Source organism: Embiotoca jacksoni, unplaced genomic scaffold (assembly GCF_022577435.1).
Source record: "Embiotoca jacksoni isolate LCO1_2020_lvr unplaced genomic scaffold, fEmbJac1.0.p SCAF_30, whole genome shotgun sequence".
NCBI classification, from domain to species: domain Eukaryota; kingdom Metazoa; phylum Chordata; class Actinopteri; family Embiotocidae; genus Embiotoca; species Embiotoca jacksoni.
Window position 1 is genome coordinate 1,478,347 of NW_027185382.1, and position 72,089 is coordinate 1,550,435.

General features: G+C 41.7%; 2 protein-coding genes across 2 annotated transcripts; both read left to right on the forward strand.

Moving 5' to 3' along the window:
- Positions 1-487: 487 nt before the first annotated feature.
- Positions 488-16,572, forward strand: LOC138206889 (sodium/potassium-transporting ATPase subunit alpha-1). The gene is made up of 23 exons (XM_069163728.1): positions 488-707; positions 1,124-1,234; positions 4,755-4,814; positions 6,414-6,515; positions 6,682-6,783; positions 6,869-6,982; positions 7,461-7,595; positions 7,779-7,896; positions 8,115-8,383; positions 8,482-8,790; positions 9,458-9,592; positions 9,754-9,946; positions 10,051-10,226; positions 10,331-10,467; positions 11,120-11,270; positions 11,384-11,552; positions 11,641-11,795; positions 11,880-12,003; positions 12,215-12,360; positions 12,467-12,597; positions 12,758-12,859; positions 14,280-14,371; positions 16,386-16,572. Exons 1-23 carry the CDS (start codon positions 696-698, stop codon positions 16,412-16,414), a joined length of 3,072 nt encoding a protein of 1,023 aa, XP_069019829.1. The 5' UTR covers positions 488-695; the 3' UTR covers positions 16,415-16,572.
- Positions 16,573-20,123: 3,551 nt separating this feature from the next.
- On the forward strand, positions 20,124-42,713 carry LOC138206888 (sodium/potassium-transporting ATPase subunit alpha-1). The gene is made up of 23 exons (XM_069163727.1): positions 20,124-20,360; positions 30,974-31,087; positions 31,758-31,817; positions 32,922-33,023; positions 33,177-33,278; positions 33,407-33,520; positions 33,789-33,923; positions 34,225-34,342; positions 34,433-34,701; positions 34,785-35,093; positions 36,558-36,692; positions 37,025-37,220; positions 37,306-37,481; positions 37,636-37,772; positions 38,073-38,223; positions 39,712-39,880; positions 39,986-40,140; positions 40,237-40,360; positions 40,948-41,093; positions 41,184-41,314; positions 41,670-41,771; positions 41,949-42,040; positions 42,347-42,713. The coding sequence occupies exons 1-23, from the start codon at positions 20,349-20,351 to the stop codon at positions 42,373-42,375; spliced, it is 3,078 nt and encodes a 1,025-aa protein (XP_069019828.1). The 5' UTR covers positions 20,124-20,348; the 3' UTR covers positions 42,376-42,713.
- Positions 42,714-72,089: the final 29,376 nt, after the last annotated feature.

Sequence of the window (72,089 nt, forward strand, 5' to 3'; positions counted from 1 at the left end):
TGGCTTTATCTGTATGTGTCTCTTATTCACTATTCCACTATCTTGCCTTTTTTGTTTTTCTGTTTGTCCCTGTTTGTACTGTAAACTAAGCACACACAGACTGAGACAGTACACACAGGGATTCACTCGAGTTTCTCTGAAACTGAAGCGGGTTTTAGTCGTTCACACCACGTGAATGCTCCGAGTGAAAATGTGGCTTCGTGAGAATGAAGGATGGATTTAAGGCGACAGAAAGGAAAACGAGTAAAGAAGGGAAGCAGTGAGAACAAAACAGGGAAGTTGAGCAAGATTCACCCCTCCTCTTTCTCCTGCACTCCTCCTCTAACATTACCTCCCTCTTCCAGTGCACCCCCCACCACAACTCTGCCACTCACCTGTCTAGTTTCAGCTCCCCCTCGTCTCCTCTTCCCCCAAGCTCCACCTCTCCAGCACAGGTAGAGCAGTTTAGGGTATAAAGGTATGCAAATGTGAGCAACCTATCTTCTCTGCTCTGAGTGCGGAAGACACAGGACGCAGCAGGGCTGAGAGAGAGAGCGAGAGAGAGAGAGAGAGAGAGAGAGAGAGAGAGAGAGAGAGTGTGTGTGTGAGAGAGAGAGAGTGTGTGTGTGAGAGAGCGAGCGAGAGAGAGGCGGAGTAGGGAAGTTTCAATTTAAAAAGACAATTGGATTGACTGCTCTCAGACTTGCACTGCAACCATGGGGCTGGGAGTAAGTATGGGAACTTTGTCACATATTTTGGCCTTGTTTCTAAGAGAATTTATACTCACGCTGTTTATTCATTTTCCAGTTTTGTGCTCAGACCAAGTTTTGGTCATAAGTTATTGGTTAAGCCAGACAGTTGTGGGTTGCCTGCCATACTTTGAACCTTTAAAATCTGCTGTGCAAGCTTAAACTTTCTTTTACAGTTAAAGACATTTCTGTTAAGTCAAAACTTTATAGATTGGATCTTAATTCACCGTCCTTCTGACAATGATTAACACAAGTTTCACAGCATGTTTGAACAGTAAAGTTGACGCTGCTTTCGGCTCTTACTTGTTCAAGAATAGAGGAAGTTTCAGAGCAATCTTCCTACATGTGGTCAGTCTTGCTCAGAGGCTCTTTTTGTCTCACTTTCTTCAATCCAGAGGGGGAAAGATGAGTACAAATTGGCAGCAACCTCAGATGGCGGCGACAAGAAACGCAAGAAGGGGAAAGACAAAAAGGATATGGACGATCTGAAAAAAGAAGTTGACCTGGTGAGTACATGAAATTAAAGCCAACTTGTAATTATCTAATGCTTCAGCACTTAATTGGGGGTAATCTCATTATGCCATGGTGATACTTAAGCACTCAAAAACATCTTCTAAACCAGTTGTAAAGAGCTTTTAACTTGCAAAATCCCCATTACTTAAAACTGATGGATTGAATTAATGAACTGTACAACCTCCCATACACATTGTCAGTCTTATTCAGGCCATGTTAACACTTGGTCTCTACCATTAGTCACAGCAATGACACACTCATGGCTGAGACAAACTTCAGCTTTGGCCTCATGGCTAGTCACATGAGATGTCTGCCTCATATTTCATAAAGATTGCTACTTACACCACTGCATGTCCTGTCACATGTTATTAAGGAGTTCACAGCTATCATTAACTTCTAAGTCATGCTTATCTGGATTGGTTTTCAATGCTTAAATGATGGGTGAGAGGCTCTGTTGTCATTGCAGTCTTTAGAGTCTCAAAACATATCCGTCTCCCACAAACAGTAAAGACTTCTAATTTCCTTTCACTCTTATATCATTGTTAGTTCAGTCAGTCAAGTAAATTTCATTTAATCTGCAGCTGTAATGTGTAGGCAGACACTGAGACATTCATCAGTGCACTAAGCTTCTAAGCTAGAAATGTGCAGAGTTGTAAAGTTGCAAACATAAAGGTCAAAGAGGGTTTGAAGTATCCTGTGTTGGCTAATTTCCACCGGTGTCAGCTTTTACTCAATCTGAATCTGTAGCGGGCTGAGGTCATTTCCCAAGGTCAGTGAGACACTGGTTTTAACTTCATGACTAAGTACATGAAAAGGGATCCTGAGGGATTTACCATCATCAATTTTAAATGTTTCACCTGAAATAGTTTTTTTAAGCAGGAGACATTTGCCAAAAACTCAGCTCGCCTCTGTTCTTTATAACAGCTTATTAAAAATCAACATGCCTTCTAACTTTCATCATATCGTGTCCTTGACAAGGTCAGTTCACAAAGAGCCAGATTAACGTTTCATCTCAAAGCACCGGTTAGAAGTTGGTGAACAAGTCATGTTGAAATGATCTGCATCACAGTAATTTACAGTTATTCTGCAGTGATGAACTTTAAATGTGAAATGACTTTGACAAGGTCATTCAGTACAGGTGTAGATACATACTGTTAGTTTGTTGAAGGTAGCAACAGTCCATCCTGCCCAATGTCATCCAGTAGGTCACACAGTCTGGCAGGTTATTAGGTAATAAAATTCACATCTTGGTGACACATTTATGGTTATTGTCTCTCTGTACGTCTTAACTAGATCTCAAAGTCCTGGCGCCACTGAAGGACATTTCAATGCCATAGCAACCGTATCTCCAATCTGCCGTGACCTCCCTGACTTGGCATATCATTTCCTGCAATTAACAGCAGGCGCTGTCTTTAATGTTTCTGGCTGCTGCTGAAAGTGGGTCTGCAGAAATGATTTTAATTATAAATAAGTTTAACTTTCGGAACACAAGAGCAGCGCTGATTTACTTTTATTGATAATCCACTGATTTCTAGATTTGAACTGTGGTTAAATAATAATAGCATATTGGACAATGGTAAAACTAGTAAGAGTAAGTAGGGAGCAAGTAGCTGACATGTTAATGATTATTGTACCATCATACAATTAACTGAGGCATCAAAGTCCAGCTGAAGACAATGGAAAGTATTCCAACATAATGCAGCTGGTAATTTGATAAAATGTGACAAAGTCTAACAGAAAATGCCAAGTATAGAAGACGTTCAGCTCGATTGAGCAGGACAGCAGTGGTGTCCACAGACTGTTCCTTATTTGGCCGTCCAAACATGATCAAAATGTTGGTGTTTAGGAGCCAGAATATCAAAGTTAGTAGAATAAATATCCACAACTGGCTTCAGAGGAACTGCTGATTAACAGTTAAAAAAAGCAGCAGTTGTTTGTGGCATGTGATAACATATTATCCACGGTGCATTTGCTACGGACCACTTTGTTTCTTATTATAATACAACACAGCGTCGGGAGAGGCAGTGCCGTGCAAATACACCCATTTCCTCGAAACGGCATGTAAATGTGACGGGACTCCCTTCAGCCAGTAACAGCTAAGGACAGCAACTTTTCAGTGGTCAAATTAATCAATTTTTTTCATACATTATTGATATAAACTTCAAGCAGTAGAGGATTGAAACATTAAGCTGCTCCAAGTGAACTTTCTGGAGGTAATATAATGGGAGACTGTCACTGAGTGGCGTGAGCTGATGCTTTCATTTGTTTATTCATTCGTTCATAGACCACAGCTGCAATTGTTTGCATACTTGCACATATAATAGAGTATTATAAGAAGGTCAAAAGACTGCTTTTACTGCAGATCATAATAATTAGATTCTGTAGTAAACAAATATTATTCCTCAAACATTGTAGTCTTTACTACTTCTATGTAGTCGTAATGGATGCAAACAGATGGTTACAACATGACATACTGTCCTTATATATAATGGAAAAATACAAACTATTATTGCCACACTGAAATGGAAAATTAATTGAGATTATTGTTCTTTTAGTGGTTTATTCATCACCAACCCAATTACAACAAGGATTTGTCACATATTTGAGGTCAATGTTTCACCCAAGAAACCCAGCGTGGGCATCTTTACTTCACTGGCTTGCATTCTGTATAAAGATTACAATACTTTTTTTTGTTTTACATTTGAAAAAAAAAATGAAAAGTGGGAGTCAGATATTATTGCAGATCATCCAAATTACATCGGAAAAATCTCTATTCATTCACTCGCTGTAGGCGTTACTAAAAAAAACAAAACAGTGTAGGCACATGAATGTGTCAGCTCCTCTGGTTGTTCATTTGTAGAGACACTTTCGTTACTGTTTTCCCCTCGTTGTTTTATTTAAAAAATAAAGACAGTGCTGCTGGGTTAAGACTTTTCCTTTCGTTATAGGCACTCTCTAAGAAAAACAACACTTCAGGTGATGAAATCATCCACTAAAATTCACCTTATGGCTCTGATTTTGAACCAAGTGCAGATATGAGTCTGAAATAGTGGGCTCCACTCCCAGGGGAACCCCAACAAAACGTCAAAACACATGAGCAATACTCTTGGGAGCAAACATCAGTGTATCAGTTGGGTGACATTGATTCATCAGGATGGAGTGTTTGCTCGCAGCAAACTGATGAATCCATACGTGACCGAGCTTGCGGCGGCTTGGGCCTCATGTTTGGCTGTGACTTTTCAATCATCAACACACTTTAATTTTACTCGAATGTCTGCTTTGACTGATCTTAAAATCACACTCTATGGAATGACGTGCATCCATAATCCTGATCAGATGACCCATTTTGACCTGTTATCTTTATGCTCCCTGCGTCCCTCTGGGGGACATGACGGGACATTTTTTTAATCCTCAAAGGAGATAATATCTGCGGCTTGAAAATGACAGGGATTTTGACTTGTTTTACGCAATGTCTCACAACCCCCCCTACCCCCTCTCTCTTTCTCTCCATAGGATGATCACAAGCTAACCTTGGATGAACTTCACAGAAAATATGGAACCGATCTAAGCAGGGTGAGCACTATCAGTGTACTAACTCGCTGTTTTTGTACTGGCTGCTGGTGGCAGTTTCACAGAGGAAGATAAGCCCAAAGGTCAGAGAAGATCTGCCAGCACAGATAGAGGTCAAAAGCACACAACTACAAAGACACACTTTATAGTGACAGACTTTCATGTATTGAAAGTTGTACAGATACAGATTTAGCTAAAACAATTCTCACCTCCCTCAGGTGGCATCTAGCCCTGCAGGTTTGTATGTTGGTGGCCTTTGTTTACAGCTGTCTTTTCTGCCTCTGCCTCAATATTATGGAGATTAGTGAAATTTTGTTTGACGTACTTTGAGCACAGAAACATGTCATTTTTATTCTTAACAATCAAAACAGTTGTTTTTTTTTGCCAGACACCGCATCCCTGTGATTCTGTGACCAAAAGCTTTGGCTAGTGACCCTTGGGTCAGTCTGCTCATGACCCACATCGCATGTTGTGGCCTTAGTTTCGACATGAGTTAGAAGCAGCTCAACCACATACCAAATTGTCTAATTTGAGGGATTAAATGAGGCCTGAAAAGGTAAAAGTGTCAAGCATTTTACCCCCCAAAAATGCTGTATCATATCTTTGTTCTGTTTTATCCCTTAAATTATCTTGAGATATTTTTGCAATATCATGAGAGGGACATTATGTTCAACCGCTGCTCTGAATAATCCACAGAACACTATCAACATGCTTATTGGGACTATTTCTTTGGTATAAAGAAGTTCTACTCATGGGGGAGTCTGTAGAAACACAATTTTTCACTGCTATGAGCATCACAAACAGAACTCAGTGATATTTCCGAAAAAATGGCTCAACTGTATGGCTAGATGCTCTTCACACACACACAAAGAATCCCATTTCACAAGCCAATACAACCCCAGAGGCCAGATTCTTGACTGATGCTAATTACCTGCTGAAATCTGATCTGTCTGAGTTTGCCCCAAAACAAAGACTTCATTCACGCAGGAACACCGATCTTATTGACTCTACCAACAAGAAAAAAATGCTGCATTTCACTCCTGAAGAGACCTTGACTCACACTTTACTCTAAATTCTTCCTCCATTTTAATACACTCTAAGAAAAGGTGATCTCAACTTTATCAAAATACACATTGTTCATTGATAAAAGAGAGACAACCTGAATGCCCTGCATTCCTCTTTTGATATCACAAGTTATGATTTACCACAAACTCAATTTTCGACTGTCTACTTTTAAAAAGAGGAAGCTGTTATTGTAAGATTACTGAGATCTTTTCTTCCTGCGGCTGTGGTTTCTTTTGCTCCTGTGTCAACCTAACTTTAATACCTATTTACCAAATAAAACTGTTCCGCAGGAAACGTTCTCGTTCTCCGTCACGTTTCCCTCCAGTAAACGAAGACGAAGACAGATTTAGACAAACCAGACCCGCAGGTTTTTCTATTACAGTTTTTCACAGTTTACACAGAACTAACAGCACACATCACCGCCTGGACAGATACTCATGACTCAACCCTGCCCCGAACTGTTAAGGGAAGCATGTGCAGTATTTATTCAACATGCACCACTAAACTTTTCTCCTTGCTATTTGTTTTTCTTTTTAGGGTCTTTCCTCCTCCAGAGCAAAAGAGATCCTGGCCCGTGATGGCCCAAACGCCCTCACCCCTCCTCCCACGACGCCTGAATGGGTCAAGTTCTGCAGACAGGTAAAAGTCTCCCTTTTCTGGGCTGAAACTCAGAGTTGGCACTGCTACATTTTCAATGCAAAGCTGGTTTTGAATACTCAAATTGTAGAAAAGCAAATTCAGTCTGATTTGTTGTCGCCAGGAAAACAAGTCTTAAAATGTGAATGTCTTTTGATGTTGTTTCCAGCTGTTTGGTGGTTTCTCCATGCTGCTGTGGATCGGAGCTATCCTCTGCTTCCTGGCTTACGGTATCCAGGCGGCCTCAGAAGATGAACCGGCCAATGATAACGTAAGGATGTCTTAGTTAGATAGTGTACGATGTGTAAATATTATCCAATAATTGAAGAATTAAGTCTAAGTCTCTCCTCCTGTAGTTGTACCTGGGTGTTGTGCTCTCTGCTGTCGTCATCATCACTGGTTGCTTCTCCTACTACCAAGAGGCGAAGAGCTCCAAGATCATGGACTCCTTCAAGAACCTGGTCCCACAGGTGAGATTTTACTGGCAGTACATTCTCATTTCTCACTTAACACATCAAAGTCCTTACAGCAGAACTTTACAATATTATACAGAGAAACCCAACAATTCCCACATAAGCTAGGAGGGAAAAAAACAACTCCTCTTTAAGGGAGAAAAACCTCCAACAGAGGGAAGGAAAAACTCCCTCTTAACAGGAAGAAACCTCCGACAGATCCAGGGTCAGAGGTGGGCGGCCATCTGCCTCGACCGGTTGGGGTGAGAGGAGAGCAGAGAGAGTAAAGGACAGCATAGAGATACAAGAGACGACGATCGCAGAGCAGAGACATGCAGCTCCATGATGGGACATCTGCAAAAGAAAGAACAGAAACTTCGCGAGCGAGGGAACTGCTGCTGAGAATACAATCCAAACCTTCTCATTAAGTGCCATGTCTTCTGACGTGTTTAATTGATGTTCCCTTAATACACACACTTCATCTTTGATTTCTTAGCAAGCCTTGGTCATCCGTGACGGCGAGAAGAAGAGCATAAACGCTGAGGAGGTGGTGGTCGGAGATTTAGTGGAGGTGAAAGGAGGAGACAGGATCCCTGCTGACCTGCGAGTCATCTCTGCTCACGGCTGCAAGGTCCGTATCTCAACCTATCAAACATTCTTACTGAGCAGAGTTTTGAAATATCTAATATTTTATTTATGTAGATTTTATATAGATTATGTAGTTCATTTTCTCTTAATTATTTCCCTCATATATTATTCTCACTCACCTGGATATCTCTGATGTTTCATTCTCGCTGTCTTTTTCCTCTTCCAGGTGGACAACTCCTCCCTGACTGGTGAATCAGAGCCCCAGACTCGTACTCCAGACTTCTCCAACGACAACCCACTGGAAACCAGGAACATCGCTTTCTTCTCCACCAACTGTGTTGAAGGTACAGAACAAGCAACTAGTGGCTGAAGCAGAAATCGCAGGGATGGAGTTAATTTATGTACAGTTAGTTAGAGTTATCTGCACACTGTACGTGTCACAGGCCAGATTGATTTCAAGATTGAACCAAATTAAATCATGAGTTTATCAGTGAACTCACCTGAACAATATTTGCTTCTCATATCTGCTATGCTTAACCTGACTTCTAAAAACTTTATTCAGGTACTGCCAAAGGTGTCGTCATCAACACTGGAGACCGCACCGTCATGGGTCGTATCGCCACCCTGGCCTCCAGTCTGGATGGCGGCAAAACTCCCATTGCCAAAGAGATCGAGCATTTCATCCACATCATCACTGGTGTGGCCGTCTTCCTGGGTGTGTCTTTCTTCATCCTCTCCCTCATCCTCGGGTATGGGTGGCTGGAAGCCGTCATCTTCCTCATTGGTATCATTGTGGCCAACGTGCCAGAAGGTCTCCTGGCTACTGTCACTGTGAGTTGTGCTGTGAACATCCTAATCTCATAATGGATTATATTGATAAAAAGACAGTAGCCGTGACAGCTTTTAATATTTAATTTTTTTTTCTCCAGGTGTGTCTGACCTTGACTGCCAAGCGTATGGCCAAGAAGAACTGCCTGGTGAAGAACCTGGAAGCTGTCGAGACGCTGGGCTCCACCTCCACCATCTGCTCAGATAAGACCGGCACCCTGACCCAGAACAGGATGACCGTAGCCCACATGTGGTTCGACAACCAGATCCACGAGGCCGACACCACCGAGAACCAGAGCGGAGCCTCTTTCGACAGGAGCTCGGCCAGCTGGGCTGCTCTGGCCAGAATCGCTGGACTTTGTAACCGCGCCGTCTTCCTGGCTGAACAGTCCAGCGTTCCCATTCTGAAGGTGAAATACGTTTTTACAAACTCTCCTGGTTACCAAACACTAAACGTTTTGCTCGAGTTCACCTATTCTCATCACCACAAAAGAGCCTGAATAATTCACCACCGAAGGAAGATATCGGTGACATTTTCTCTTCGCCCCGGTTGTAAACAAGAACAGAGTCAATGACTTCATGGAATATTTTTCCTCCTGAAAACATTTTACTTGAATTTGATTCTATACTACAGATGGATCATGAGACGCAGTGACTGTGTGGGAAGTGTTCTTGGCGAGGAACTTTTTTTGGATCCAAACACAAATGCAGCCAAACTGCCCTGCAAATCTTTATAAAAAGCACTCAACAGAATTAAAGGCTTTTTCAGAAGTCTGTAGCTGGGGCTTTAGCAAGAGGTGGCCAGACAGACCCATTGATTTATCATATATAAGGAGTACTGGCAAGTGTATTACTTTTACAGACTGCATTGTGGCAGAGGAGGTTGTTTATGATAAACACTCGAGGGCCTAAACTTCAAAATTCTTCTCTAAATCAACAAATTCTCTAACAAACTACATGTTAAAAGAAGTGTTTATCATGGACAGCATACTTTGAAATAAACTTGGAGATGTGATGTGATTCTTGTTTGGGTCAGTCCAATCGATCTAACTCATCGTCTTTTGCTTGAATCCACAGAGAGATGTAGCCGGTGACGCCTCAGAAGCTGCCCTGCTCAAATGTATTGAGCTGTGCTGCGGGTCCGTTAACGGCATGAGAGACAAGTACGACAAGCTTTCTGAGATCCCCTTCAATTCTACAAACAAATACCAGGTAAACAATCCACACTGTTTATCTAAAACTTTTGAATTATAGCCCAAAAAAAACAAGCAATTGCAAGACAACGTTTGTAGTGTTAAATGCTGACTTGTGCCCTCTAGTGGTCAGTAACAATAGAAAGAGCACTTAAATGCAGCCTTTCTCTCGTCCCATAGCTCTCCATCCATAAGAACGTAACCCCTGGAGAAACCAAGCACCTGCTGGTGATGAAAGGAGCCCCGGAGAGGATTCTGGACCGCTGCTCCACCATCATGCTGCAGGGCAAAGAGCAGCCACTGGACGACGAGATGAAAGACGCTTTCCAGAATGCTTACGTGGAGCTGGGAGGACTCGGAGAGAGAGTACTGGGTACAACATTGCGCCGTTCTGCATCATTGTATCTTTAATTAGCTGGTGGATAAAAAGGGAAATGTTTGAACTCCTCATGAACATTTTCTTCCTGTCTTATCAAGGTTTCTGTCACTTCCACCTGTCTGACGACCAGTTCCCAGAGGGCTTTGCTTTTGACACTGAGGATGTGAACTTCCCCACTGAGAACCTGTGCTTCATCGGCCTCATGTCCATGATCGACCCTCCTCGTGCTGCTGTGCCCGACGCTGTGGGGAAATGCAGGAGTGCTGGAATCAAGGTATGCAGTGATTTCAGGTGTCTTCGTATTTGCATCATTTGATCTGTAAAACTCAGGACACAGAACTGCTGGTTAAGTGTTTTGTCTTACCTCCTTCCTCTCAGGTCATCATGGTCACAGGTGACCATCCCATCACCGCAAAGGCCATTGCTAAAGGTGTGGGTATCATCTCAGAAGGCAATGAGACTGTTGAGGACATTGCTGCCCGCCTCAATGTCCCAGTTTCAGAGGTCAACCCCCGGTTAGTACTTATGTAGCATCTGTGTAAAATCTTTCAGTGGCACAGCCATCAATTTTGCCTAATATCACCACTAATAAGTACAAAATTAAATCAGCGTTGGCTAACGAGGCCCTGCAATCTATTCAGCCAAAAAGGCTTTGACCATCAATTCACTGCAGACAAATAAATCTTGACGTGGCTCTGAGCTTTGCTGTTTCCTCAACAGCAAGTTTAGTCTGTGTGTTCACATCACAGACACACAATAAAATATCACAAACACCCTCAAACACATGCAGTAAAAATATCAGCAGCCTTGGCAACATCCTCATGTAGGAAATTCATCTTTGCAGAGAATTGTCACCTGTCTTGGCAAAATATTACATAACACTCTGTGGCATTGGTACTGAACACATGCTACAAATGTGTGATTCAAAGTCTGCAGCGAGGAGCTAACATTTCATCAGGTCCCAAAGACGTAGAGCACTTTATTCTGAACCTTAGAGTTGATGATGCCAACATTTCTTTTTGCTAAGTGTGTATTTTCTGAACGAATTTCCCGTTTTCCCAGTTGGCACGTTTTCTTTTTGTAATGCCCCGAACATACCCGATCTTCAGAAGCAGGATGTTGGATTACAACTGTTATCCTAACGCTGCTGGGATTTTCCCTTTTCAGGGATGCCAAAGCCTGCGTTGTTCACGGTGGTGAGCTGAAAGAAATGACCGAAGAGCATCTCGACGATGTGCTGCAACACCACACTGAAATTGTGTTCGCCAGAACCTCCCCTCAGCAGAAACTGATTATTGTGGAAGGTTGCCAGAGACAGGTCAGAATCAGAGGGAGTTTAAAACACAAATTGGAATTGGAAGCATTCAGAAATGTAGTCTTAAATTTTGGGTTTTCATCCTAACATTACTTTCTTCTTCCCTCTGTCTGCAGGGAGCCATCGTGGCCGTGACAGGTGACGGTGTGAACGACTCTCCGGCTCTGAAGAAGGCTGACATCGGTGTTGCCATGGGTATCGCTGGATCTGACGTCTCCAAGCAGGCCGCCGACATGATCCTGTTGGACGACAACTTTGCGTCCATCGTTACAGGAGTGGAAGAGGGTAAGACGACTTGTGTGGACTGCAACGAGCATCGCTGTAACTGCTCGGTTTACTCCTCAGAATATTAACTGATGTATGTCTTTGTCAGGCCGTCTGATCTTTGACAACTTGAAGAAGTCCATCGCCTACACTCTGACCAGTAACATCCCTGAGATCTCACCTTTCCTCTTCTTCATCATCGCCAACATCCCTCTGCCCCTGGGAACGGTCACCATCCTCTGTATTGACCTGGGAACTGACATGGTGAGCTCTTTGACTGCTGGACAAACATTCAATGACAGCCCTGATGGGATCAAACAAATGACCTCACTGCTTGTTGCCTCCCAGGTGCCTGCCATCTCCCTGGCTTATGAAGAAGCTGAGAGCGACATCATGAAGAGACAGCCCAGAAACCCCAAGACAGACAAACTGGTGAACGAGAGGCTCATCAGTATAGCCTACGGACAGATCGGTAACTAATAGTTTATTTATTATAAATCGGTTTATATCCATCCACCATCTCTGCTGTGCACCACTGTGAGGACAGTTGTGTTCATTTTTGTTGCAACTGCAAGTTCTTTACCTACTTGATCATTATTTTGTTGCCATGGAAATGAATGAAACCGAGTGACACCATTAAAAATGCGTTTGCTGAAGTTTCGCTGTTGTTTTCCTCTTTTAAGGTATGATGCAGGCCACAGCTGGATTCTTCACATATTTTGTGATCCTGGCTGAAAATGGTTTCCTCCCCATGGACCTGCTGGGAATCCGAGTGTACTGGGATGACAAATATGTAAATGACCTGGAAGACAGCTACGGACAGCAGTGGGTCAGTAACGCTAATGTTTCTAGGAAACACTCTGCTCTGTTCAGTCACATGTCAATGCAAGAAAAGGAAAGTTTTCTGATTTTTTCACTTCGTTTTTATCCTCCAGACATACGAGCGCAGAAAGATCGTAGAGTTCACCTGCCACACAGCTTTCTTTGCCAGTATTGTGGTCGTCCAGTGGGCCGATCTGATCATCTGTAAGACCAGGAGGAACTCCATCCTGCAGCAGGGAATGAAGTATGTACACATAGGAACAAAGTCACCTCGCAGCGAGCCAAGTGTCTGCATGCACAATGAAGTTATGAACATTTATCCAAAAGCCAAAACATCCACTTCTTTTGGATGCTGACGTTTCTTCACTCAGTCATTGTTCTAATCGTTCTTTTAACTTCAACAGAAACCGAATTCTCATCTTTGGGCTCTTTGAGGAGACGGCTCTTGCAGCTTTCCTGTCATACTGCCCGGGCATGGACGTCGCCCTCAGAATGTACCCTCTCAAGTGAGTAAAACACTCAGACAGACTAACTAAAACACGGTGTGCAGAGAAATCATGTGTGCCTGGTATCCTCCCAGAACATTTTATGCACAATTTTCCCCGTTCACTTTTGGGGTTTGTGGCTGTCTCATTTTCCATGTCTCAATTTGTATGGAGACATTAATGAACACAAGGTGATCCCCATTAAAGCTTTAATCCGTGAAAGCCTCTTTTCTGCTCATTTGCAGACATTTCTGTTTTTTCTATACTTTTTCTTTCAGATGTTTGTTGTCCATCAGTCGGTGCAGTCAGTTTTTCTTGTTGTTTTCCAGTGATTGAATTTAAGTCGGTGCTGTTTTAGCTTTATTATCTCTGTTTGAAAAAACTAGTGTCACTGGTAATTTCTACTTCAGAGGCAGATTTAATCACAGGAGCTGTGCTAATGAGATTTTTTTGCCCAATAGAGAAAAATAGAAAGCAGTAAGGATGTGCCAAGCTCATTAGCTCAGGAGTTGCACGCACAACTGAAAACTCCTTACCTCGTTCTACTCGTTATTGTTTTGCATCTTCCCCCACTCGTCCTTTTCCTTTCTTCCTCGCTACCTTTTTAATCTGTTCCCAGTGCGTCTGCCTATTCTCTTCTATCTCACCTTCCTCAGCCACCCACTCACCTTTCTCTCTGGGTGTCTGTCTGCTGATGTTTAACTAACCTTGGCTTCTCATTCTCTGTGTCTGAGTGCTTTTCTCCCTGCAGACTCCGGCTTCCTGTCCCTATTTCTGTCTCGTCTGCTTCGTTTTCTTCTTTCTTACTTTTTTTTTCCCTTTAATTTCTGGCTTTACCTGTGTTTATATTCAGATATGACAAAGCTGCTTATTGCCAAGGAGAGTGCTTGATGTGCAGGACATCACAGCATTTACATTGACAATATTCAAACATAATTGATTGACTCAGTCAAATTTTAACAACAATTTATAATACTTTCATTCCTTTTGGATAGTTTTTTTTGAAAGGAGTTATATATATTGTCCCACATTTTCGGTTTTTAAAAATATGTCCTTCTGTACCAGCTGGAGCACACTGCAAAACAACATACAACCATAAGGATCATCAATAAAAAAAAAAGTGTCATTTCGAAGATAACGTTTTCTGGATTTTAAGTGTCAGCAGAGAGGATGAGCGGATCCACAGAATATGTCGTCAGCCCAGAATCTACCTACTTTTCTGCATCGTTTTTCTGACGCTTCTGAATTCATTCTAATAGTTGCTTTTCAAAAGCGTAACGTTCGCCCCCGAAGCTTTTCATGTCGTTTTGGAGACGCTTCAACCAACCATAATGGCATAAAACACTCAGCCTCTCTTCACAGGCTGAGAAGAGTGCTCTTGTTTTTTTTTGTCACGTTCCTGTTGTAATCCAATCTCTCTGTCTATCCATCCATACCTTAGGCCATGTTGGTGGTTCTGTGCCTTCCCCTACTCCCTCCTCATCTTCCTTTATGATGAAGCCAGAAGATATATCCTCAGACGCAACCCAGGCGGTAAGACCTTTACTCCCCCTTCTTTTTGCTTTCTATGATACATGTCTGCTTCTGTTCTCTGTATTTGAAGCTGAATGTAAGAAGGATGAGGAGGACTGCATTGTTTCATTTTCATCCAAACCAGATGCAGAGAAATGTTTTATTTCCGTCCAGAGTGTGTGGCTCACTGGACTTCAGGCTTCTTTTTTTTTTCTTAGCTCATGAAAAGTTGACTTTTTGGAGTTTTGCTTCAATATTTCTCCAAAACTCCAGCACTCACCACCAAAAACAACCCTTTATTGGCCTTTCCAGCAAAGTTAATTGAAATGTGGTATTTTTTGTTCGATTATATGCACCAACATACAGACCAACATGAGACTGAAATGAAAGCAAACTAAACGCCCTCCCCTCCTGCTTCCACTGCCAGAACCGGCTTGTTTTTGTTGTTGTTTCATTGGGCAGAAGGACCTCCGACTGGTCAGAGAGAATTGTCACAATCACCGTGTTACTGTGGGACCTCTGACAACTACGACAGCAGCTGCAAATTTTTGATTCACAGACATTTTTTATTTGTTTCCTTGCTGTGACAAACAGTCACGTAATCACAAACAGCATCCCCCCCATATCTGCCATTGTTCATGTGTGTGTTGCACTGAAGATGATGTCATGGCAGCTTCGTGCAACGCCACATTGAGGGGGTTCTGTCTGCAGTAGCAGAGCCGGTGCCGGCAGTGGAAAATAGGCTGTATGATGTTTGATACAGAGAGCAAAGGCAGCAGTAGCTCAGTGCAGGTAACAAATGCAGTGTGTGAAAATGAAACACAGGTGTGTATCATATGTGCTGTGTGCACCCCTGTGCCTCTTTCTGTGCGTGTGCCACAACTCGCAGACCAGTGAACTGTGGCCGATGGAAGGGCCCGGTGGGATTTGAACCCACAACCCTGCCTTTGTTAATGCCTCGTTCAGCCACGAAGCTGAGCAGAACCTGTATGCAGGGCTGGCTCTGATGCAGCTCTGTCTGTGCCGGTGCCTGTGTGTGCCTGTGTGTGTGTGTGTGTGTGTGTGTGTGTGTGTGTGTGTGTGTGTGTGTGCGTGTGTGTGCGTGTGTGTGTGTGTGTGTGTCTGCTACATCTGAGCCCCAGAGTACAGATCAGTGAACATCCCACTGCCCATCCACGGTGAATAATGTGTGAATAATGTGTCACAATCAGACAGACAAAAACAAGTCAAACTGACACAATGTACAACAACTTCTGGCTTTTATGAGGGAAATAAGAAGCCTAATCAATTTTATAATATGGTTTAACATTTGTTTTGATAAAGTTACTCGAAGAGATTATTGTTAACCCTGGGCTCAGTAACGTCAAACAGGTTCACTCACAAGTGGAAACCATGATTCCAGCCCAGTGATTTTGTTTTTGCCTTCTGTGAAACACAACCATCCTCATTGTTGTAGGCCTAAAAATAAAATGTAGCTCCGGGCTCATTGGGGCCTGGAAAAAAATGCTCAATCATATAATTCAAGCATCCACATATTAAAGCCACTCTGACTTCTAATACAGTTTAATACAGCCTAATGATTCAGAAGCCCTCACATAAAAGTCTACCTTTTGAGCATCAGGGACGGGTCAGCGTCCTATCATCCTTTTAGTCATTTCTTCTTGGGGAGATTATAAATGGCCTCGCTGATGATATCATCATCTCATGAGCAACTGTGAGACCAAAATGTCACAGCCTTTCCTGTCACTGCTGGACACTTCTCCTAATGGCATCATCATGAAAGTCACGGCCACATTAGCTCTAAATTCAGGAATGGATCTTGCTCACGCTCTCCAGCCAGGTCTCATTTCTTGGAATCCCTGACAGACAACAGGAGGGATGATATCATCCTGAGTTCAAAGTTTAAGGACTTTTAGATCGGCCTTCCTCTTAAATACCTTCTTTTGATTTGTCTGTAAAACATTTTTTTAAACCCCGAATCTAAGGCGAAACATCCCAAAATGATGTCCCTAATTGTGTCTCCTTTGGTTTCTAGGTTGGGTGGAACAAGAGACATACTACTGAGTCCACATGACACTGTCACGAAGGGAGTGTGTTTCAACATTATTTACTGCATGTTACATATTTGTTTGAGATGCTGGACCCAAAAAAATACACAGAACATGGATAAATTAATCTTTATGTATATGTCATTCACAATAAAACATTTCCATACAACAGTACACCGAGGCTGCTTGCGTGTTTGTTCCTTTTTGCACACACTTTTCTCGTCACGCGTGGAGGGTTAAAAACAGCATTTTCGGGGGCTCGGTTCAGGATGTTTATTTCAAGGTTCAGTAGATGCATACCGGTGAGTCAGGTCCCCTGACCCGTGCCGGGATTATCCACCTCAACAGGTCCTTAACTTCAGTGCTGGGGTTGAATATGACAAGTCCAGCGGGGTGCGAGCACCCAGAGACACAATTTTTTTACATGTCTCATCGAAAAAGCGACATTTTGGGACATTTCTACAGAAAGACGTGACCATCAACAAGAGCGAATTAAAAAAACCATTCAGTCTATAAGGAGTTATACCAAATTTTGTTTTCACTTTTGGCATGTCAAAGATGTTAAGTACAATTTAAATATTAGATCGCCGTGTGTATGTGACATCTTCACGATCTATATCAGTACATTTTCTATTGATTTACTAATCTTTGAATAGACTAACCATGTCTGTGATATCAGCTACCACACTGGATTTTCACCTTTCTATTGTGTATTTTCTCAGAATTTGATCTCTACCCACAAGCATGTCAAAGCAGTGTGTGTGTGTGTGTGTGTGTGTGTGTGTGTGTGTGTGTGTGTGTGTGTGTGTGTGTGTCAACCTGGTCCTCCAACCAGCTTCACACACAGTAGGGAAACGCTTTCGCCCTCACGCAGGGTATTAGTAATAACTAGCTTTCTGCCCACTTTATGACAACCAACCAATCAGATTGTTCTCCCTCCACCTTCACAGGTGTTGTGCTTTACAGCAGAGGGTGCTAGTGTGAGGAGGCAGCAAAGAATCAGCAGACAAAGGGATCAAGAGAGACGGAGAAAGAATGAGGTTGATGGATGCTGATGAAAGTGAGTCAGTGTGATAACGAGGAAGGGGAAGACTAGAGCGCCGTTTTGGAAACGCGTGATTAATAATCTTATTTTGAAACCTTATTTTTTTAGTTTTGAAAGCGTAACCCGGTGTGTCGACGGGTTGGTCTCTGCTGCTGCTTTGAGCGAGACGGAGGAAAAAGAAGCTGCAGACAGACACTAACATGATCATGCCTTCAACCCCCCCCCACCTCAACCGTCCTGCCCTCCTTCACAAGCAGGGCCCCTGAACGTGCCTGTTGCTATGGCAACTCATTTAAGAGGCTCTCTTTCCCCTCTCTCTCTCTCTCTCTCTCTCTCTCTCCAACATCTAAATAAAATCTATGCTATTTATAGAGTGACACTGGCAACACGCGAGCTACACTTATGGCACATGCACGGGCGTGGACTGCGCTGACCAAAACAAAAACACGGCATGTCCACTGTGCACATGTATAAATGTACATGTATGAGCCGAAGTACACACTCTCGTCCTCACCAAATGCCAGGGCCTGCCGCTGGGTGTCCATCTGTGAATTAAGTCCACCTATGGCTTTGTTTGTTTCGTCCTGCATCATGTTTTTGAGAGAGATGAATGTCCTAAATGAACAAAGAGATACCTCGATAAGCAGGCAAAGAGCGCATGTGTGTGTTTGTGTGGAGATGAACTCCTTGCCTGGCAGAGAAATCTTCCCGTCACTGTTTGATCTATCTGGATTTGATCTTCTCAGTAGCTGCGGAGTGCTCTCTAGGTCGACTGATGAAGTCTATTAGAATACAGACAGTGAGTGGCATAGTCTTACCTATCAGGATACAATAGCACTCCAATGGCGGGCTCATTCTGCCCGACCGGGTCGACTTCACGGTTGAAACGTAATCTATCACAGCCCGCTGACATGGCTGGTTAAAGCTGCAGACAGGAGGGCAGGGCCAGGATTTAGCAAACGCTGCAATTAGAAATTTAGAGATTTATAAGATATGAAGATCTGGTGGAGCTCTATGATGATGCATACGAGGCTGAGACTTTTCTTCCCTCTGTCCATACGTACTGCACCGCAACAAGTGACTGAATGTCTCTGGTCTCAGGCTTAGGTCCAGGGATGAAGGACTAAATCTCTCATTTGTGTTGTGGGATGAAAGGGTTTAAGAGCTCTCGGAACAGATGCAAATGGCCACAAGGGTGCTGCTGCTGGGATACTGTATAGAAAAAACTTGCTTAGCATTGGCTGCATTGTGATAATCAATGGGGTCTCTGCATGAACCCCCCCCCCCCCATTCCCCTCCCACCAATTCCCATCTCCACAGGTGGTGGCAGGTTTTAGGCAGCATCCTAGTGGTGGAGTGATCCAGAGTTGCAACTATTTGTAGCTCTTAGTGGAGAGAGAAATATGTTGGAGGAAACAATGGGCAGGGGCTCTGCTAGTCAGGGGGAGAGGGGGAATACTTTCAGGGGGCCGCAGAGCTAATAGGGGGGGGGGGGGGGGGGGGGCGTGATGTGGAATCCACAGCAGCACTGGTGATATTTGTGCATCATAAAACAACCAGACAGATGTTTTCTTGATAGTGTTGAAACAGTTGACGTGGTGATGCATTGATGCTCTGCAGCCACACCACCAGCGACATATTTGTGGCGTGACGAAGGCAGCGTCGCTCAGATAAATCTGCTTTTGCAGCTCTGGATTTAGAGGCAGAGGGGTCAGAAGTTGGCGGCCCGCCATCAGCACGCAACAAGCTTGCCGAAGCAGCGGGGGAAAGGAGGTGTCTGGGAACCCAGCTGTTAAGCCGGGAGAGGTGGAGATGAATCAGGAGAGTGTGTGTGTGTGTGTGTGTGTGTGTGTGTGTGTGTGTGTGTGTGTGTGTGTGTGTGTGTGTGTGTGTGTGTGTGTGTGTGTGTGTTGTTTAGTTGTAGGGTGGTAGGGCTGTTTTCAGTGGAGCTGAAGTTTAAAGCAGTAGTTCAACATTTTCAGGGAATAGGCCGACCTTATTCACTTTCTTGCCCTCTATTTACATGGTTGGATGATGAAAATGTAAAAGTTCCCCCCTTTTGTCCAAAATTATATCTTCTTTTTGTTGTTTTTGCATCTATCCGTAGCTTGTCTGTGTCTCTTTCTGGGATATACATTATATTTATAGGATAAGACCAGGGGCCCCCTGACCCATTGGGCCCTGGGTCCTTGGACCTGTGCCGGGTGGACCTGTTTAGTAGCTTTTTCTCCTATATTTAGTTTTTGTGCGAATATCAAAATATTAACATGCTTATTTTAAGGAATATGCAAAGATATTATATCACATTTAAAACGGTCACAAAACAGGGGATCATCCCCTAGGGGGGCGTGGGGGGGTCAGCACAGTAAAGTGTGTGTATGTGATGGTGTTTTTTTTCTTTTCCCATTGTTATTATTGTGTTCAGCTGCAAAATTGTAACAGTTATTGATAATTTAGATGATATTTGTATCAAACTTCCATCATGTATGTGAATGTGTGTGTGTGTGTGTGTGTGTGTGTGTCTTGCATGGCAAGCTAAAAAGGGAAAAAAAAAAAAAAAAAAAGAAGAAAAACGCCCAGTAATGGAGGACGCCCCGCCTCCATTCGTGGGGTTACCATGGCAAACGTTGTCGACGTCACAATGGAAGGAACGCCGTCTATAAGTATTGGAGGGTCTGGAGCGGCGGTTTGCATGCTCGAATGTGTGTTCTGCAGGAGTGACACGTGCTGACGAAAAAAATAAATAATAAAAAAAAAAAACACAAAAAAATAATAACAACGGGCATATCCAGGAGTTGTATTTTATTTTAATATTTTTTTTTTTTTTTGTTGTACATAATTTTTTAAGGTGGAGTTTTGTTTCAGAATTTCTACTTGAACTGGGAAGAATCTCATCTCAGCAACCATGGGACGAGGAGTGAGTATACTTTTTTTTTTTTTCTCTTGTGTTGCTCATGTTCAGCTATGTAGTGGAGAAATGTCATTTTAAAAGTTCGCCATTCAAACAAGTGGTTCAACTAAATCCACGCTGATCTGAAAGCTGTTGCTTCAAAGCACTTTAAGTGGCACTTCCGTGTTTTCTACCCTCAGAGCACAAGACTCCCCTTTTTTCTCGTTGTTTAAAGGCTGTCAGGGGGGGAAAACGGGTACTTGGAAATAAGTTTCCACAGCGCACAAAGATGCGCCTTGAAGCGGGTCGGTGTCCGGTTACATAACGGGATGTTCTCAAACGCCTGGACTGTCAAAGTTCGAGCTGCGACGTTGCAGCTGTGGAAATAACACCCGGTTGAGCTGCGAAAATAACGGTGTGCGTGGCCGCGGGGCTGAGTCGGAGTCCAAAAGTATCCAACACGAGGTGATGCCCTCCTTTGAGGAAGAACCTTTTGGTGTTTGGCGATTTTTATTTTATTTTTTTGGGTCACATTTTGCTCTTTTAGTTCAGCAGCTGTGTGCTGTGGGAATAATGGCTTTGGCGGTGGGAGGGACATTTTCTCTGCTGGGAGCTTTGGAGCTCTGTGACCAAATATCTGAAACTTTATCTAAAGTCAGATCTGCACTCCTTCTAGGGAGAATATCTCTGACTGTGGCTGCTCTGCAGGGCGACACAGACACGGATAAAGGACATGCGGTGCAGTGAATGACATTTAAAGTGGTGCTTGTCGCAGGAATACAATGTAAGGGAGAACAGAAAGGTCATCACTCTTCTAAACTTCGTTTTAAAATAGGAATTTTGCACCAACTAGCAATAGGAAGATCATTTTCATCATCGATTCATCTGCAGATTTTTTTTCTTTATTATTTTGTTTGGTCACTAAAATGTCAACTGGTGTTTCCCATAGCCTTAGATTACCGCAAAAAATGTCCCGACATACAGTCCACAAGCAAAATACATTCAGTTTAATATCATAGAGGATTAAAGGAACCAGAAAATCTTAACATTTAAGAAGCTGAAATCAGAAGATTTTAGCTTTTTTTTTTTTCTCAATAAAAGTCAACCAAAGCTTTTATCAAAACAGTAGATGATTCATTTTCTTATGATCAACCAATTGTTGCAACTTTAACTATCAATAAGCCATCACTGGCAGATCAATGAGAAGCGGTCACATGAATTGTCTTAAAGTTGTTGTTAAACACTGTAAAGTGAGGTTTTAAGCTCGGCAGAGAGATCACCATCTTCTCTTTCTTCGAAGGGCTCGTCGGCTTCTTTATTTTGTGCTTTGAACGAGTGGCTTCACATGCCCTGCTATTTATCATAATCATTCAGCTGATCGTGTCAGGTCTGGACAAATCAGGCTGTCATGTGAAATGAAGAATGATACGGACCCGACCTGTTAGATTTACCGTCGGCTCTTCTGTTATTCCGCTGCTTCGTGTTATTTTTAGGCACAGCACAGCTGTTATTTTGCACAAACTTGATCTGAATGGGGTGAAATTGAACCCTGTTGTTGTATGAAATATCAGTAGTTGCCACACCCTGCCGTTCTGCGCAGCAGATTCACTCATTACAGATTCACCAGCGAGGGATGGAGAGGTGGATGAAGAGAGTGAAAGGGAGAGGAAGATGGAGCGAGAGATCTGGCGGGAGATGTGAGGCAGAATGGCTCATTCAGTCTCTTCCTCCTTTTCTGCTCATCTACGAGTCTGATACTCTCTCTTAGCTTCTTGGCTGCTGCTGCTGCTTTTTTTTCTTCTTCTTTTCTCCCATATGTGATGAAAGCCATGCCCCGCCCCCCCCATTCAACCTCCCACTGCATCCCCGTCCTCTCCGACCCCTTCCAGTCCTCCTCTCCGCTCCTCCAGTGCGTTCAGGGCTGGCACAGACAAATAGCGAGACTTGGAAGAGATAATCGCCACCACAGAGGCTTCCTGGTGTGAGGTGGAATGGACAGGAGGGGCAGGAGGAGAAGTTGTTCCACTGTAATGGAGACGAACTGGGGCAGTGGGAGGGAGCGCAGGTACGAGAAGAGCCAGTCCTCCCCCCCCTGTGTTTCGGACATGCACTCCCCACTTGCTTCTAATATGAGATTACCCTTTTGCTGCCCTTTTCATGCTTTTTGGTGTTTTCTCATCACGTCCGCAGCACAGTGTAATAAACAGACAGAAGCAAGAGGGCTGAGAGGAGCGAGGGGAGGGATTCATTGCTTCAGAGAGGGAGGTGTGTGGTGGTGGTGGGGGGGGGGTATTAAGGAGAGCCAAGAGGCACCAGTTGCCGCATTGCCACTGTTGAACAACTCCGAACAACACAGACGTGAGGGGAGAAGAAGGCTGGTGTGCATTCATTTACATTAGAGAGGAGCAGGAAGCCGAAGCTGTCAATATTTGTTGTTTTCTTTTCATTAAAATATACATGCATTTTAAAATACAGAAACTGATGAGGAAAGGAACGGTACTTCTCCTCTGACAGCGATGCGGAGCAGGATCTGGGCGATGGCTGTCGAAGCTTTCAGGAGCCCGATGACGCGATTCCGACTCAATATTTTAAAATCTTACCCGAAGCAACCTTTTCTCTCCTTCCTCTATTACTGGCTGAATTATTAAAGTCTCGGCAGTTTAAGGATCATACATTCTACAGTTGTCCCTTTTCGGCCCTGCGTAGAGTAGAATACAACACTTTGGAGACATTTGTGCACTTTGCTGTTGCTGTAGTTGCATTTCACCCAACAACAACATATCTAACAATTCAAAGACAGGAAATGAATAAATCTGACCATACTATTTTTTTTGTCTTATTGCAAAGTTTAAAGGTACATTAGATGTATAATAGGCAGATTAGCTCCAGAGAAGGACTCTAGTACAACCTGTCGCCACCATTAAATCCTTACAAAGTATGTAGATTATGCGAGTGGAGTCTCAATTTTGGGTGAATTGATTTAATGGAGGCTGATGTCGCTTCTCCTCCCGCCTAAAGATGTCAGTGACAGTAAGAAAAAGAAGTTGGTCTGACTGCACTCGATCAAAACCCGGCTGCAGATTCGAGGCTCTGCTGGTTATTCTTCACGCTCTTCTTCCCACTGTAAACTGACCTCGCATGTCACACTTTTATTATCAGCCAAAGAGGCACCCGACTCCACCTTCACACCCATTCCTTACAGTCCGTTTCCCCCTTGTTGTCTGTGTTTGTACCTGTTTTCCTTCTCTCTGTCCCCCCTCTCTTTCTGAGGATTTAACATTCTTTCCGCTTGGCAGTCATTGTGTATTAGCCAGAGCTTTTGTCACACACCACCCCTTGTCTGTTTCAGAACACCGTGTACTCCCCTCTCTCTCTCGCTCTCTCCCCTTCTTTTCCTTTTTTACACTCCCTCGATCTGACTCCCTCTTTTTTCCCGCCTGCAATTCCCACTGCATCACTGTTGTGCCGTGTTTCACGTTATTTGCCGTTTCTCCCTTTTGCCTTTGCTTTACCCGTCTTTGCTCTCTGTCTCTCTGCACTCCTTTCCCATGCCAGCTCTCTCCTTCTCTGCCTCTGTTTGGCTTCGCAGCTTGAGCCGTGTGATTTGTTTTCTGTGGCAGTTCTTTGAATTTTCACTGCGAGCCTGTTGCTCGGCAAAAGTGGAACATTCACATTATAAAAAAATAATAACAAAACCCAAGAGCGCACTGCCTCTATGCAGCACGAGGAAATATGACATTTTGCCAAATGCAAGACATGTCCGTGTAGTGTTTCCTGAATCACTGGGTCGTTTGCTCATGTGATTATGACAACATGTAAACACAGGAAGTTCGAATATTCGAGGCAAATATATGTGACACAGTCAGCTTTTCACGCTCTTAAGGGAAATTAGGCAACATGTAGGTATAGTGTCTTAGCTTGTTAAAGTCAGGGAGGTGTAGCTGAGGCCTATAAGTAAAAAACAAAACAAAAGAGCCATTGATTTACTTGTTCATTTTAAACTCCAAATTAGCCGCTCAGCTCTGCACTGACGTGTTTTCCTCTGACATGAAGAGTACCGTTTTGTTCCAAATTGAAATATCGATGTGATGACAAGAAAAACCTGACGCCCCGCTTTAACTTTCATTTAACACTCTGATCTATCGGGAAATGAGAAATGGTTCCAGTTGTCTGCAGTGCTGGGTGAGTAAACTGCTGCAAAACAGTGGGCTGCTCCTTTAAATGTAATTTTCAACATCTCTGTGGCCTCCACACTTGAATGTAGAGGAAGGAAAGGATGAACTTTTGTCAAAGACTGAAGAGTTTTCCACGGAAAACATTTTACACATTTCCACATTTTACTGCTTTTATACGGTCTCAGTATTGAACTTGAACCGCCGCTGTAAATGGCATCTAAGTGAGTTTGTCCATTTTTCAAAGCCGTGGTTGTGCGTCACCCTGGCAGTGGAGAAGTGCCCACCAAGTTTCAAACAACGGCTTTCATTCATTCATTCATTCATTCACTTTTGTTCTGTTTGGAAAAAAAAAAAGCTGAAAGTTGCGCAGGACGTGAAGGGAGTGTTAAAGCGCCCCCCCCCCCCCCCCCCCGTGTAAATTAACACACTTCTTTCACCACTGAAACAGAAAAAGGGATGGACGGAGGAAATGGAAGGATACAAGAGGAGAGATGGAGGTGGGGGAGGAGGGAGAGGGGGAGGGGAGGGGGACATGGGAAGAACGGGGGAAAGAGAGGAGGAGGAGGAGGAGGAGGAGGAGGGGCTGCAACATGTGACTCTGTCCATTCACATATCTCAAGAGGTGTGGCAATAGTCGCTGGTAGCAACCGGGCAAAGTCCCAGGACACTGTGTGTGTGTGTGTGTGTGTGTGTGTGTGTGTGTGTGTGTGTGTGTGTGTGTGTGTGTGTGTGTCTCTCTCTCTGCACAGTTGAATGAGCAGCTTGTGTGTCTGGCAAAAGACCCTGGCACCATGAAGGACTGCTCACAAGAATTCTGCCTGTAAAAACGGGTTTGGTTTTAAAATATGCGACTGCTTGACCGGACGCTCTCCTCTGATGTCCATTCGAGCCTTTCGGTGCTCGTTCTCTCAGGCAAGGACAAAAAAAAAAAAAAAAAAAAGCAGAGAAGGGAGAAGAGGCTTCTGAAATATTGTAAAAGTTATTTTAAGAGCCTCGTTCTTGAAAGGATGCACTAATCCTCACTTTTTGTTTTTATCTTGACATTCCTCCTGACTCTCTTGCTTCTCTTAAGAGTTCTTTCACACTGGTGTCACTGAACTTGACGTCACTGAATGAGTTATTTCAATCTGTAATCTCCACTAAGAATGTCCTAAAACATTATAAACCCTGCAGTCTGTTTGCCAGTTTCTGGACAATGTGGCTAATTTACAGACAAACACCCAAAAATATGCAACATTTTTGGTTGGAGTCCACTTTAAAATTCCCATAAATCTCTGCAAAGGCTAAAACAATTTCCTGTTTTGGTTGGTTGGAGTAATTGCTGGATTAAATAGTGCACACGTCTGTGGTCTTAACAGTCACATGAAACAATTTCTGATCCTTTTGTTTGTTTTTTGATTCAGATTTTATAGAAGAGGCACAAAAAGCTATTGTTCAGTGTCCATTAGGCTAAACGGTCTATTATGACATTTGTTGTTGTTTTTTAGCATTCTTCTGTTTATTTCATTATGTCATCTTCGACTTTGAACGCTACCCTTTAAGGTTTAATTTAATTGTCTCCTGTTGGAAACTGCATAAAAGAAGAACATTTTTTCATGCACTGTAAACATAACAAACACATAACTCGCATGCCAAGAAAGATGTTCAAAACGCACAACATAAATGTGCACTCATGCTTCCTGGTTCTCTGGAGCAGCACAGAAGAATGTAGAGGTGGCCCTGTCAGAATATCTGGTGCAGGACTTTTGTGTTAAAGGGTAAATAGTACTGATAAATATCATGTCGGTGAACTTCAATGGCATAAAACAGCCTCTCTGTAGCATATTGTATGGTGTTTGTGTCGACCTGTAAAAGAAGAAAAGGATCGGACGCTGTCCATCTTGGACTTTTGATTTAATGTATGGTCACAGCTTTGCCAAGTAAGCCACTGGTCTGAGGGTTAAGTGCAGATGCAGCACACCGCATCATCACATTCATAATGTCTGGGCTGTCACAAACTTTCACCGGGAAGTACACGGGCCCATCCAATCATTTCTGTACAGCTTGAGCTGGCCGAATGCCTGACAGGTTTTCTGCAGCTTATTTTTAGAGGTGTGATGTATCACGCTGCTTATAAAGCATATAACAAGTTGACCTGTTGTGTTAGAAGTGATACCAAATGATCAGATGGGATTTTCCCTTAAAGGCTCTGCACACACACGGGCAGCGCAAACACAGAATGAAGCAGCAGTTGGGGATTTCTCAAGCCTCAATACATGTATTAAATACAGAACTGAGATGGAAATCGAGGAGAGAGACACAGTAGTCATGTTATCATCATTGTGATTTTTGTTCCTGTAAAGTGTTTCTCTGATTGTAAGTGACACATATCGGTGTTAAACTAATATTACTGAAGGATAGGAAAACTTTAGTTTCCAGGTGAGTTAAAGTTAAGCTCTCAGTGTCACTTGAATGAACTTGTCAGTCCAATGCTGTGATTGAATAAACGGAGTCAGACGAAAGGCAGTGCTGAAATCACAGAGACATTTTCGACGGGTAACTTGACTCTTCAATTTGCTTCGTCTTTTAAAGGAAACATGAAGAGCAGAAGCAGGGGAGCCGTGCAGCAGCTCCAACTTCACTGGTGCTTGTCAGATATAAACAACTCCTGGATGAATGTGGGAGCAGCGTTGCTGAATATCAGCTTCCCTTCTTAAGTCGTCTGGGACGACGAGCTCTGAAATAGGTTCACATTTCTATTCTGGCATTTCCTCAGTGGTATTTCCAAATGTCACAAGTGAATTTATGAAGTAATATCTGAATGTATCAACATGTATTGTGTTCTGCTGTATTTAAGTGGTACATATAAACAGGAAACAATAAATATGTTTAGATGAGGCTCAAACAAATCCCTGTCATCCCTGTTGGAAACAAGTCTGCATTCCCACTTTGAGCTGTGGACCACTGTTTTGTGAATTATTTGCCGAAAGCCAGATGGCCCCTGGGGGCGCTCGGGGGCCCTCGGGGATCCAGAGGCCAAGATCTGGCCGCAGTGATCCAAAACCAGGCTCAGTGTTTTCCCAGCTTCGCCGGCTGGGGGGCTCGAGCAACAATAACAACATGTGCTGGGATCACACACTCTGCTCTGGTGACTCTATGGGAAACTTTAAAGGCTAACGCAGTAGAAAAACTATATTAGTTAGCATATTTCCATGACTAAGGCTGCCGGCAGGATGTCCATATTTGGTCATTATGTGTCCAAAACATAGCCTTCAAAATGGCTGAAGGAACAGTGTGGTGCTGCAAGCAGACAAACGGCTCATTAGCAGTCACTGTGTTTGGGCAGCCTTCCTCCCACCCTAACATGCCGACACCTCTGATCCTTGTACAGTGTTGAATTATTGATGATCCTGAACTGCTAATCGATGTTGGCTTCCAGTGGTGCGATCTCTTGTTACCTACCTGGAACCTTCTCCCTGTCTGTGATCAGCACACACCAAGACTTCTTCACCTGTTCAGTGGTGTCACAGTGGTCTATTAGGGCGATAGACACTAACATGACCAGAGGGGGCGGTGTGGAAAAAGTTTGGTCTTATTATGCAGTGTAGATATAATTACATTTTGGTAATTCAACTATGAAGCCATTTATAGAAATAGGAGTGCTTTAAGTGAAATGCTCCGATGTTTAGATGAAGTTCACCTTCGTCTTGAATTAGTGCCAATTTGAACCAAAGACAAAGTGTGTCTTTAGTTTGGCATATAATTGTTTATATTCCAAAGTAAATAAAAATAAAATGAATAAAAATTGATCTAATCTAATAGTGCCAGATGGAAACTCTGTGGATCCCCAATGTTATTAAGATCCATCCTTCAGGCACCACGGATACCTGTGCCAAAAAACAAGAATATCAACCCCATGTGTGATGCTGGAAGAAAAGTCAGGCTTCATTTTCTGGAGAGCATTAATATCCACACAAAATCTAATACTAGTATATCAAATATTTGTTGAGATATTTTAGTCTGGATGTAAGTGGATCCCCTAAATGTCATCTTCTCAAGATGCACCTGCTTTTGGTTGATCTATTCAAATTAAATACCTAAAAAACCCCAAAACAAGCCTTAAGTCTCTCCTGCTTATTGATGTGCAACATTGCCATCAATAAAAACCTCAAAACTTTGACACCTTTCTGTCATGTCGTGGTATATTTCATCATGTCACCCAGTCACAGGTTGCAGGATATTACTGTAGTTTTATTTGAGTCTATTGCCACATCGCCATTAGGGTTGTTGGTAGAAGGATGTTCATATCATCATATATGAGGAGTGGCGACGCTGACCATCTGCTGTGGTGTCCATAAAGCAGCTCATTACACTCACCTCATTGTTCCTCCTGGAAGACAGCGGACAGGATGGAGGTGCTAAACGTCGTACGCAATCAACTAGCCCGAATGAGAGAAACGGTGGTTTTATGTTGGGTGAGCTATTTTAGTTTTAGTTTAGTTTTTTTTATCTTTATAAATACTTTGATGTTCAGTTCATGACTTCACGCGTGCTTCTGCTGAATCGTATCTTTCAGGCTTTTGAAATTTCCCCCCAGCTCCTCTTCTTCTGTTCCCATCTCAGCTCCTTTCTCTTCCTCTCTATCTCACCTTCTCTCTGTGGCTCTGGCTCACAGCCATCTAGAAGACACAATCTTGTGTTGCTCCTTCAGCTACAGTGATAATGAGGAGGGGCTGTCTGCAGAGGAGACAGTGGAGAGAAAGGGACAGAGGAGACTGTCACCGTGCCAGTGCAAGACTTGATGGTGTGATAGGGGATGTCAAGTGAAAGACAAGGCACACAAATTAAGGGCAACCTTTTTTTTTTTTTTACTTCTTGAATTATTATTGGGGACCCTGTTAATGTGAGATCCGGGTCTAAACTTAGAGATATCCTGTTTATTTAAAATATTTTTGCCCACAGTGATTGAATTTGTGTCACTGTTGGGGTTAAAATCAACAAAATGTCCCCAAGTGTGATTACCAGTAAATGACTCCAGTCTGGTTTATTTTTCCACTCCGGAGTTTAGCTGAGGTACAGGACTGCTGAGGTTATGTTTAGAAAAGCTGTTGGTGTGAATGAATGCAGCTCTGTGTGTTTAAGCCTGAGACAGTGACACCCTTTATTGAAAAGTGGGGGTGTTTAAACAAGTGAAATTACCCAACAGCCTAATCTGTCTCGGCAAGCAATCTTATCTTCCAATGGACTGAAAACCACAAAATGCTCGCTCCTCCCTCACGTCTCCTTATTGGTGTGAATGTCCATCTTGAGCATGACTGATCCTTTAAAACCTGAAAAATAGTGTTTTTTTTACTGTCCAAAATATTCTGCTGATCAGTAAAACCTTGCAGTTTGTGTTAATCACTGCCGGAGCAGGATGTTAAAATCTCCCTTCTGTACGGATTAGTCCGAATTAAACATCAATAATCCAAGTACATACTCATGTGAGACAGCATGCACAGCAAGCAGTCTAATTGCCAGGTGATGTAACTCGAAGTTGGGCTGAAACCAGATGGAAAATTGTTTATGAAAAAGCCACTTTTCCAACAGAAAGTCTTTCAGAAGTTTGCACATTCTGACAAAGTGTATCCCCATGGAGACCTGTTTGCAGTGACAGATGGCACGGGTGTCCACAAAGCCAGCATCCAAGATTTTCTTCCACTCTGCTCGTCCGACAGGGCTCTTTATATTACAACCTAACAGTGTGTGACAACATGAGGTGTCCTTTTTTTTATTTTATTTTTTTTATCATGGGCTGTCTGTTAAAGTTTGTGGCAGTTTGCCCAATTTGAGCCACGGTTTTCTCAGTTTTAGATCGCGGTGTGTTTGCTCTTCTTTTCTTTAAATCTAAGTGCAAGCTGCGCAGAGGTCTCACAAGTAAGCAAAATGTTCTTTTAAAGGATTGTAAGTAACTAATCTTAAAAAATAACAAATATGCAGATAAAAAAAAAGTCTTATATTTTATTCTTTTTGTGCCAATTAAGAGCTGTTGCCTCAATTAAATTTATCGAAAAAAATTATCAAGTTAATAGACCTTTGAGCATCATTGGCACCGCAGTATCCATAGTAACACTTTAGAATATCCTCCCTGTGTCATAACTTTAATCAAATATTTTCCAAAGCTTGCGTGTTGCATACAAAGTGCTCTACAAGCACCATCAGAGGCAAAAATAAATAAGGAAAACATTCCTAAGCAGCTCATTGCCTGTGACCAGGTTGCCATAACAAAAAAATAAAGCACATGTCTGACCCTTCAGGTTGCTCAGTTGAAAGAACCTGTTGTGCTTTTACTGCCTACATTGTATCTCAGCTCCTCGTTTCATCTGAAGGCAGCGTTGCGCATCACCGATATCAGCCGGTGCTGTAATAATGGTGGGTTAGCTTGAGCCGGGAGATCATCCGGAGTTATTGCTCTCACTAAACTGTCTCTCTCATTTGGATTTCCAGGAAGGACGAGAGCAGTATGAGCTGGCTGCGACCTCGGAGCAGGGTGGCAAGAAGAAGGCGAAGGGGAAGAAGAAAGAGAAGGACATGGACGAACTGAAGAAGGAAGTGGATATGGTGAGCTTCACTTCTGTTTGTTGGGCTGTCCTTTCGCCTCAGGACCTCTTCCTCTGATTGTCCTGTCTCCTGCTCTCCACTGGAACATCCCATCCTCTCCATTGTGTTGGTTTTATGGTCTTCTACCTCTCCTCCCTTCATGTACCTCTTCTTGGCAGTTGCCTCTCATGTAAACACATTGAAGAACTAAAAATACCAAAATTCAAGTCCAAGTTGAGTAAGTAAGAAAGACAGTTTGATTTCTGGATCCATCATTGCTTAGTTAATTTGTCATAAATTCATTTCTAGGTTTCACTGTATTCACATGCCTTTAAATGATTGTTCTTTTTTCCTCCTCCTATCACTGCCCACTCATCCTTTTTGTTTTTTTCTATCCCTTCTTTTCTCTGCCTGACTCCCTCCTCCTCTCCCTCTCTTTCTTCTTCCCTCCCCGGTGTCTTTTTGTTTGTTGTTCATCCGTTCATTCCCCCCCCCCCTCCCCCCTTCATCTGTGACTGTCTCTGTCATTGACACAGCTCCACCTTGTGAGAGGTAGTCATTGTAGAATGAAAGGTCAGCGCACAATGTGCTGTAAATGTCACTGGCTTGTAACATATTGAACCCACACATACATATAGTCTCACAGGCATGAACACTGGACTGATGCCACCTTGTCTCTGTGTCCCTGCAGGATGATCACAAGCTGACCCTGGATGAGCTCAACCGCAAATACGGGACAGACCTCTCCAATGTGAGTGAGATGGAGAGGGAAATGTGCTGCGTGTGTCTGTGTTTGATTTGAAACGGGTGTCTCACCTGCAGCTTTAAAAGTCACACTGACAGCAAATTCTGGAAGCCAATGTTCTCGTCTCCAAACTCCGGCATCGTAATGTGATTATTGGAGTATTTTTTTGAGAGCGGCCAAATTCATCATGGAGATTCGATAAAGATCAAATATCAGCTGCATGCTGGCTGCTGTTTGCCATTAACTTCCATTTTTCTCTCCAGTCTGACAGTTGACATTCAGCTGATGAATGATTAATGAGCTCAGATGAATGAAACATAGGACTTTGTTTAAGGAGGGGAGAGATCTTCTCTCAAATCATGGAGGAAGAGTTATTGAGAGTGTGACCAGTTGATACGGGCCGAGCACTCGCAGGGTTGATGAAGCAAAGAGTGGTGATCAGGAGCGAGTGGATGGGAAGAGGAGGAGGAAGGAAAAAGGACCTATGGCTTTTTTTTTATGACCTCAATATTTATTTATTGATGCAGATTTCTCCATCCATTTTAGTCAATCATCACCATCAATTCAATCACACACCAAGCAGCCTTCTCTCCTCATATGCAAATGTGCTCCTGGACATGCAAGAGAGATCAAGGAGAATACATAATCAGTGCCTCTAACTAACTGGGGTCTCTCTCTCTCTCTCTCTCTCTCTCTCTCTCTCTCTCTCTCTCTCTCTCTCTCTCTCTCTCTCTCTCTGTGCATGCCTGGTGGTGAATAATTTATTTGGCCACAGAAGCCCCTCTGCCCTGATTTCATATGATCCTATTTGCCTTATCTTCTAATGTCCTCTTCCACTCTCTGCTCTTCTTCATTCTGCCGCTTACCTGCTGATGAAGGAAATGCTTTTTGTTGTTGTTGTTGTTGTTGTAGATGCTGTGTTGCTAGGCAACTAGTAGCACCTACTGTCACCTGTGGACTTAAGTAGACAACAGCGTACATGTGAGGCTGGCTGGCAGACAATACTGATAACTTCCAACATGTCAGCTTGACAGACAACAATCAGACAGTTGACACGGGGCAAAGTTTTATCACCACGGTAACTTAATCTTCATCGTCTCCTCATGTCAGGGTTTGACCAGCGCGAAGGCTGCCGAGATTCTGATCCGTGATGGGCCCAATGCCCTCACTCCTCCTCCCACCACCCCAGAGTGGGTCAAGTTCTGCAAACAGGTAAAATCAGACCATGTCTCTTGCACAGTTGATATTGATGCTGTTTAGCTGCCGTGTTAAAGTACAAAAACGGCCTCGGGCTCGGAACAAATTGAGAAGGTTTGTACTTTAATTTCAGATGTGTAAAGTCACTCCTAATGTGTTTCCCTGCAGATGTTTGGTGGTTTCTCCATGCTTCTGTGGACTGGGGCCGTCCTCTGTTTCCTGGCCTACGGTATTCAGGTTGCAATGGAGGATGAACCTGCAAATGATAATGTAAGAAATGCTCCTTCAAATATCTGAATGTAATGTCTCAATGGTGTGTCATTTCAGAAGATATTAATGAATTTATGAGGGCAAAGCAGGAGTTTTTTTTTCTAAATGCGCTGCTTTGATGTTCACAGTTATACCTGGGTGTTGTGCTCTCTGCTGTCGTCATCATCACTGGTTGCTTCTCCTACTACCAAGAGGCCAAGAGCTCCAAGATCATGGACTCCTTCAAGAACCTGGTCCCACAGGTGCCCCTCACATTTTCAACCATGTTTCATGACATAGCACTACGCTGAAATCCGTACTGTCGTCATGTCACCACCGTCTTAATTCAAGTTCTCACCCTGTCATTCTCTTGATCCGGATCTCATTCTCCTGTTGAATAATTTAGATGCTAATAAAAACCATTATTTACATTATGTTAAAACTATTGGCCTTTGTCTGCAGGATGTGGAAACAAAACAGTCTCACTGTGTCTTACACAAGTGTCTGTCTCTGTCATGTCTTGTCTTGTAGCAAGCCCTGGTCGTCCGTGACGGCGAAAAGAAGAGCATCAACGCTGAGGAGGTGGTGGTCGGAGATTTAGTGGAGGTGAAAGGAGGAGACAGGATCCCTGCTGACCTGCGAATCATCTCTGCTCACGGCTGCAAGGTGGCTGCTCCTGAGACGAGTTATTTCCTCCATTCTACGACTCACATTTCAGACATTTGACCTGAAAACCATTATCAAAACCTTGACTTTGAATTGCAGTCTGCTGCAATTCAAAGTGCCATTTGACCTGAATCTGCCAATCATCCCACAGTAACACAGAGAAAAAGTCTGTTTTCCTCCCTTTAGAAATTAATCTTTTGGCAGCCTTTTGATCAGTTTTATATTTTTTTCTGAAGGCGGACGTATCCACATTGTTTGTCTTGTTTCTTCCATCACTCACAGCCACTTTCTCATTTCGCAGGTGGACAACTCCTCTCTGACCGGCGAATCAGAGCCCCAGACTCGTACTCCCGATTTCTCCAATGAGAACCCGCTGGAGACCAGGAACATCGCTTTCTTCTCCACCAACTGTGTTGAAGGTGTGATGCCAGGATACATCAACGCCATTCAGAGACAGAGCAGCATGTTGTTGTCGTGGTGGATCACAAACTTATCTAACCCTTGTACAGGAACTGCCCGTGGTGTCGTGATCAGCACCGGAGACCGTACCGTCATGGGTCGTATTGCCACTCTCGCCTCTGGGCTGGAGGTCGGGCGCACCCCAATCTCCATTGAGATTGAGCACTTCATCCACATCATCACCGGTGTGGCCATCTTCCTCGGTGTGTCCTTCTTCGTCCTCTCCCTCATCCTCGGATACACCTGGCTGGAAGCCGTCATCTTCCTCATTGGTATCATTGTGGCCAACGTGCCAGAAGGCCTCCTGGCTACTGTCACTGTGAGTCCGGCTGTTTCATGTGTGTTAAAGATCCAATCCAGGATTACTGAACTATTTACTGACCCCAGCAATCACATCTCCAGGTGTGTCTGACCTTGACTGCCAAGCGTATGGCCAAGAAGAACTGCCTGGTGAAGAACCTGGAAGCTGTCGAGACGCTGGGCTCCACCTCCACCATCTGCTCAGACAAGACCGGCACCCTGACTCAGAACAGGATGACCGTAGCCCACATGTGGTTCGACAACCAGATCCACGAGGCCGACACCACCGAGAACCAGAGTGGCACCTCCTTCGATAGGAGTTCGGCCACCTGGGCTGCTCTGGCCAGAATCGCCGGACTTTGTAACCGCGCCGTCTTCCTGGCTGAACAGTCCAGCATTGCCATCCTGAAGGTGGGATTTGTTTACTGTCCTTTCCTCTGTAGCAGCTGTATTTCTCTTCCTGTTTATTTCAATGAATAATACCAAATAATAAGCCTTTTTGTCAGACGTCTACCATCTTTCATCCTTTGTTCAACAACCAGATCAGTTTCTCTGTTTAGTTTGTGTTCTCATTATGAGGGCAGGAGTAGAAGTCCTCTTTTGCTGTCTCATTTTTCCATTTGAATGTGTTCTTATTCAAAGAATTACAAAATTATAGTATATAGTATTGTTGGTATTTTCCAATATTGGCTTCACTTCATCCTTAGTAATACCGACACCTGTTCACGTGTTCTCCATGGACGCTGCTTATTCTCATTGTTCAGATCTGACAAAGGACAAGTCAAGAGACTGATTCAGATTTCTGAAAGGAAATATAATGCTACTGCAGCTGTAGTGCATATTTCTTCAATTTTTCAGTGCAGGATAAAACAGGTTTTTGGACATATTTCTGAGAAGAGGGCCTCCGGTTCTGCTCCTCTGTGTTGGCGTTTGCAGTGGGCTGACATTGCCAGGAGATGTGCTGCCATCCTCCACGGTGCGCTGCTGACCAAAGTGTGCCATAGCTCTGACAAGATTACGATAAATGCTGGTTTCTTCTCAAAAATTGGAAGCTAGTTAACATTTAAACATTTTAAATGAAGGAATGTTCAAACTTTGGTGTCCGTTTGGCCTTAAAAAATGAATATTTCTCTCTATATATATTAACAAAGAATGATTTTGGATCTTTTATAACAAGTATTGAAAAATTGTAAAGAAGAAAAATGGAAACAAAATGTCTCAACGTGTAATTTTGATTTTATTTAGCTTTACCTCTACTACGATGTACAACTCTGACAAACAGGCTTGTTTTCCAGTTCACATCACTCCCTGGAGTGCACACACGCATGTTGTAACTCCAACCCCCAAAACACACAGCAACACACACACACACACACAGATATGCATATGTCTCTAGGTGCCCAGACTTTCCTATGAGCCCAGCTTCTGGTTTTCACCCTGTGTTAATAACCTGTTAACGTGCATGTGTGTACGCGTATCCATGTGTGTTCATCACATGTCTCTAATTACCAGTCATTCTCTCACCGCTCATTATTTTTCCTTCAGTCGCTGTTACAAGAGTGAGAAATGAGTAAACATGGGGTTGTGTTTTTATCAAGGCCAGTAATTATGATTGAACATTTTTTTTGTTGAAAATTATCATTTTTCTCTCGTGGCCTGCTTCCCAAACAAATGTCTCTCACATCTCATGTTTCTGTATTGTAGTTGGATACAATTAAGTGTGTAATATGCGTGCCTTGTTACATTTTGTGTCCCAAGGCAGTTACAGAAATGGTTATGGAATGAGCAATTGTAATTTAATTGAACAAAACCAACTGAACTTTTCGCTTTCGTGCCTATGATTAATGCTCTCCCCTCTCCGTCCTCCTCCACCAGAGAGATGTGGCCGGCGACGCCTCTGAGTCGGCTCTGCTGAAGTGCATTGAGCTGTGCTGTGGATCAGTCCAGGAAATGAGAGACAAAACCCCGAAAATCTCTGAGATCCCTTTCAACTCCACCAACAAGTACCAGGTATTAAAATGACCAAAGAATAACTTTGTTTAAATTTTGTTTTGAAATGTCCTGCTCTGACTGAAACATTCAATGTCGGGTTATTTGACATGCAGACAGTACATCAGCAATGTAACATTTTTGTAGAAGGACCTTGAGAGAAACTCAGCCTTGCAGGAAATCTTTTTGACTTTTAGGAACATGTTCTCTGCTAATTGTTAAAAGTAACTTTTCTGCTTATTCCCTGATAAAGCTTTTGGAAAAGCTTAAATGTCAAGGAGTGCCATAAATATCACGTTTTTTTTATTCCTTTGTCAACTGACCTGATTTTATTTCTTCTCATGTACGCTTAGCTTTCCATTCACAAGAACTCATCATCTGAAGGAGAGTCGAACCATCTGCTGGTGATGAAAGGAGCCCCGGAGAGGATTTTGGACCGCTGCTCCACCATCATGCTGCAGGGCAAAGAGCAGCCACTGGACGACGAGATGAAAGACGCTTTCCAGAATGCTTATCTGGAGCTGGGAGGACTCGGGGAGAGAGTACTGGGTAAGGGCAGACGCGTGCTGCTAATTAGATTAGTGAATTAATAAAGCGAGCTGAAACTCAAAGAACCACCACATGTCCCATCCAGGTTTCTGCCACTTCAGCCTGCCTGATGACCAGTTCCCAGAGGGCTTTGCTTTTGACACTGAAGAGGTGAACTTCCCCACTGAGAACCTGTGCTTCATTGGCCTCATGTCCATGATCGACCCTCCTCGCGCCGCTGTGCCTGACGCTGTGGGGAAATGCAGGAGTGCTGGAATCAAGGTATGCTCACGAAGAACGCGAGGAAACAGACATTTTTAGACCTGTTCTTTCTGTCCCTTAAAAATGCCCTTAGTGCTCATGATTTTATATTTTGGCTTAATAAATGTGAGACTTGATTCACTGAACTAATCAGAACAAACCTCCCTTCTCACAGGTAATCATGGTTACAGGTGATCATCCAATCACAGCTAAGGCCATCGCCAAGGGTGTGGGCATCATCTCAGAAGGCAACGAGACTGTTGAAGACATTGCTGCACGTTTGAACATCCCGGTCAATGAAGTCAATCCAAGGTAACAACGTGGGCCAAAGTACAGAAGTAGTACAAACTGATTATAGTTATTCTGGAAATAAAAATCAGGGCTACATGTGGAGTACCCCACAATCATATTCTGGGTCCTATTTAGTTCCAAATATGACAATAGCTTTTCCTAAATCTGTTTAATCCGAAAAGGATCTGATCTGAGTTAAAATGTTTGTGTTTTTAACCACAATCACTATTGCAAACTATAATTTCCCTCTGGTTCTGCAGAGAACTGTGTAACAACTCTATCTGTGTGCGCGAGTTAAACTGAACACTATATTTCCTCCAGAGATGCCAAGGCCTGTGTGGTCCACGGTGGCGACCTGAAGGATTTGTCCGCAGAGCAGCTTGATGATATCCTGAAGTACCACACTGAGATTGTTTTCGCCAGAACGTCCCCGCAGCAGAAACTGATCATCGTGGAGGGCTGCCAGAGACAGGTAGAAACAAAACCAGTGTGTGAGGTTGTGTTTTTCTGTGCGTGTCCTGGATGGGATTTTCCTGCTCTGTTGAGTTTCCTGTTTTGCAAACACAGCATGTGTCTGTGCCTTATTATGTAAATGCATGAGTGAATATTTCATGTTCCTAACCCCTAATGCTTATTTATGATTATTGCTTTGGTCTGATGACTAAGCTGGCAGAATAATCAAAAATAACATCTGTGAAGCTGTGAGCTCACGTGAATATTCATGAGTGCATCAGAAGGCAGAGCGAACTCTTTTTGGTGTTGTGTGGTCTTTGACTGTGGATTTATTTATTTATTTACATGTTTTTGATCATTATTGTCTGATCATTGGTCACAGTGAAATCCTCTGGTCCTCTCTTTAATACAGTTTGGATTCAGCTACTTTAAAACTCAAAAGGTCACAGGAGATGTCTGTCAATAATAACCCAAGTGCAGCCAAAACTCTGCATAAAGTTGCAGATCTAATTAACATAATGTATTCCAATGCAGCCAACTTGTTTCCTGGAGGGGGAGAGGGAGGGAGATTATTGATGACTGACTTCATTTCATTTTTGGAGCTCAGTAACTTCAATTCAATTCAATTCCTCAGTAACGCAGCCACAAAGACTTGTCCGAGTTATTTGCAGGGCAGCATTAGCTGACTGTAATATTATATGACTGTTATATTTCAAATGTCTTGCCCAGTCAGTGTGAATTTACATCAGTGGGTACAATGAGTTATGGTCGGTGTAGTTTACTGGCGCACATTTACTGCACGGCTGCAAAAAATAAATAAATAAATAAAGCAATGTTTCGGAGAACTGTCAGATTTAATCTTCACTCTGTCCTTGATTAAAAAAAACGGAGCTAGTGAGTTGTTTATTTCCTTGAATGGGGCCTGCAACATTGACCCTGTGTGGAAAACTAATAACCCATATCAATATCTAAAAATGACAAATATTAGAAATGCAATTTTCTTCGAAGGAAATTCCGCAGGCTTTCCATCTGTTGTCACATCCTATAATTACATTCAGCACCGTGCCCTCACAGCTCAGATCCCACCTCAGTCTCTGATTCACTTTCATCAGAGCTGTCAGCTCTGTCAAGTAGATCATTTTCTTTCACACAACAATAAATTACTCTACATTACTATCAAATGGAAATTTCACTCAAAAGCAAGAATGAGGGCTTTTCTATGAGAAGAAAGTGACAAATGTTAGCTTGGATTTAATGTGTGTATATATACACATAAATCAGCTTGAATTCTTACCTCAGATAAAGTCAAATATTTATTTTGTGGAGAGAAAGTGTTGCAGCCTTTTCTACTTATTTTAAACAGAATTGTGTCATTGTGTCTTTTCAAGTGAAATAATTTCAGATCAACCAACACTTGTAGTTTTTTTCCTCATCCAACGGTTGTTATAATTTAATTTTCTTAATTTTTTTTATCCTTGTAACACTTTACTCTTCCCTCTGTCTGCAGGGAGCCATCGTGGCCGTGACAGGTGACGGTGTGAACGACTCTCCGGCTCTGAAGAAGGCTGACATCGGTGTTGCCATGGGTATCGCTGGATCTGATGTCTCCAAGCAGGCCGCCGACATGATCCTGTTGGACGACAACTTTGCGTCCATCGTTACAGGAGTGGAAGAGGGTAACAGATTGTACTTAATATGATACTTAAATTGTTCAGGTTAGAAAGCATTGAAACCATCAAAACATTGTCCGTATGCACTTTCTTGTGTTATATTCTCAATAGGCCGTCTGATCTTTGACAACTTGAAGAAGTCCATCGCCTACACTCTGACCAGTAACATCCCTGAGATCACCCCCTTCCTCCTCTTCATCATCGCCAACATCCCTCTGCCCCTGGGAACAGTCACCATCCTCTGTATTGACCTGGGAACTGACATGGTAAAATTTAATTTCTTTTTTTTTTTACTTGTAAAAGGTTTTCTCAGTTCTTATGTCGGCTTGTTTTGCTGATTGGTGCCGTGTTCTTCCTCCCAGGTGCCTGCCATCTCCCTGGCCTATGAAGCAGCTGAGAGCGACATCATGAAGAGACAGCCCAGAAACCCCAAGACAGACAAACTGGTGAACGAGAGGCTCATCAGTATAGCCTACGGACAGATCGGTAAACAAACACTTTTCTCAGCCTTGAGTTAAATCAGAATTTAACAAACACATCACATTAACCGAACCACAACCAGAAGTTTAGTATCCAGGGTTTTTTGTGGACAGGCAGTTCAGTATCTGGGTGGTCCACGATAACAAGAGGAGTGGCATGCACCATAAATAGACCTGAGCTGATAAGGAACTTAAGTGTAAGCGTGTTGTGTGATGATAGAGCAGCACCGCTGGCTTTTTAGTTTTCCCTCTTTGGTAATAAAGCCAGGAATAGGTTTGACCCCTCTGACTGTTGTAGACTCCCTATAAGAGCAGAATACAAGAAAATAAATCTGATTATTTTCAGTACTCCTTTTTATTGAAATTTTTCATCCCCTTTTCATTATTAAGTGCATTTCACAAATTGTTTTATGAACATTGTTACCCACAATAAAAAAAATAAAAAAAGAGCATAATTTCAACCAGCAAGTACTTTCAAATTCAAATTTTCTCTGATTTTGTTTTCATCGGCAGACTATACAGAATAACGCTGATACAGTTTGGTGTCAGGTTTCCAATTTAAAGCCTTCATCCAACCACATCTGCCTCCTGCAGGTATGATCCAGGCTCTGGCTGGCTTCTTCACCTACTTTGTGATCTTGGCTGAAAACGGCTTCCTGCCTGCCACGCTGCTCGGCATCAGAGTATCCTGGGATAATAAATATGTCAACGACCTGGAGGACAGCTATGGACAGCAGTGGGTCAGTAACATCAATCAAAAAGGCCACATCGAAAGGACATAATTGGACCATCCTCATTTGGTTTAAACTATAATGTGTTCTCTCTGTCAGACCTACGAGCAGAGGAAGATTGTGGAGTTCACCTGCCACACAGCCTTCTTCGTCAGCATCGTCATCGTGCAGTGGGCCGATCTGATCGTCTGTAAGACCAGGAGGAACTCTGTCTTCCAACAGGGCATGAAGTAAGTACAACATCCACTCTTAATCCTCAACCAGCTCTAAAGTATTCAGGACTTTATCTGTGGATGTTTCAGACGGAAATACAGTCTTTCCTCCGCCATCCCGAATGTCATGACTCTTTTTCCACATCGTACCAGCTGCTCAGTTTGTCTGCAAACAACTCCAGTTGACCTCTGTGTTTATTTTGGGCCTTAAGCTGGATGAACTTAAAAGGCACCCTGACTGTGGTTAACATCAGTTCCTTGACTCAGTTTTGGTGCTTTAAAATGGCACCAACATCATGAAACTCTTTGCTTTGTCCCTCAAATTTGTCTTATGTGGGTCTTAAGTTTATTTCACTTCTTCTGTCTGTTTCAGGAATAAGATTCTGATCTTTGGGCTCTTTGAGGAGACGGCCCTGGCTGCTTTCCTCTCCTACTGTCCAGGCATGGACGTCGCCCTCAGAATGTACCCTCTCAAGTGAGTAAAGCTTTAAAAACTCCCCCTCCAGAAACCACCAAAAAGCCCTGCACATATCTGACTGCCTACTCCACCTACCACATGTTGTTTTGGGCTCTGGATCAGTTTCTCATCTCATTTTGTGTGTGTGTGTGTGTGTGTGTGTGTGTGTGTGTGTGTGTGTGTGTGTGTTTCCAGGCCCAACTGGTGGTTCTGCGCCTTCCCCTACTCCCTGCTCATCTTTATCTATGATGAAATCCGTAAGCTGATCCTCAGACGCAGCCCAGGAGGTGAGTCCAGAATCCATGCTTTTATTATCTTCTATTTTCCTACTTCTCTTTTTTTGTTGTTTCTCCACATCTGCTGCCTATTTCTCTCCTACATCTCCTTTCTTTTTTTTTTTTTTTCCTGTGACAAGCGGATCATTTTTAAGTCTGGCGCAGGCGTTAAAACTTCGGCCTCTTTTTTAAATCTTCACTGTCACCCACCAGTCTCTTTCTGTGCTTTTGAATGAAGTATTCGGTGAAATACATCCATCCTAGCCAATAAGTTGCCTCTAAATCTTGTGTGTTTGTTTTCTCTCCCTGTTTGTCTAGGCTGGGTGGAACGGGAGACCTACTATTAAAGACCCGTCAGCCTGTCAGTCCATTCAACTCGCATCTTCTCCTCCACTCCCGTCTTTGCATGAATATTGTCTTGCTGCTCGGAATAAAATTTTAACCTATGTGAAAAAAAAAATTGGAACGTGTTTTTATATTAGGAAATGCTTGATACTACTATTAGACAAATACTGAGATGGAACGTGCTGATGATGATGTTGATAAATGATAATGCTAATAATGACATGAACACTGAACAATGACATGACTATGTGTGCCTTGTTTCTGAAACAGGACCAATTTTATACATGTTTTTAACAGTTATAAACGTTCAATAAAAATGCGCTCGAGTCAGGTCCCACAAGTGATTCCTGTCCTCATTTATTGTGTCTGCTTGTGTCCCATGAGAAGTTTCTTGGAGCAAAACTCAAACTGAATCCCTAAAATATACTATAAACAAAATTTTGCATAAGTGTTGTGCAAGATTTTGATGAATTTATCAGCAGCAAACTCTTTAGCTGAGCTTATATTCATGAAGATAATAAGCCAAAAAATTTTACCCCATTTATTTTTGATTTGTGTAGACATTTTCTGCTTAATGTTTATTAATATATGAAGCTGCGTGGGTTTTTAAATAATGTCACGATAACCCATTAGAAAGGATAGATGAATTGGAGCTATTACTATCATTACTTGACACGTTCTCTTTGAAATGTCAATAAAGATTAACACGACAATAATACTGCATTCCAGCTCACCACAAAATCACTGCATTGTGGTTGGGAGATACTTTTTTTTTGTTTGTTTTCCTGACATTTCTTCTCGACATGTAGGTTAATCCTAATTAGAGTTAAATATAGGAACAAAAAAAAAAAATCCTAATTAAACAATCCTACACAAATACAGAGGATTATGGGACCCACATCCTCATTATGATTCAATGTTTTCTCAATGTCAATGCTGGTAATACCAAAGGAATACCGGCCCATATTTAACTCTACAATTTAAGATAAACAACCTGAACAATGTGCAAAACAACTCTTACTTTGATTTTGTGTCCAGAACCTTTTTCTGTATGATCTTTTAAGCTTTTCAGGATTTTTCTGTTAAATATTTTACATCATTTCTATACAATAATCACAAGACCATTAAATATGACTTGACATGGAAGACCTGGCTTAATCTTTCGCAGCAGTTTAACAGCTCATAATGGGATTCATTTCTTCCAGTCCTGATTGTTGATATGCAGCAGTTTATCTAAAAATATGTAAAGCAATGGTCAGATTTAACAAAAAAAAAAAAAACTTCCATACACTACCTTTATGGTGAAGCCGACCCATGTGTCAAATAGTGAGCGGGCCTTTTATCCACACTACAAGGGAAAGTCTTATCAGTCTGCTGCTCTCAGCCGAGTACAGCCTGTTGATGTCATTCATGCAGTTAAGATACAGTGTGTGCTTACTGCTGCACTGAATGAACAGAGGAATAAAAATGGCTTCTTTGGTATAAACCATCTTCGAAAAAACATATGCACTCTTTGAGGCTGAGCAAACCAGGCCTGAAATGATGACAGATAGATGGATGGATGGATTTCTAACCTAACATGACCTTTACTGAAGTAGCCCTGTCTCCTCATCATTTAAGACCAGGTGGTTGTTTTAGTTCACCAGCATGTCTCATCCAATATCCATTATGTTTAAAGCAGGGAGTGTTATGCAGCTACTGTAGGCTTTACACTATGTGGTCTCAGTCCTCCCACTCACTGCTTGTTGCGGAGTCTTGACATGCACAATGCGTAAACACACAGAGAAAATGAGACTTTTAATACTTTAAAAAGAGGAGAGCAGCAGCAAATGAACAATTTCAGTCAGGGAAAAAGAAGGGCATTAAATTAACATTTGTGAAGCTCTCTGATGGATGGAAACACAAGACTAACGGGTGATTTTAATGGGTTGTTTTTGTTTTTTTTCCCCAAAACTAAGGTTACAATCCAAATCCAAGTGATGTAGTCTGAATTACAAACACACGGAGCACAAGGAGCTCTTTCAGTTTTGCTTTTAGGTTTTTCTGACTGCATCGTAAAATGATTTGATGTATTCTTCTTAATCATATAATACAAAGGAGCGAATGGTTTAATCCAGGTATCTGCAAAACGTAATGCCATGTGTCCCCACCCGCACGGAACTCATCATTTGCACCTGCGCAGGTTTGCTGTCCACGCCGGATTACTCCACACGACTACAAAACACGGCGTGACCAAGTTTTGTCGAAAGAAAAGGCAAGTTTGGAAAGCCTTTAACACTGTTGTGTAAATAATTGAGTACACATGTCTTAGTTGACCTGTTTCGTGGTGGACATTTGTACTTGTCGAGTGCTTAGGGTGCATTTACGTGCCTCACTTAAATCCAAATACCTCGCACACAGTACTAAGCATCATGTTTTGTAAACTCATGAGGTTTTACTTTTAAAATGTTCGTAAGAGGTCTGTCAAATGTTAATGTAAAAGGGTGTCGGTGCACGCACGGTAGACCTGGCAGACCTCCAGTATTCAGCTGGAGCTGGTTTCACAGGTGGGAGCAGTGCTTCTCACTTCTGGTGTAAATTAGCTGTTTTCAAACAGGTGTGCTCGTATATGCAGCGAGAGTAATATTGTTTCATTTACTTGTGGTTCTTACCCGTGTATGACCAAGTTTGATGTCCATAATCAGAAAGGTGTGTGTGTGAAATACAGGTACTGTATGAAATGGAAACTATCTAATGTAATATTTTATTTGTAGCACGGTATAGTGATATTTTTACATCACTTTTGAACTGCAATATTGTAACATAATCCTCCTCAATCTACAGAAACAGCTACTGAGTGAAACAGCACTTGCAACCAGTCGGCTGATGTTCCCGAAGACATGACAGAAGGTGAGGTCATACAACATGCAGGTGAAAGTGACTGCTAAAAGGTATTCTGATGAAATTCACAGTCACAGCTGTTAAGATGCATTTATGTATATTTATGTGTTGAGAACATACTGTGTTTTATTGTTGTTGTTGGGTTTGAAAGTCACACAATGTCGAACTTTGACTCTCTTTAGCCCTGAACTCACTTCAGTGGCTCAGTCCTGTCATGTCAGGTTAAAAATGTGTAAAAATACACGATTGTCCGATTGCAATTTGGTTAACAGGAAGACATATAACACTTACAGTGCAATGGAATCTAAATATTTGGTTTATCTAAAGCCTTACAACATTTTCCAGTAATGGAGACTCATCTTTACTTAAAAGGGACACGCACATTCTTTACCAAACACTCATACACCCTGTTGGTCACACAAAGGGACGGGGACAGACTGTGAGGCTCGGTGGCGTGTTGTGTGTGTTTCTGTGTCAGTGAACACTTCAAATCTGTCAAGAAATTGCACGTCTCCCAACTGACCCCAGTGACAGCTCTGGCACTCTGATCTCCAGAGAGTAGCTGTGCGTATGTGTGAACCCGGCGGTCGGCGGAGCATGCGCTTGCATGCTGACAAGGCAACGTTAACTCGGCTCACCTCTCTCCGTCTCTGAGGACACACTTTGCTCAGAGTGGGTTAGTTTGTGGTGACGGATATCAAATCGGCTGGTGAGGAGGCACCTTACGGAGGGAAAGAGATTCAGAACAAGAGAAGGGCCTTCAAACATCTTCCTCGTGTTGTGCCTGAATATTCAGATTCAGTCTGTCGATTGAGTTCCAGATGACACACTTCCCTTGGTACACTTACAATTTATATTTAATACTCTTATACTAAAGTTTAAAGTCAGGGTTCAGGCCTTTTAAGATCAAACAGTTAATTAACTAATCCCCCAAAAAGCAGAGGATTAATTGATAATGTAAAATGATCATTTGTTGCAGCCATAAAAAAACACCACTGGACAACAAATGATAGTGTTTGAAAATCAGAAAAGCTTGGATTCCAGAGAGAAGAGTAAAACCAGAGGTTTTGTAGAAATAAATTAGTACACTAACAAAGACACAAAAGTACATAATTGTCAAATTATATTGTTTTATGCCAGGAAGAAACAAAGTATCATCAGTGAACACTTTGACCTTGTAGACTTAATTTGAACAGAAATAGTGCATCACAAACCTGACTTTTAAAGAATGAGCCTGAAAGGGTCAAATGAAAAGATGCTGTCGAGCTGCCAACTCTGCACACTAAAAGCCTCGGGATGTTTCTGCCTCTGCTGCAATCGTTTTGGACATTTGGCCTCTTGCAAGTCTGCAAACATTATAAAATACTAACTAGCATGATTCATCAGTAATATTGACAATGTAACCAGGTTTGTTTCAAGTGGGTTGACGTCAGTGTGCTGCTGACCGCCTGATGGATATGCAGGTGGTCACATAGTGTCTTTTAGTTTCTTCTCTACAAGAAAGGGCAGCTTTCAGACTAAAAAAGAGATAAGAAGAGCAAGAAAATATAAAATAAACTTAAAAAGTCACGCTCAAAATGTTTTATCCTTTCTGATAATGTCAACCACACCGAGAGGCCTTTGTTTAGCTGTTTAGGAGTAGCTCTGAAAGTTGGTGAAAACGTAATGCAGCTGCAAAAGGGAAGCTTTAACTGCCGTTAAATCAGGTTAAAATGAGTTTGGCTTTCTGTTTAAAGATTTTAGTTTCTCCTCTGTATTGTGATTCAGGCACCAGCAATTGGTGATTGCTTGCCGTCTGGATCTATATTGTATCCGTTATTGCCGTCCTGTCTACCCTTGAATGAAATCTGGAGTTTCATTTTGCCTTGTCAAACTGCCGCTCTATCGCACCACCAGTCTGCATGAAGGTTTAGAGTCCTCCTCCTGTGTTGCATGTCAATCCTTTCATCCTGTCTGTAATATCTTTCGTAATGTTATAAACATAATCATGTAAAGAGGGAACCTGTCCCCGGCTGAGCTCTGAGATTTCATATCCTTGAATGAGATTACTATCATGATTTCCTACCACGTGATGGGTCAGCAGATTTTGTCACGTTGACATGATATACAACAGTTTTTGAACACGTTTAGTTTTTTTTTCCCAGACCTATCACTGGATGAACAGCTTAGTTTAAACACTCTCATCGAACAAAATGTGACTTTTATCCTGAAACAGGCCTGTGCTGCATCACTGCTTTCTTTCTGGAAGTTCTAAAATGCAGTCACCTCGTATCCATTTATGTCCTGTAAAGACATGTAAACCTGAGATAAAATGGCTTTGCTGCTTGTTGGTACAAATAATTACTGTAGATATATCAAAATATACTTTGATTTATCTTCTAAAAAAATACATCCAAACATGAGGATTGCAGGATCTTCCTTGTGCTTCACGGTTGATCATTTATCCTTTATGAAATCAAGTCTGATTTGCGGTTTAAGTTAAAATGAAGTTGAGCTTAATGTTCACTGTCGCTGTGTGTGAGTATCTCTCCAGGCAGTCCGGGTTTATTGTGGAGCCATTTTTGTGCTGCGACTCTGTTTTTAGTCGAGATAACTGTCTCCTCTCCTTATAAAGTCATGTGGCACAGCGAGGCAGACTGACGGACACACACACACACACACACACACACACACACACACACACACACACACACACACACACACACACACACACACACGCACACACACGCATGCACAGAGGAACAGATCAAATAATGAAGAGAAACAGGATCTCAATAGTGAATACTGACTCAGCATTCATAATACATATGCGGACTTTATGCCCAATCACTTTGCAGAACATTACTCACATTGTACAGATAATAGATTGATGACTGTACGCACTTTGTTGTGTTGGTACCTCCGTGTCTTCCCTGCATGCCTCACAGGAAGTCCTCTGCAGGCTGGAACTGTTGCAATGTCCTCAATGTCCAGTCTTGTTGGAAATATTGATAATAGACTCAGTAGAGTTAGCTGAGATGGCAACGAGCTGCCTCTCCCACTTCAAGCACCAGTGAAACAGATGACAGCAGTCATATATTAACCCACATGAATTCCCTTATAGCATCCTCGTCCTGAAGAAATCTCAGATCCACTTATTGGCCTCGGTACCACGCTGTTATTGACGGCCAGCTTTATGTCCCATGTGTGCAACATGTGAAATGTCTCCTGGCGAGGCTGAGGTATCTGAATGAGTGACTGACCCAGGAAATCAATGTTTTGTCAGCTCCTGGAAAATGAACCTGCTGAAGATAGGCTCCAGGGAGTGTTCAGGGGCACAATTGCCAGTTCAGATGAGGCGCAAACGGACATGGCTCGAAAGAAATAGGACAATAAATAGACATTTATGAGTTTATGGCTTTCATTGTCATTCTAGCTTGAGGCAGACCCTTGTAATAGCTGCTGCCCGCCCTTTCTAAAAGGGCCCAATGAGCCAGAGCATTTTTCCAAGAGCAAAGAAGGAGCCACTTGTCCGTGTGTTCCTCTTGGTAGGACGTTGTATGTGTGTCATGGAGTGGATGGGTTTCTGTGTTGTTGTTCAGCTCAATCTCTCGAGGGCTAAACCAAGATGCAGAAATGTCTCTCTCTCACCATCCTATTGTGCTCTTATTCTCTCTCTGAGTAAGTGGCAGGAGGCAGCCCTCAGGCAGAAATGATTTCTTAGGAAACTGCAGCTGTTTACTCTCCGTGCTGCACACAAACTCACACGCTCGAACTTTCCAGATGAATAAACCATGTCACCGCTGCAGAAATAATAACAGCCACCGCAATAAGATGAAAAATCCCTCTAATGACAAAATTGTCAGCTGCCGTAGCGTAACTGTCGAGTTTAGTCGCTTAATTGGAGCACGCTGAGATGGCACAGATCTACTCAGACATTTCAGGAAGTTACAGGATGAGATGAGCGAGCTTGCACTGCTCGGTGTATCCTCGGAGTGTCTGCTGGTATCATCACCTTTCTCATTTTACAGTGAGTTTCAAGTCTCATTGTGGGGCTTCATGACTGAGTTTACAGCACCGTGAGCTCTAATTGACTTGACTTTTGTGCCACAACACAAAGATTAAAGGAGAACATTAGGAGGGGATTCACTGTCTCTGAAGTCGTGCAGCTTTTTGTCTCATCGTGTCTGTTAAAGACAAACACAACTTGTTGAGAAGTTTGTTAAGCAACTTTATCTTCTGCAGGTGAGCTACAAATGTGGAACCCAAGAGCATACTTGTACTGGCCCTGTTTGAGGTATGTGACACGCACTTTACACCCTTTTTATCTGTTTGAGTATTGAGCAGTGATCTACATGCAACTCTGTCAGGAGGATGTTAGCAGACCTGGAAATTTAGATGCCTAATAGTTGTTTTATATCTGTAAATAAGCCACAAGAGAATGATTATTCCAGATTATACCTCATTTAAACTTTATTGTACAGCATTAATAACTGCTCATGTCTATCCTCAGTGTGGTTTTGGGTTAATATTGTTTTTAATTTATTTTAATTTGTTTGTGATGTGAGTGCTTCACATCACAAACAAATTAAAATAAATTAAAAACAATTGTTCAGTGTATTTTGTGTAGAAATGTGCTATGTAGAAAAACGAATAGGACTTGACTGATACCAGCCTGCAGCTCGACACTGCATGAGTACAGATGCTGTTTCTTTTATTTTGTATTTATTATTTTCATTGTTGTTTCCTAGTTTGAATCTTTGCTATGTTTTGTACATAGCAAAGACAAAAAAAATATACAATAGTGTTCAATTATAAAGGCTTAAGGGAGTATAGCCTAAACCCCACAGGAATATGATAATGTCATCACAAATGAAAACGTGTTAATTGTGAACTGTCGCAGAGCGTAAACGGAGATGATAACAGTTTGAATTCTTTTTGAAAACAGGTGTGAATTAAATCACAAATCTGAGGAGGAGGGGGGAAAAAAAGAGCAAATCTGTGGTTAATTGAGATGAAGGGAGCGAGGGAGGAGATAAAAAAAAAGGACAAATGTGCGTGTTTGTGTGTGTAAAGGTTCGTGCTAACCCACGAGGGAAACTGAAGCTGGGTGGTTTGATTAGATTAAACCTAGTTTAGATCTACAGACTGTTAATTACCTGACCCAGTGTATGTGTGTGCATGTGTTGTGTGTGTGCGCGCCCTTGTGTTTGCGCTGCTGCAGCGCTGAACAGAATTACGGAGCTGTGAGTGGGGGGAGCATCTGGTTTGAGAAGGATCAGAGACTCTAGCAGCATGCTAATAATGAGTATGCATGTTATTATGCATTCGTGTGTTTGAGTAATTGTGTTATTGCCGTAAAAATATTGTAGCAACACAAAAAAGAGACGGTAAACGACAAAGTGCAGCTGCAGCGTATTCACGTCGTCTGGAGTTTGTTGTTATATTTTAACATTTTTTATGGTTTTATAGTTCTTATAAAACACTCTGTCACATCTTGAAGTTGCAGTCCTAGAATGCCTCTTTTAGTCATTGTGGTGTTTTTTTTGCTGTTTGCTGCTGTAAACCTTTTTAAAATCAAACCTGAAGCCACAATGAGTTAAAAAAAAGAAGAAAAAAAAAAAGAAGTCTAAGCTGGAGCCAGTGAAAGAAGCCAAAGAGAGAAGAGAGAGAGAGCTCGAGAAGGTCTGCTGGAGAGAATGTTTAGTCGAAGTGTTGAATAGGTTTTCAGGAAGTAGTTTGTTCTTCTCCACTCGGCCAACGTCATCGTCTCTGGCTCGCACATTTTCCACTGCCTCGGCCAACTTTCTCTCTCTCACTCTTAACTCTGACAAACACACAACTGCGTTCAACAAGGCACAGATCGACAGGCTACAGTAACACACGTGAACACACACCAGCGGGCATGCAGGGGTTTTTTAAACGAGCAAACTAGTTCTGAAAAACGACCCGACTCGCTCTCTGTCTTCACTGACCACACACAGATGCACGCAAAGTTACGAGCCGGCTCTGAGTTACAAACGGAAGCTCTCTTGTGTTCCACTGTGCGCGAGTAAGCCAAGCGTTTATCCACCAGTGATGCTGGTGGCACCAAAACAATGTGGTCGTTATTGGACTCGACACAAAGCCACGAGACCGGGGGAGAGCACAGAAACGGAGCGCACAGAATGTGCACAGAAGCTGAACCAGCTTTATAACGAACACAATGATGGAGGTTTTTTGTTTTTTTTATCCATATCCACTCCAAAAATAGTTCAACATTTGCAAAATACAATTTTAAGTGTGCTTTCATGAACCTGAACCCTGCAGCCTTTCACACAGACTGACGATGTCAAAGAAAACAGACAAATCACAGGATTGTGTTTACAGGAGATGTCTGATTTCAGCATGATTTCAACCACTGATTAAATCTTATTATCAACCTGTATAATGCATTGATATAAATCAATCTGTAACCATGGTAACACGCATATGTATGCTTGCCTGTTGGTGCAGATTTTCCCCTCAAAAATAAGTGCAAACTGCAGTCTGCTGTGCTTGCATTGGACTCCAAGTGCTTTGGCAGTTGATCAAGATCAAAAATGTGTGTGGCACATTGATCCCACAGTTATACCTTCAGGGGTATTGATGTGCAAGATGGTCACTTTTTGTACTGTCTCTACCTGTTAGTCATTATGTATAGCAGTCTCATAATAATACTTTATAAGCAGGTATTTATCTTTTTATGGCACCACAGAACAGAAGCATTGAAGTGTTGCATAAACATCGGTATGGGACAAATAAACTGAACTACAGGTGTGAAAGCACCCAAAGATACTGGAAATAGTTCACTCTTAAGTAGCATTTAGGATGCAGTACTTTTTTTTTTTTTATGGCATATTTCCACTTCTGTGTTCTTGCTTTAAGCGTTTGTGTACCCTTGTGTGTGAATCAGTGAATAATTTGACTGATAGCAGATGTAAAACTACGTTAGAGTAATTTTCATGATTTTTCAAACAACTTGAGACTACTTTCTGTGTTTCCAGGATGCATTATTGTTAGAAAATTATACTAAATGTGCCTTTTTGTTGCTTCACTAAGTTATGGTTTGGATATATTCTAAGCCGTGTATTTCTGTGAGGGTGACTGAGTTCAGCATCAGCAGGAAACGGTGTGTCATCTCCTGGTTACACTCTCCTATTCTCTTTGGTCTTTGTGCTGTGGGGTTCCCCACAGTAATTACAGCAACCAGTGGCCCCAACAACGACAACAACAACAACAACAGTCCACTGTGGCTGTATGTCAAGGCAGGAAACTAACTTTTCTGCTCCGCGGCCTTGATGGCAGGCAGATACAAAGACGAGCCCGTTTGATCAACTGTCTACTTCCCTTTGACTGTTTTTGTTTGCGTTTACTCATTCAAATCTTGGAAAAAGTGCGATATTGTGATAGTGGGGAACATTTATCTTCCAAAATTGTATCCCCAAGAGAAGCAAACTGACAGAATTTGGCTGCAGCTCTTTGCACTTGAGAGCTTTTTCATTAAAACTGATTACCAACCAAGCTTGTTTGCAATATTACTGCATTATATCTTAAAATCAAACAAAAGAATACCTTAGATCTCTGTCACGGTGATTGTAAAACACTGCTGTGTCTTTCCAGTAACTCTCCAAGTGCTCCCTGGAAGGACCAAAGCCAGTTATAATCAACCAACATGGGTGAAATAAGATTTAAGGAGCATTTCTAAATGTGGCCAAGGAGGCAAGATCCACTGTGCCAGTAAAGTGATAAGACATCACCGCGCATCCTCAGGAGCTGTGCATCTCCAGTTACTCCCTTACACACGACTTAATGTTGGTACATTTTTAGGATTTTAAGGTTCCACATGAATGACTGGGCTTTAGTTCAGCAACAATATAATGTAATATTGTGTACAAATGTATATACAGTGTATATTGTTGTCAGTGTTCTGTTTGTAGCTGTTTTGAAAATGGTTTTAGGTGTTGAGGTTTTGGAAAAACCCATCTCGTTCCTGGGAGTAGGCTGGTAAACTCGGTTAGAGGCCAACAGGGAAGGAGAAAATAAGATTTAATAGCCATTTAAGTGCGGGTGAGCCCAGATGAAATAAGATTTGAGTGTCCTCTTGATATGCACCTCAGGGCCAAAGTAGATAACAGATCAAAGATCACAAGTAACAGGAAACATAAATTCACTGAGAAGATGATGGAGGGCAGAGACCAGAAGGGCAGAAAGCTAGATGCTGTTTGATGGTGCTGAATGGAAGGGGGGGATTGGTGAAAGATTGGTTTGAGGAAAAACTCCACAGGATAAGTAAAGCTCTTTTTTTTCTAGACTCTGTTGCATAATGTATTTTTGGATAGATTTAATTCATGAATCTTTCCTTTGCAAGAAAAGCACATCATACAAGAAATATGTGATCCTGTAGAACATATGTTGAAATATATAGTCATCAAATGCCAAAGAATATAGGGTCATAATGTTAAAAACTATTTAACAAAAGCTCGCGTCTATCCTTCTAATGACTTGATTGATGACTGATACATTTTTGCTGAACTGATAGTTTAATTAATAGATATCTCCATTTCTAAAAGATATTACAGATGATTTTCTTACCATATAGCAACTACAGCTCCTGTAAGCCTTCGACGTCTCTGTGGAAACACTTATATTTATCATTATATTCATAATTATTAATCATACCATTTGGCAAACGGGCACGAGGTCTGAGAGTCACATTAATCAAATATACTAACATTAAAATCTCATAATATAAATGAAAGTTGATGATAATGACAGTGGAATATGCATATTCTCTGTATTATGCAAACAGATTTATTTTTTAGGTAATTGATTTTTTTTGTACTGCTGGTGTGGGCGTTAATGGTGATTCTTTACCATTTACACAAACAAACAAAACAATCACAAAAAGGATTAATAGATTTGTGTATGGTTGTGTGCTTGGATGGCTCTCCTGCTCTCTGTCATACATGGCCCCATTTGTCAGTGTGCACATTGAATATGTTTGTGTGTGTATTAAGATAGATGTGTGTTTATGAATAGGAAGAGTTACAGCAGTGGAGTTATAGGCCAGGCAGCCTTTGGCAATACAAGCACCAAAGGGACCACCACATACCTCAACTACTGCCTTTCCTCAAGTGTACCGAGAGATGTGTGTTTCATGGTTGCAGGAGGAGAGGCAGGTATGCTCACACCTTGGGACTGACACTAAAAAGAGTAATTATTTTCGTTGTAATTATGGAGTGGAGCTTAGGAGATGGAGGAAGAATAAGAGATGGAAATGATTTGGAAGTGACTGGAAAAGGAATTAAGAGATGAGGAAGAAAAGATGCTCGCAGCCCACAGCAGGGGAGCAATAAGAGGAAATGAGAATAAAAGAGAGGTAATGCCTCACCTGGCACACAGATAGAAGCATTACTTTGGACACGAGGCTCCAGCACTTGGGAGAGCCGAGAGAGCATTACTGACAAATCTGTTCAACCGAAACCGAAGGCGTCACTTCAAATATGTCCACGTGGAAGCGATTAAAAAAAAAAAATCATCTTTCTTTTCAGATGTTGCTTTTCACTCTGCGAGAGCTTCATTAAAATTAGAGAGCGTAAGAGATAGTTGTGCAGACAAGACATTATTTTTGTCTTAATTATGAAATATAGCCTCATTAATTTTCTGACAGCTTCAGGGGAGAAAATTAAGGAGGTAGAAAACATGGGAGCAAAGAATGGGTTGGAGAGGAAAGATGGAGACTAAGAAGGGCATAGGAAACTGTTTGATAGATTTTAGGAGGGAAAGGTAGACGGCACAAACAGGAGCAGGTGTGAATAATGTGTTTGGGGGCAGATTCATACCTCGAGGCTGACAGGAGCCATTATTTATGTTGCAATGATGATGATATAGAGCGCCACACATGTTGAGAGTGGATGGAGGTTTTGCTCTATCAACTCAGGCAAGCAATTGTCACCACTTTTTTAATAGTGCCAGGAAATAATTCCATGTACTGTGTTTTTTTATGAGAAAGTTTCTCAGAACTCTCCACCACAACACAGTTTTAGTGAGCATCATTTACATATGAAAGTTGTCAGATTTTTACATTCCTGTTTAAAAAAACAACTTGCTTTTTACAGTATTCATGTTTTATTCTAACAAGCAGATTCAACCATCCAAAGTGAAATATGTTCCAAAGTGGATATTCCCCACAAGGGGAAGCTGCAATGTTGTCTCCTGCTTTTACTTTTGTGAAAACATCCTGCTTTGGAGATAACAATTTATTCAGTGCACAGATTCAAATTGCATTTCACTTTCCTGAAATACTCTTTTATAGGTAGAAAACACCGTGAATGTAGATCCAGCCAACTGTTTGAACACTTCTAAATAATTACACCAGATTTATTGCATTATGGTTCGCCATAACAATACTCAGACTATTAATTATGAAACCGATTTACACATAATTCCCTCTACCTTATATTTGTATTATTGTGTGGACAGGATAGCTTTGTTTTATAAGATGCCCTATTGTGTATTATTTTTTTTTTAAATTAAAAACAGCTGTAGGGCTGCAGCTTATAATTACTTAAATGTTGGGTTTATACAATGTTTGCAAAGAGTATTTCTTTTATTTAATTTTTATAATGATGACACCTCAAAAAAACAGCTATATGTAGAAACATTCCTACAGTCTGCTCCTATTACATTATTTTTACCTATAATACCAGTAACACCAAACCCTCTTAATATTATCAGCATTGCATGAACAAAATAGGGCATTTATTACACTAGGGGAAAAGAAGAAAAGAGGAGGGGCAAATTCAGAAAGAGGGCAGGAGAGAATGAACTGTTCTGGTTGGTAATGAGGTGCAGGGTTTAGCTCCAAAACTGCATTTTGATCGGGAAGCTTCGTTCTAATGAAAGAATTCATTAAAAATGGTCGGCGTTGTAATTGGTTTGGGTGCTCTGGGTGAAATAGTTACTGTAGCCCTGTGATATTGGAAGGGATATAACATATCTGCAATCTTTATTTTATGGAAGTGTGTTAGTGTGTGTGTGTGTGTGTGTGTGTGTGTGTGTGTGTGCATTTGTCCATTACCTTGACCCTTCCTCATGTATCCTTTGCAGAAATGATGTCCAAGATGTCTTGTCCTCTCCTGCAAAGAGCTGTCAGACTGTCAGAGGTGGCAGAAGCATATGTGTGAGAGACATGGCGAGGGGCTCGCTGAGGATTTTTCATTTGCTTACTGTTTAGTCTGTTTGGTAATTATCATATCCACCATCTGTTAGAGAGCATATGATAAGTAGGAGAAGGAGCAGAGCTGCCAAAAGGAGATGGAGGGAGAGAGGGAGCACAATGGAGAAAGGAGGAGGAGGAGGGCAAAGGGAGGGAGGAAGGAGGAAAAGGATGTCACTGTGGTGGCGCGTGCATCAATCTATGTTTGTTTGTGTGCTAGTGTGGCTGCTTGCATGCATGTGTCACTGCATTTATGCACGAGTGTGTTTGTGTGTGTATGCAGCATGGTGGGTGTGGTGGGTATACAGCAACAGCTATTTATAGCAGCTACCTTACCTAGCTGTTTGCATTGTGTTTACCAGGAAGCGAGAGGCATCATGGAGGTCCCAGCAGACAGACAGAGCTCTGCCTCGCAACATTATGTCACAGCTCACCCCACCTCCCTCCTGCTGTCTGCCTCTCTTGCTCCTCAAGCCTGGCGAAAATTCAGGCTGAAAAGCTTCCAATCCTGCCCTCAAATAGTTAAAAGTCTCTCTGCAGTTAGTGCAAACTGAAAAACCAAGCCAAAAAAAGCAGGCTTACTTGAGAGTCATCTTTCATAGATGAGCTCGTTACCATGGCTACATTTTGGGTCCTGCAAAAATGATAATTGTGTACCAAACACCTTTTTAAAAACACAAGATACGAAGGGGTATACAAAAAGGAATAAGAGGGAAATAAATGAGAGAATATATATAAAAGAATAAATCAAAAAAGTAAATGTTAAAAAATACAGAAAAACGGCAAAAAAAACAAATACTTTTTTAAGAGGTGTGTCCTGTTCAGAGTATTGGACCAACACCTGTCGGTCACCTTATACCAGAATGATCCTCTGTCATCTGCAACAACACTAGTGTGACTGCACAATCATGTGTCCAGGGCGACTTCGGGAGCGGGAACTCTTGGAGCTGCACCAGCTGGTGGAAAACTTATTGAAGAATTGGGTGAACTATGTAACTTGAATTTGGTCTTTTTTTTTCTCCCGCCTCCACTGCCATGTGGTAAAGTCATCTAGAAAAATACAAACAATACCATTAAAATCTTGATTCTTCCGATGAGAATTACAAGGTTGCATATTTCAATGAGACTTTTCAGACACTGACAGGATAAGAAGCAGCAGATTGTCGTGTCAGTAATGTGGATTTGTTCTCATACTTTTGCAAAGTAGCGCACAGCAGTTAATCTATGATTTCTTTTTCTAATCAGTGTGTTTTCCTGGTTCAGCTGATAATAGCTGAATTACTGTGTGTTATTTGAAGTGGAATGGATTTGTCACTCAGATAAATGTGGGTGGAATTCAAAATCAGATTGTAGTAATTTATTTCAGTGGTTTGTTTATGCTGGTGCTATTACTGACACTCATTGAGAAGGAGGACTATTTTTAGCCACTGAAAAGCAGTTTGGTGTGTCACTTTGAATGCATTGAGTTCAGAATGATTGGAGCCTCTTTGAAGCTGCCTGAAACAGCCTCAAGAGTGGACACAATACTTGGAAGCAGGCGCTCCACTTGCAGAGCGAACGGGAAGAGCAGACCCGCAGCTGGGCAAATTGATCTTAATGAGCAAAACTGTATTCATATTGAAATGATCCTAATCCAAAACAGGCTCTGAAGCATTTAATCAGTATTGCTGACACAGTAAAATAAAATAAAAAAAAACTCAAGTAGTAACTAAAGGAAGAAACTTAGAAAAAAGAAAGAGGGTCAAGTATTTAACACATCCCAGATTTGCTTAATCCGCAGATGAAGAGGTTCTCTATCATATTGCTTAAACTGGTCTCTATGCAAATAGTTTTTGGCAAGTGGCTTGTTGCTTGATGAATAAGAGTGAGTACATGTTAAGGAGATGGACTTGTGTGTTTGCAGATGTGGGAGCGTGTCAGTCTGTATTACAGGGGACAGAAACAGCTTTGGGCACAGCAGGATCTAATTATGGGAACAGTGTGATGCTTATAGACATACGCTGTACAGCTGAGATCAATACTGCATATTAAACAAATCACAAATGATCAAAGGCACATTTTCTGTGCTTTTCATGCAGTCAGTGGGACAGTACAATCCCCATATAAAGATGTAAGATATCTATAGTTGAATTTTTTCATTTCATGTTGCCTTTTTCTTGAATTTGAATACTTCCTCATATAATTTGTGTGAAGCTTTGTTGTTTCCAGTGATGTCCGAAAAAAAGTTAACTGTGAGCTCAATTTATCTTTAATGTTAACAGGATTTATTTTACTTTACTGTATATGCAACCTCGTATATAAATGTCCCTTCATGTTGTTGTGGTGGGCTTCAGCTGAGCTGCTGTAAATCCTGACTAACTGCCTGCGTTGTGTAAGAAATGTGGTTGTTTTGCTCGAATGTGGCATCGAAAGTCTCTGGAGACTCTGACACCCAAACAACCAGCTAGCGGACAGACAGAAAGGGATGCCTGAGATTTACCCCAGAAGCTCAGAAAAAATTGGTTGCAGTGATTCTGTAGTACAATTTGTTGTCACCATTCAAACGTTTTGTGCTTAACTTCCTTTGTATTGGCCTCAATTTAGCATTCACCCAACTGTTTTAAAACAGGATTTTAAAAAAAAAATTATGCTCGTCATATATTGTCTCGTTGCAACCGTTCCCAAATAGTTCTGCTTAGCTGAACATCATCATCACAGTCATCCTGTATTTTTTGCTCAAGCAGTCAAACGTCTCACCGAGCACACACAGCAGCAAGCTAAGTCTGAAGCTGCTTCACTGCGCTAATTCAGCAGCAGCCAAACAAACACACACACACACACACACACACACACACACACACACACACACACACACACACACACACACACACACACACACACACACACACACACACACACACACACACACACGCACTGGCAAAGAGGTCCTCTTGAAGCTGCAGATGCATCTTTATTCTTTTTTTCTCTCTGAACCAGCTTCATGAATAATGAATACCAACGGATGGAGAGTTGGACAGATAAAGCAGATGTGATTTGGAGAGACACAGGATGAAAGAGGAGGATCAAAGGGGTGGAAAGAGAAAGAGGGAGAGTACCATTAAGACAGTCAGTGACACTATGGGAAACTGGATCACTACGGTTAAGGTGAAGAGATGGAGGGAGGGAAGAGTTAGGGAGGCGGGAAAACAAGAGCAAGACAAGAAATTATTGCAAAGGGAGGGACGAGAGTCGGAGAAATGAAAGTGTATGACAGAGGGATTGGGGCCGGACAGGAAGATGGAGCGGCAAAGCTGGTGAAGAGGGGGAGGAGAGGAAGAGGTATCAGTGGGATATGAACTCTACTTCTGAGCAAGGAAGCAGTCAGAAATGAACAAAATCATCAGGCTGATTCCTCATCTGGTTTTTCACTGCCAGTCTAATGTAGTGATAAACATATCTGGGCTCCACAATTGCCTCGACATTTAGAAAGAATAGCTGCTTAAAAATTAAAACCCTTTTTCTCATTTGTCAGTTGGCGCTCCATCTCTGAGGCATCCCCACCGATTAGATCATCTCTCTTCCACTTTTCTCCTCGTTCCCTCTGTTGTTGCCTCATCTAATATAAAAGAGAGAAGCAAGCAGAAACATAAAATGTCATGGAGTGCCTTTAGCACACCTCTAATGGTCGGTAATGGGATCTCTCTTTCTCTCATACTTAAAAACTGTTTTCCCCTCTTCATTATAGATCGTGAGATTGGATGAGCGGTGAAACAGAGGCTATCCTTATTGTCAGTGTATAGAAATACAGTTAATAAGACAGGAGTGCTTGAAGAAGTGAAGGAAGTAGGAGAGAAAGGTTGGTTGGAAGAATATGCGTAGTTACTAGTTTGCATAGCGTAGATCACAACTGGAAAAATGTACTGTGTGTTATTCCAGTTTCTGAAATTAAAATAGACACCTTACATCTTCAGGCATTGTTGTTGAATGTTGAATTTGTTGTTTATGTTGTTGGGTTGTCTGAGGTGAAGTGTTAAGGGGCCACAGATGTTGAAGAAGGTGTGTATTTTGTTCACCTGTCTGAATTGTGCTAACTATTCTCAACTTGATGGTCATAACTCTGCTGGAAACATTCTTGGAGTTAGAAAAGTTTTTTATTGTGATTGAAAACAAAACATGCAAAATTGCAATGGAAATCAAATAAACCATGACGTGCAGGAAGCATGTGTGTTACAGAGTTGAAAGACTGGCAGGCAAACACACCAGATGTGTGGATTAATGAGCAGATTGTAATCCTAAAATGTCACATTTTCCACATGGTTTAAATTCTGATGTTTTTGGCTGTCACTATTTGAATCACATGATCTTGTTGTGCCCTATTCTTGTTGGGTTTAATGGCACTTGGCAGGAGAATTAGCACCACCAGCTGTTTATGCACAGAAACGCCCATAATTATCATTTTCTTTTTCAGTCTTTGTACAAATTTTGTCATAATATGCCTCAATTTGGCTGGAGTCTATTGTCTATTGGCTCTTTTTTCATAGATTATTGGTGCTTTTTTTGTATTGATTATTTATTGCTATATTGGCTTACATCCACTGTGGCCTCACCGTGGAAGCTGTAAACTGAAAATATGGAGACATGACAATTAAAACATTATTATGTCTTCAATAAGAACATTGGGCTAAAAAGGCTGTGGTAGAAATAAGGAAGAGTTTCACATTAAAATGACTGGGTGGAAAGTCAATGTAGCTCATTGGCTCCCAACTTGCTAATAAGAACTTTTACAAAATGAAGTATTTGAAGACCATATGTGTGCTGTTGTTTATTTTACGATCTGCAAATCGCCTCCCTTTTCCATGACTCGTCTTAAAACAAACAGTTGGAGAGAGGATGCCAGGAACACGCACATACACGCATGCAAAGACACACACCTGCATGCAACACACAGGTGTTGGAGAAGCATGAAAGAGTTTCACTCTGATTTTGTTAATTAATTCCCTCGTGGTAAAGAACTGAGACAGAAACATGGAAGAAGCCCAGAAAACAGATAAACTCCCAACACACACATTCTCATCCTGCTCGTTTTCATCTCTTTGTTCCAAGTCAGAGAAGTGAACAAAACAACACCATCCCTTGAATCCATTTTCTTTTGTAGTGCATCTTCCTACAAGTGGAAATCTTGCAGAGAAAATGATATAATTTGCAAGAGGGAATAACTTGACCTGCTGAAGCTGCTTCTTCTCTTTATTCCCCTGTCTTTCTTCTTCTACCGTTTTTACCATAAATACACCCAACTCTCACACTGCCATGCAAAATCAATTCATAATTTATGGCTGCTTTATTGGCAGCATGCGGTGCTGATGACAGTGAAAATGAAAAACAGAACACGTTATTATTCCAGAGCTGAGAATAGACTCACAGATATGAGTTGGAAGGTTTTTTTTTCCAGTCTGAAGATTTTAGAAAATATAACTTTTATAATCTTATGATATTATTTTCCAAGTGAATATCAAGACTCTGTTTTATGTAAAGTCAAGAAACTCCTCATTGCCTTCAGCCTTTTGTTTTGTCAGCAGGTAGCAGCTCTTTAAGTCTTGTGCAGCGGTTCCCCTGTAGTTTGATAGATTTTCTGTGGCTTCTCCGTAGATGAAGCGTAAAACCCCCGGCAACGATGATTTAATTTCTCTCCTCATCGGCACTTTTAATACTGCATCAAACTAAGATGCTGTTGTTTCTCATGTTGTCATTTTTGTGCATATTTTCTCTTGCTCTTCCGTTTCTTTAATTCCTGTCAGCACCTGCCCGTCCCTTTTTGTGATGTTTTGGGGTGTGAGAATCGGCAGTTTCTCATCACATTTCTTTTAGTAAGAAACCTCATGACACCTTGAATGTGTTAATTAAGTCAATGACGTTAAAATTGGACCAGAGACAGACAGGACATGCAGGAGGAAAGGGGGTTGTGACATAGCTCCATAGTGCCTACCCGCCGAGGTGATATTAACGAGAGCTGGTCCTGAATCTTCTGACAGTGTTCAACTTGATTACATGAAGGTTTGATGCTTTTTGTAGTATGCTCGGTCCTTCTTTCTCTGTTGCCTATATGCACTTGTAAATCTTATGTGCACTTTGATATTGGTCTGTATTCCTGCTGCTCCACCAGCAGTGCTGAATGAATACAGGAGAGAGTGCATTCCCTCCCCCAGCAGAGGAGTTATCTGGTTACATGTGGGCAGCATTATAGATGCATGAGAAATCTAATGGCAAGTGAAAGATGCAGCTGAGTCACACACACTTACACATAAATAGATGCTTGCATTCACACCGGAACTTTATTTGCTCAAATGCATGCATAAACAACACAAATCAGCATCTACACTGATTTCCCAAAAGTAATGCGCGTGTACATATCTGCTATTCAAGCTTGATTGCACATGCGCCACACGGTCCAATACGTGTGTCTGTGCTGTATTATGGATGGATACATGTGCAGCAGAGATTGTGTGTGTTTGTCTGCTGTATTATGAATGGAGCGTTTTATAGAGCTGATCAATATGCTGCTGATTGATTCTTTGATGGATAAATCCCTCTGATCACCGGCCTCCATAGCTGACAGCATTTATTGATCGCACACACAGACGTGCACACAACACAACACACTATTCTCACACTCAAACGGTCATATAGATGCGTGTGCTCAAGCAAATTATATCTGATCACAGGCCTCAATACAATCCAGTATCAATACTACCTTTAAAGGGGATTTCTGTTGCTTTTACTCTCATAGCAACCATTGGTAAAACAAATCATACAACTAATATTTGAATAAGAGTCTCTTACTAGAATAGCTTGGCTGCAATCTTCCAGCCGACCAAAAGGTTTGTGCCAATGATGTTGCTATTGCATTCCTCATCAGTTATCATTTACAGAATAAAACTATAGTTTTCATAAAAGAAGCAACAGATGTAAAACTGTTGCTGTTGCTATTATGGCTGTTGTGAAAAAACAAATGCATGAACCTATTTTGTGTACACGAAGGCAAACACCATCTCTTACAGAAATGTGACCATCTGCAATTTTTCTTCAGAGGTTTACTGGGAGCTACACTGAAAAAGCAGCACAACAATGAGTGCTTAACAGTATTTTGATGGCGTAAAGAGGAGCTGAGCAAGCAGAAGCATAAAGCACTGAAGGACTACAGCTAGTCATCGCAAGAAAGGCAAGAAAGCTACATCAGTGCAGGGGGCCGTTAAACCAAAGTATTCAGTGGTTCTGATTGGTGGATTGATTGTCTCTTTAAGTGAGCAAACACAGTAATCTGTGACATTATGTGCTCACTATTTGTTGGCGCCATGCTAGTACAAACATACACAAACATTCATACCCTCTGCAGTAAGATTCGAATGCGCAGTCTGGGTGTTTTCCTGCTGAAAACGTCCCTCCGGTTTTCTAATCAACCTCCCGTCTTCATATCTCTTCTGCCTCCCCATCGTCATCTCTCTCTGCAGCAGCTCATAATTTCCACTTGTTGTATATTCACATGTGTAATTGCTGTGTCACTATCACTATTTAATTTGCTGAAGCCTGCACTTTTATCTTTCACTTGCTCACGCGCTCTCGTGCAGCCCCTGCCTCACTTCCAGTTTACTGCAGGGTATTATGTTGTATGGGTGTGTCTTTTCCCCCGTGTCTGTCTGCAGTGGAGGAAATATCCTGCGAGGCTCGCAGATGCAGAGACAGACTGAGGAGCAGTGAAGTGCAGGAGCTGTGAGTTTGTGTGGGCATGTGTATGAGAAAAACTAATCATATGGCCCTGAAACTTTGGCTCCATCACCATTACAAGTATTTTATCTTGTGCAGCCAGCTTTTCTTTCACCTGTATGACAAACAGCCTCATAAGTTCAGAATGCATTATCGTTTTTTTAATATTTCTGTGTGATATAGGCAGCGGGAGGTGCACGCTATGATATTGCAGGACTAAAATTTTACACTCCATTAAGACCCTGAACGCCGAAGAACTTGACACTCCATAACTCCACTGCATTATATTTCCTGTGATGTGAAGACGGCATTCTTAGAGAATAGTCTGCTATAAATTATACTCAGGGTGCCTCCTCTGGTATCACCAGAAATTATACAATTTTTATGGGGTATAATATTACAGTAGGTTTACTAAACATCCTGTAACTTTGTTGGTATGAGATTCACCTGATTAAATGATTGATCAAAATGTTCAGGAACGACTGAGTGATGAAGGAGCCGATGGTTGATTAGGAAAAAGAAGAAAAGTCCATCATCAGCAGGGAAACTTCCAGACTGTTGATTACTCTGTCTGGTCGGCGAAGTTGCCTTCCAAATGTAATCCATTTACTGATGGCTAATGTCCCGCTGTAAATGGACAAGTTTCAACAGCAACAACACATGCACTGACTCCTACTAAGCATTAGCTGGCATCAATGTGAAGAACATTAGGAGCTCTGGTTAAAGTTTGAAGGTTTCAAAATAGTTCTGTTTGCAAGAATGGAACCATATTTATTGATGAACTGATGCATGACCACAGTGAGAGTTGTTTTTTTTTGGCTGTAGTGCATTTTTTAACAACGTTCATAAATTTAAATACGGACATATCCATGTTTTTTTTTTTTTTTTAGTTTTTCCCATGCAACTGCTTTGGCTGAGTAAAACTTACTGTATGTGTATGAGAATTGGACGCTTATTAATTAAACGGTCTCCAACAGCAGTTTCCATTTTTGCAGCGAAACACACAACTTTCTCTGTAAGGAGCCGTTATGGCGGCAACATGGTGGGATTTTCCCATCAGCTTTCTCCTCCTTTTCTCCTTCTTTCCCGTATTGTCTCTTCTGTAACAAGACGATTTGTTATGCTGAGTGAAAACAAAGATGTTTAGAAGATAATGCTGCCTTGCCGCGAGCCATGTCTCCGTCTTTCTGCTGAAACAGATTGATGAAATCATAAATTAGAGCATGGCCTTGCCCTGTCTGCTTTTATAGCTGCAATTAAACCCAGAGCAGCTACTGCTGGGGCACAGAGAAAATGCTGTGAATCTTGACCAACATTAAGTTACACGAAACACAACCTGAGTCTGCTGTGCAGTGCTTAAACAGAACAAAAAAGTCAGTTGTCCATGTTGTCAATTAGAGGCATATTTTTGCCTCTTGTTTGCAGTCTTTTTTTCATTTTTGTGACCGTCACTCTTAAATCTATATGGTTTATGAAACTTCATAAATTATTCTCTGAGGGATTGCTTGTTTTTGGCTTCACCCAACCTCCTGTAAATGTCTTTCTGACACAAGTCACTGGAGCTTCTTACTCTGCAGCTGCCTCATCTTCAGCCTTCACACTTTGACTGCCCTCCATGTCACATTGAGTGACTGAAGGTTGAAGTGGTGTACATGTACTCAGAGTGGATGGAACCAGATTCTCTTTTTGCTGTCTGTGCAGTACACAGGAGTGGAACTTGCCACAAAGATATCCTGCCGTGCTTTCAGTTTGCAGTCCCTCAATGAGGCACCAGAGCTTGACAGTAAATATTCAGCATCCTGAGCAAGAGTAGATTTTTGATTCTGTGGAGATGTATTATATTTGTATTCTATCATCAGTTGGTTGGCATTTTTACATGCTGCCAGAAAGTGACTTGAAAACTTGAGTGTGAGGAGGATGCACATATCTTGCTGCAAGACAAGTCACGGAGGAAAAGCTACAACCTGCCGCAATCAGAATTTGTGTAGTTCATCTTTGTCTTTTCTTTCATTTATCTTCACTCCTGCTTGTTGCATCCCTCTCATTGTTCCTCTCTCTCCCTCTCCGGGCCTCCTTTATCTTTCTTTCTGCAGTGCAGTGTAAAGCCCCTGGTGTATCCTGCACAGCTCTCAGCCTCTCAGGCTATATTGACCATTAGAGTTTAATTATTAATAGACAAAGGAGGTCTGATCCTGCTGCACTTAACCCAAGCCTAAACACTCACGTGTGAGTGAGTGCGCACATACACAGTTGTATTTCCATCACTTCACAGGACACTCTTACATCATACATACATTGACTTACATTAATTTCCTGGAGATGTACCTCAATGTAAACCTTAACAGAAGCTTAAACCAAGTCTTCATCCTAAGATTTACTGATTTACAAGGTTTTTTCGTTTCCCACAGAAACCATCACACTCCACTAGTTTTCAACATGGAGCCCTAAAAATAGTTGGTAAAGGTCAGTGTGCAGACTATTAGTGGGGTCTTGGAGTCAAGAGCATGTCTTCAGATCCTCGCATGATATCTTTGAGCCTGATAATTCGTTTTTAAGAGGGTTAACTTTCACACCGGGGCTGACATTTACAATGATGAGTGGACCTGGAGATAAAACAGTGTTTCTCCAAGTGGCTACTTTACTTTTTAGAAGTGAAACTTGTGTAAATTGTGTTTTGAAAAAGGCAAAGAAGCAACATAAGGCAAGCAGGATTATGGGAATTGTGGCACACATGAGCAGGTGCCGAGTTAGAAACTTGTAATCTATATCGCCCAAAAGACGTGTGATGCTTTGAAATGGCTTCAGTTGTTATTTCCTAAATTTTACAAGTATGTTCTGAGTGTAATAGGTCATAATTATGTTAATTCTGATTTAGTTTAATGATGACAAATATACCAAAATATGACACTTATTTTTGCAGTAATGCTTGGAATTTGAAACAGCCTACAAGCAGAAATTTTTGCATACTCTATAGTTAATGTTAAGACTCGTGTCATTTCAGGGCTAATAAGGAAATCAAGCGCTGGAGAGCAAAGTGAATTGCTGCCTCTGGCCTCATGTTGTCATTCCTGTGTGTTTGAACTCTGACCTTGTGTCACATGGTTTCGAACAACAGTCTCTCTCTTGCTCTCCCTCACATGGTTGTGAACAATAGGACTTCTTTCTCAGATTCCTGCAGTCTAATCGTGTTATGCAATCTCCAACAGACCACAGTCGGTTAGACCCTTCAACACACACACACACACACACACACACACACACACACACACACACACATGCACGTTTTCACTCTCTCTCTCCTCTGCACTTAGTTTCTTTCTCACACTCTCTCTAAAACTGACTACAGTCTCGGGAAACGTGAGGAAAATACAAAGTGCCTGTGTGTGTATGTATGAGCTGAGCGGTGCCAATGGGAGAAAAGAGCTTTTGTTTAAAAGCCTAATAAAGGAGCAGTGCATGCTTTCTGACAGAGATAATCCTGGGATGCAGTTTGTTCAGTTTTAATAGCAACTCGCTGGAAACTAAGTTTTCAAGATTGAAATCATCTCACTGTGTTGACCAGTGGTTTGTTTGACAGGTCATCTGTAATCCAGCGATTTACTCAGTCTAAATTGTAACACTGGTTGTTAAAAAAATCCCCCGAAGAACAAGTTTGTCAGAGTTATGTTGACTTGAACGCACCCTCGGCAGCCTAATCATGATATGCATATTATTCTGTTTTTTGTTGGACCTGCAGTGATAGAAGTGTTTTGTTGTGCAGGTAGTTAGACATCAGTCACCTGAACTCCTAGGAACTGGAATGGAAACATGCCTCAGACTTACATTTGTTGACATCTTTTTTTGTGTGATTATTATATCTTCCTAATCATATCAAATGAACTGAATCATTTGTGTTATTGTTTGATTCCAAAAGTTCAAGCCACGTTATTTCTCTGATTCATCATTTAGTCTCCAGAATATTTAGAAATAGTTTTAAAAGATATGATTTACTCCAACCAACGGTGTTTAAATTTAAAGGTTATTAAATCACTATCATAGAAAGAAAGAAAAGTAGGTATTGGGAAAATGAAACCTATTATATATTAATTTGAGACAATCAGCAAATTTTCTGTCCACTGACGAGTGATTTATACGCTCAATGCTGCAGCTGTAATTTCCACTGTAGTGGAGACTGTCAGCGTGCTTTCAGCTTAGCAGGTTAGTGTAATGCCATCAATTACTATTAGCAGCATTTGAACTCATCATTGCACAGAGACTGTGGATTTATGATCTGTCTGTTTTGGTGCCAGTGTGCTGAAGTACAGACACAACCTCCATATCTCCATTCATCATCCAAAATGCACGTACTCACTAAATCTCACCAGCCAGTTGTCACATTCACAGACAGTAAATGCTCACAATTACAAGACATACTACTCACATAGACCACATGGGGGTGACCTAAAACGAACCATTTACAAAGACTGTAAATCAAAATGAGGCTATTATTTGCAAAAGGTGTCGTATTTTATTTTAATCCTAATCAAACTTGAATGATAAATTTGGGTCGTGCAAGAGAAAAAAAAGACGCAGTAAATAAGAACAAAGCAGGTTTGGTCACAAAAACAGACAGAAGTAAAAGACTTCAACTTTTGAATGTAAAACAGCAGCATCATATTGAAGTAGGCCGTCCTTGCTTGATCAAAAACACCTTCACTGATTTGTTGGTTGACAGAAAATCGACAATTATTTTGATAATTGATGCATTATTGAAGTAATTTACCTTCATCTCCCTTTCAAACTTTTCAAATGTTTTATAGACCAAATGATTACTTGATTAATGAGAAATGAATAGATTAATCTGTTAATTTAAGAAAGAAGCCAAACACTGATGCTGTGGTATGAGATTAAATCTTTAATTATATAAAAGGAGTATAATGGTTGAGTAATGATACATTTTTTTCCAAGCAGCTCTTCATATTGAAGTGAGTCAACCATGTTCATGTACTATGAAATTCATTATGTGTCTGGATCTCTAATGTGAATCATGGCTGTCTTTTTCTTCTTTTTTTTTGAACAATTTTTTTTTCGGTTTTTGTCTCGCTCTCAATCTGCCTCCCGTACACACACACGCTGGTGGGAGGTAAGGGAAAAGAAAATCAAAGCGTAATTCATTTTGCAGGATATAAAAATGGTACATATCTAATGACCCATTAATCCGGGTTTAGATTTCCACGCCCTGCAGGGAAGGAATCATTTAAACGCTCGCAAAGCAAACGCTAATAAATCAGGGATGGTGGGAGGAGGGAATAGACGGTGTCAAAGCACCACTCGCTGGGAGGTTGCTGGTTCAAATCCGTGCAAAAGCACAAAGAGGCTTCAGGTTATTTGTGGTTAACTTTCCCCTCGTGATCTCCCTTTATACAAACCGAATGGTCTGGCCTCTGCATGTCTTTTACAGTCCATTGCATAAGCTTTTTGCGGCAGAATCCCTGCGTGGAGGTCTCGGTATCACTGGGCCTGATTGGACAGAAACCACTTATACTGGTGATGCTGACAGCATTAGTCCGACCAGTGGGGCTAGAGGGCCACAGCCTGCCAATCTGTCTTTTTGAGCGAGGATTGAGTTTTTCCAATCTGTCACTTCCAACCACAATTCCCTGCTGTCTGCTCTAATGTTGCAGAGTCCGTTTTTCCTCTTTCGAGATGTTGGTTTAAATATAAAGGGATGGCTCCATATTTTGTGTTTTTTATGAATTTATGAACATAATAGTGAATATAAGTAGTGGATATATAGTCTAACACTTTTACACAATCTGTATAATGTTTAATTGAATGCTGCAATACATTATTTTTGACTCCAGTTTGCTGTCACTCAGTAATCCTCAGGAGTCAAAAGGCATTAATCAGCTACCTGATGCTTTCAGCAGATGCTGCCTCCTGGAAATTGTGGCTGTGGCAAACAGCCGCTTGAACATAGCTGCTGGGATTGCGTGACAAAATACAGAAATAGCTTTTGTATCCGCTCACAGCTGATTGTGAATAACAAGCCTGAGCTGTGTGTTGGCAGCTGCAGAGATGGATCGCTGCAGATCACCGAGGGCCCCTGGTGGTGCATAGAGATTTAATCCCGTCTCGCTGTCAGTCACAGATGTAAAAGCAGCACGGTAATGTGATTACAAAGAACAGAAACTGTTATCAATTCAAGTTTCTATAAAATACACAAATCACAGAAGATCACACATGATAAACGGTGGGATCTGTTAATTGAGAGGTTGATGAGATGATCATCAGCAGATGTAGTTGTTCATTTAAATAAAAAACAAGAAAGTAATCATATTATATGATGACAAATTCAAGTAATGCAGTTGGAAGAATTATAACCAATACTGAAACTGAACTGCCCGTCAGTAAAATAATAATTAGGTCTATGAGGACACCTGGTGGATGCTGTTGGAAAATGCAATTTAGGTTGGAAAAAAAAACCTGCGGTTGTACAGCATGTATAGTGCCATCTTAAGGCTAAAGAGCACATCTATAATACTTCTCTCTGACTTCAAAATGTATGAATAATTGATCTGATGTTTTCAGAATGCAACAGCGTATAAAAGTGCTTTTCAGTCCTTTCCAACTCATTTCAAAGGAGGATTTATTTGTAGATTCATTAGTCATCATGTTTTACCTCTGGATGGCGCCATTGCTCTGGAACCAGGATTTGATTTGGAGCAGCAGGACATGTAAGGTCAGGGGGAGAGACTCTCACTTTGTTTGTGAATTCAATTTTAATTCCTAAGACTAATTTGTTTGAAGAGATGCCTCACCAATTGCAGAAGAATTATCATTTGTATTATTTGCAAAATATTCAGTTTTACACTGCAGCTCTTATTTAGATTAGAGATTTGGTGAGAGTCGAGGGTGACAGGTTGCACCTTTACATTGAATTCAGCAGCATCTGATCTAATTATAAACCTGCAATGTTTTACATGAAAAGAATACATGTTCAGTGTACTAAACCGTCGATATGAATATTTGTCCTCCTCAGATTAAAATTTTCTGCTGCAATTTTATATTGACTCAACCACCTACTTTAAATTTCCAGAATAGTCCAAGATGGCATATTAAAATACAGAAATCCTAACATTAAAAAACATGTGCAACAACAAAAGAAGCAATACGTCAAACCACCTCCATGCTGACGGGTGCAGAAGTGTCTTGAGAGCTCCAGAAATCGTTCGTTTGAAGTGATTCCCTCCAAAGTTTGTGCGACAAAATATTAGGGTCCAGGCATTTTTGTCCATTTTTATTTGTTTCAAATGTTATTTGAAATCAAAAGCAAAGTCTGATTTGTAATAATATGAAATAGCCGAGTTTTAAGATAATTCAGAGAATATTTTTATTCAGTTAGTCTTTTAGTCAGTAAACTGTAAAACGGTGATACAAAAATGTCCTTCATTACTTCCCAGAGTCCAAGGTGATGTCTTCAAATGTTTTGTTTTATTTGTGGCCAAAACTCATCTTAAAATGAGATATGACAAAACAAAAAAGCAGCAAATTGTCACATTTGTGAACCAGAAAAGGATTTTTGAACATGTTTTGTTTCCTATCAGCTCTGCATTTTTGCATCACCTCTTGTGGATGTGTGCTGTGTATGAATAGTTAGATGCTTCTCTGTCGTCTGCAGCCCGTTTCAATGCCAACACGTGGGAAATGTTGTCACTATCTTCAGTAACGTTGAATCTACTCCGGTAGGTAATGTAAGGCCGCCCTGCTGCCTTCCTCTCCGTCTGTCTTTTAGTGTCTGGTCAAAGCTTAAACTGATTGCTGGATTTGAGATTGAAAGAAAAGCTGGCCGAACCACACAGGTGATGACCCCGACTTCTTATCTCTCCTCCCTCCCTCCGT

Bases quoted from the DNA above. Each gene is read 5' to 3' on its own strand.
- LOC138206889 (XM_069163728.1), top strand. The intron at 10,468-11,119 runs GTTAGTACTTAT...TTCCCTTTTCAG, and splicing joins GTTTCAGAGGTCAACCCCCG to GGATGCCAAAGCCTGCGTTG. The intron at 11,271-11,383 runs GTCAGAATCAGA...CTCTGTCTGCAG, and splicing joins TGGAAGGTTGCCAGAGACAG to GGAGCCATCGTGGCCGTGAC.
- LOC138206888 (XM_069163727.1), top strand. The intron at 31,088-31,757 runs GTGAGCTTCACT...GTGTCCCTGCAG, and splicing joins TGAAGAAGGAAGTGGATATG to GATGATCACAAGCTGACCCT. The intron at 40,361-40,947 runs GTAAACAAACAC...TGCCTCCTGCAG, and splicing joins TATAGCCTACGGACAGATCG to GTATGATCCAGGCTCTGGCT.